This window comes from Aegilops tauschii, chromosome 4, assembly GCF_002575655.3.
Source record: "Aegilops tauschii subsp. strangulata cultivar AL8/78 chromosome 4, Aet v6.0, whole genome shotgun sequence".
Taxonomy (NCBI): domain Eukaryota; kingdom Viridiplantae; phylum Streptophyta; class Magnoliopsida; order Poales; family Poaceae; genus Aegilops; species Aegilops tauschii.
In genome coordinates this window covers 368,364-430,892 of record NC_053038.3, presented here as the reverse complement: position 1 = coordinate 430,892, position 62,529 = coordinate 368,364, and the positions used below count along the sequence as shown (strand labels likewise).

Here is a 62,529-nt window from a genome sequence, read left to right as displayed (position 1 = left end):
TATTTCAGTATTCCAATCAGTAGGGAAATGTTAACATGTATAATCATAATACTCAGTTTCAATACCAAAATTAGTGATATAGAACTGAGTCATGTGTTATTCGTGCTATTTTTGAGTACTCAAATCAATACTGAAATATTAACAAAGATAATCACAATACTGAATTTTAGTACCAAAATGAGCGATATAGAACATTGCCGGGTCATCTTGGTGCTGTATTTCAGTACTGAAATCAATATTGAAATATTAAGGTGGATAATCACAATATTGAGTTTTAGTATCGAAATTAGTAATATACAACTCAGTCGGGTCATCGTGGTGCTGTTTTTCAGTATTGAAATATAAACGTGGTTAATCTCAATGCTATATTTCAGTACCGAAATTAGTGATATAGAATAGAGTCATGCGTTCATCCCGCTGTTTTTCACTACTGAAATAGATAGTGCAATATTCAAATGGATAATCGCAGTACCGAATATTAGTAACAAATTTGTGATATATAGCTAAGTCTCGTGATCATCGTTTTGTTTTTAAGTCTTGAAATTCATATTGAAATATTAAGTGGATAATCGCAATACTTAATTTTAATATCAAACTTAGTGATATACAACTGAGTGTCATGATCGTCATTTTGTATTTCAGTACTGAAATCAATATTGATATATTAAGGTGGATAATCACAATACTGAATTTTAGTACTGAAATTAGTGATACACGACCGAGTCGGGTCACCGTGGTGTTGTATTTCAGTATTGAAATCGGTACGGAAATGTTAACAAGTATAATCATAATACTGAGTTTTGATTCCAAATTTAGTGATATAGAACTGAGTGAGGTATTAGTCGTGCTATTTTTTAGTACTCAAATCAATACTGAAATATTAAGATAGATAATCGCAATACTGACTTTTATACCGAAATTAGTGATATAAAATTGAGTCAGGCCATCCTAGTGTTGTTTTCAGTATTGAAATTAGTATTGAAAAATTAACGTGAAGAATCACAATACTGAATTTTAGTACCAAAATTAATGATATACAAGTGAGTCGGGTGATCTCGTTTTGTATTTCAGTACTGAAATCAGTATTGAAATATTAAGGTGGATAATCGCAATGCTGAATTTCAGTACCGAAATGAGTGATATAGAACATAGTTGGGTCATCTTGGTGCTCTTCAGTATTGAAATCAATACTGAAATTAACATTGATAATTAAAACACTGAATTTTAGTACGAAATTAGTGATATACAACCGAGTCGGGTCATTGTGGCGCGATTTTTCAATATTAAATATTAACGTGGATAATCACAATACTATGTTTTAGTAGTGAAATTAGTGATATAAAACCGAGTCAGGTGTTAGTCATGCTATTTTTGAGTACTCAAATTAATACTGTAATAGTAACATGGATAATCGCCATAGTAAAATTTCTACCGATATTGGTGATATAGAAGTGAGTCGGGTGATCGTCGTTTTGTTTTTCAGTACTGCAATCAGTATTGAAGTATTAAAGTGGATAATCGCAATACTGAATTTTAGTACTGAAATGAGTGATATAGAATAGAGTCGGGTCATCTTGGTGCTGTATTTCAGTACTGAAATCAATATTGACATATTAAGGTGGATAATCACAATACTGAATTTTAGTACCGAAATTAGTAATATACAACTCAGTCGGGTCATCGTGTTGCTGTTTTTCAGTATTGAAATATTAACGTGGTTAATCTAAGGTGTTAGTCATGCTATTTTTGAGTACTCAAATTATACTGAAATACTAACATGGATAATCGCAATAGTAAAATTTATACCAAAATTAGTGATATAGAAGTGAGTCGGGTGATCGTCGTTTTGTTTTTCAGTACTGAAATCAGTATTGAACTATTAAAGTGGATTATCGCAATACTAAATTTTAGTACCGAAATGAGTGATATAGAATTGAGTCATGCGTTCATCCAGCTGTTTTTCACTACTGAAATAAATACTATCATATTTTCATGGATAATCGCAGTACCGAATATTAGTAACAAATTTGTGATATAAAGCTAAGTCTCATGATCATCGTTTTGTTTTGAAGTCTTGAAATCAGTATTGAAATATTAAGTGGATAATCGCAATACTGAATTTTAATATATAAATTAGTGATATACAACTGAGTGTGATGATCGTCATTTTGTATTACAGTACTGAAATCAATATTGATATATTAATATGGATAATCACAATACTGAATTTTAGTACTGAAATTAGTGATACATGAGCGAGTCGGGTCATCGTGGTGCTGTATTTCAGTATTGCAATCAATTGGGAAATGTTAACATGTATAATCATAATACTCAGTTTTAATACCAAAATTAGTGATATAGAACTGAGTCAGGTGTTAGTCGTGCTATTTTTCAGTACTCAAATCAATACTGAAATATTAACATAAATAATCGCAATACTGAATTTTAGTACCAAAATGAGCGATATAGAACATAGCCGGGTCATCTTGGTGCTGTATTTCAGTACTGAAATTAATATTGAAATATAAAGGTCGATAATCACAATATTGAATTTTAGTATCGAAATTAGTAATATACAACTCAGTCGGGTCATCGTGGTGCTTTTTTCAGTATTGAAATATAAACGTGGTTAATCTCAATGCTATATTTCAGTATCGAAATTAGTGATATAGAATAGAGTCATGCGTTCATGCAGCTGTTTTTCACTACTAAAATAGATACTCAAATATTTACATGGATAATCGCGAGTACCGAATATTAGTAACAAATTTGTGATATATAGCTAAGTCTCGTGATCATCGTTTTGTTTTTAAGTCTTGAAATCCATATTGAAATATTAAGTGGATAATCGCAATACTAAATTTTAATACCAAACTTAGTGATATACAACTGAGTGTGATGATCGCAATTTTGTATTTCAGTACGGAAATCAATATTGATATATTAAGGTGGATAATCACAATACTGAATTTTAGTACTGAAATTAGTGACACACGACCGAGTCAGGTCATCGTGGTGTTGTATTTCAGTATTGAAATCGGTACGGAAATGTTAACAAGTATAATTATAATATCGAGTTTTGATTCCAAAATTAGTGATATAGAACTGAGTGAGGTGTTAGTCGTGCTATTTTTGAGTACTCAAATCAATAAAGAAATATTAAGATAGATAATCGAAATACAGACTTTTATACCGAAATTAGTGATATAAAACTGAGTCAGGTCATCCTAGTGTTGTTTTCAAAATTGAAATTAGTATTGAAAAATTAACGTGAAGAATTACAATACTGAATTTTAGTACCAAAATTAGTGATATACAAGTGAGTCGGGTGATCTCGTTTTGTATTTCAGTACTAAAATCGGTATTGAAATATTAAGGTGGATAATCGCAATACTGAATTTCAGTACCGAAATGAGTGATATAGAACATAGTCGGGTCATCTCGGTGCTCTTCAGTATTGAAATCAATACTGAAATTAACATTGATAATGAAAATATTGAATTTTAGTACCGAAATTAGTGATATACAACCTAGTCGGGTCATTGTGGTGCGATTTTTCAATGTTAAATATTAACGTGGATAATCACAATACTAAGTTTTAGTACTGAAATTAGTGATATGGAACCGAGTCAGGTGTTAGTCATGCTATTTTTGAGTACTCAAATTAATACTGAAATAGTAACATGGATAATCGCAATAGTAAAATTTATACCGAAATTAGTGATATAGAAGTGAGTCGGGTGATCGTCGTTTTGTTTTTCAGTACTGCAATCAGTATTGAAGTATTAAAGTGGATAATAGCAATACTGAATTTTAGTACCGAAATGAGTGATATAGAACAGAGTCGGGTCATCTTCGTGCTGTATTTCAGTACTGAAATCAATATTGACATATTAAGGTGGATAATCACAATACTGAATTTTAGTACCGAAATTAGTAATATACAACTCAGTCAGGTCATCGTGGTGCTGTTTTTCAGTATTGAAATATTAACGTGGTTAATCTCAGGTGTTAGTCATGCTATTTTTGAGTACTCAAATTATACTGAAATATTAACATGGATAATCGCAGTAATAAAATTTATACCAAAATTAGTGATATAGAAGTGAGTCGGGTGATCGTTGTTTTGTTTTTCAGTACTGAAATCAGTATTGAACTATTAAAGTGGATTATCGCAATACTAAATTTTAGTACCAAAATGAGTGATACAGAACATATTCGGGTCATCTTGGTGCTGTATTTCAGTACTGAAATCAAAATTGAAATATTAAGGTGGATAATCACAATACTGAATTTTAGTACCGATATTAGTAATATACAACTCAGTCGGGAAATCATGGTGCTGTTTTTTCAGTATTGAAATATTAACGTCGTTAATCTCAATGCTATATTTTAGTACCGAAATTAGTGATATAGAATTGAGTCATGCATTCATCCAGCTGTTTTTCAGTACTGAAATCAATACTGTAATATTTTCATGGATAATCACAGTACCGAATATTAGTAACAAATTTGTGATATAAAGCTAAGTCTCGTGATCATCATTTTGTTTTTAAGTCTTGAAATCAGTATTGAAATATTAAGTGGATAATCGCAATACTGAATTTTAATATCAAATTAGTGATATACAACTGAGTGTGATGATCGTCATTTTGTATTACAGTACTGAAATCAATATTGATATATTAATGTGGATCATCACAAATACTGAATTTTAGTACAGAAATTAGTGATACACGACCGAGTCGGGTCATCAAGGTGTTGTATTTCAGTATTCCAATCAGTAGGGAAATGTTAACATGTATAACCATAATAGTCAGTTTTAATACCAAAATTAGTGATATAGAACTGAGTAATGTGTTAGTCGTGTTATTTTTGAGTACTCAAATCAATACTGAAATATTAACATAGATAATCACAATACTGAATTTTAATACCAAAATGAGCGATATAGAACATAGCCGGGTCATCTTGTTGCTATATTTCAGTACTGAAATCAATATTGAAATATTAAGGTGGATAATCACAATATTGAGTTTTAGTATCGAAATTAGTAATATACAACTCAGTCGGGTCATCGTGGTGCTGTTTTTCAGTATATTAGTGATATAGAACTGAGTGAGGTGTTTTTCAGTATATCATGCGTTCATCCAGCTATTTTTCACTACTGAAATCTATACTGCAATATTTACATGGATAATCTCAGTACCGAATATTAGTAACAAATTTGTGATATAGAGCTAAGTCTCATGATTATCGTTTTGTTTTTAAGTCTTGAAATCGGTATTAAAATATTAAGTGGATAATCGTAATACTGAATTTTAATACCAAAATTAGTGATATACAACCGAGTGTGATGATCGTCATTTTGTATTTCAGTACTCAAATCAATATCTATATATTAATCTGGATAATCACAATACTGAATTTTAGTACTTAAATTAGTGATACACGACCGAGTCCGGTCATCGTGTTGAGTATTTCAGTATTGAAATCAGTACGGAAATGTTAACATGTATAATCATAATACTCAGTTTTAATAACAAAATTAGTGATATAGAACTAAGTCGTGTGTTAGTCGTGCTATTTTTTAGCACTCAAATCAATACTGAAATATTAACATTGATAATCGCAATACTGAATTTTATACCGAAATTAGTGATATAAAACTGAGTTAGGTCATCGTAGTGTTGTTTTTAGTATTGAAATCAGTATTGAAAAATTAACGTGGAGAATCAAAATACTAAATTTTACTACCAAAATTAGTGATATACAAGTGCGTCGGGTGGTCTCGTTTTGTATTTCAGTAGTGAAATCAGTATTGAAATATTAAGGTGGATAATCGCAATACTGAATTTCAGTACCGAAATGAGTGATATGGAACATAGTTAGGCCATCTTGGTGCTCTAGTTCAGTATTGAAATCAGTACTAAAATATTAGCGTGGATAATCACAACACTGAATTTTAGTACCGAAATTAGTGATATACAACCGAGTCGGGTCATCGTGGTGCGGTTTTTCAATATTAAATATTAACTTGGATAATCACAATACTAATTTTAGTACTGAAATTAGTGATATAGAACCGAGTCAGGTGTTAGTCATGCTACTTTTGAGTACTCAAATTCATACAAAAATACTAACATGGATAATCGCAATAGTAAAATTTATACCGGAATTAGTGATATAGAAGTGAGTCGGGTGATCGTCGTTTTGTTTTTCAGTACTGAAATCAGTATTGAAGTATTAAAGTGGATAATCGCAATACTGAATTTTAGTACCGAAATGAGTGATATAGAACAGAGTCGGGTCATCTTGGTGCTGTATTTCAGTACTAAAATCAATATTGAAATATTAAGGTGGATAATCACAATACTGAATTTTAGTACCGAAATTAGTAATATACAACTCAGTCGGGTCATCGTGGTGCTGTTTTTTAGTATTGAAATTAGTATTGAAAAATTAACGTGAAGAATCACAATACTGAATTTTAGTACCAAAATTAGTGATATACAAGTGAGTCGGGTGATCTCGTTTTGTATTTCAATACTGAAATCGGTATTGAAATATTAACGTGGATAATCGCAATACTGAATTTCAGTACCGAAATGAGTGATATAGAACATAGTCGGGTCATCTCGGTGCTCTTCAGTATTGAAATCAATACTGAAATTAACATTGATAATGAAAATACTGAATGTTAGTACCGAAATTAGTGATATACAACCTAGTCGGGTCATTGTGGTGCGATGTTTCAATGTTAAATATTAACGTGGATAATCACAATACTAAGTTTTAGTACTGAAATTAGTGATATGGAACCGAGTCAGGTGTTAGTCATGCTATTTTTGAGTACTCAAATTAATACTGAAATAGTAACATGGATAATCGCAATAGTAAAATTTATACCGAAATTAGGGATATAGAAGTGAGTCGGGTGATCGTCATTTTGTTTTTCAGTACTGCAATCAGTATTGAAGTATTAAAGTGGATAATAGCAATACTGAATTTTAGTACCGAAATGAGTGATATAGAACAGAGTCGGGTCATCTTGGTGCTGTATTTCAGTACTGAAATCAATATTGACATATTAAGGTGGATAATCACAATACTGAATTTTAGTACCGAAATTAGTAATATAAAACTCAGTCGGGTCATCGTGGTGCTGTTTTTCAGTATTGAAATATTAACGTGGTTAATCTCAGGTGTTAGTCATGCTATTTTTGAGTACTCAAATTATACTGAAATATTAACATGGATAATCGCAATAATAAAATTTATACCAAAATTAGTGATATAGAAGTGAGTCGGGTGATCGTCGTTTTGTTTTTCAGTACTGAAATCAGTATTGAACTATTAAAGTGGATTATCGCAATACTAAATTTTAGTACCAAAATGATTGATACAGAACATATTCGGGTCATCTTGGTGCTGTATTTCAGTACTGAAATCAATATTGAAATATTAAGGTGGATAATCACAATACTAAATTTTAGTACCGATATTAGTAATATACAACTCAGTCAGGAAATCATGGTGCTGTTTTTTCAGTATTGAAATATTAACGTCGTTAATCTCAATGCTATATTTTAGTACCGAAATTAGTGATATAGAGTTGAGTCATGCATTCATCCAGCTGTTTTTCAGTACTGAAATCAATACTGTAATATTTTCATGGATAATCACAGTACCGAATATTAGTAAAAAATTTGTGATATAAAGCTAAGTCTCGTGATCATCATTTTGTTTTTAAGTCTTGAAATCAGTATTGAAATATTAAGTGGATAATCGCAATACTGAATTTTAATATCAAATTAGTGATATACAACTGAGCGTGATGATCGTCATTTTGTATTACAGTACTGAAATCAATATTGATATATTAATGTGGATCATCACAAATACTGAATTTTAGTACTGAAATTAGTGATACACGACCGAGTCGGGTCATCAAGGTGTTGTATTTCAGTATTCCAATCAGTAGGGAAATGTTAACATGTATAATCGTAATAGTCAGTTTTAATACCAAAATTAGTGATATAGAACTGAGTAATGTGTTAGTCGTGTTATTTTTGAGTACTCAAATCAATACTGAAATATTAACATAGATAATCACAATACTGAATTTTAATACCAAAATGAGCGATATAGAACATAGCCGGGTCATCTTGTTGCTATATTTCAGTACTGAAATCATTATTGAAATATTAAGGTGGATAATCACAATATTGAATTTTAGTATCGAAATTAGTAATATACAACTCAGTCGGGTCATCGTGGTGCTGTTTTTCAGTATATTAGTGATATAGAACTGAGTGAGGTGTTTTTCAGTATATCATGCGTTCATCCAGCTGTTTTTCACTACTGAAATCTATACTGCAATATTTACATGGATAATCGCAGTACCGAATATTAGTAACAAATTTGTGATATAGAGCTAAGTCTCATGATTATCGTTTTGTTTTTAAGTCTTGAAATCGGTATTAAAATATTAAGTGGATAATCGTAATACTGAATTTTAATACCAAATTAGTGATATACAACCGAGTGTGATGATCGTCATTTTGTATTTCAGTACTCAAATCAATATCTATATATTAATCTGGATAATCACAATACTGAATTTTAGTACTTAAATTAGTGATACACGACCGAGTCCGGTCATCGTGTTGAGTATTTCAGTATTGAAATCAGTACGGAAATTTTAACATGTATAATCATAATACTCAGTTTTAATAACAAAATTAGTGATATAGAACTAAGTCGTGTGTTAGTCGTGCTATTTTTTAGCACTCAAATCAATACTAAAATATTAACATAGATAATCGCAATACTGAATTTTATACCGAAATTAGTGATATAAAACTGAGTTAGGTCATCGTAGTGTTGTTTTTAGTATTGAAATCAGTATTGAAAAATTAACGTGGAGAATCAAAATACTGAATTTTACTACCAAAATTAGTGATATACAAGTGAGTCGGGTGATCTCGTTTTGTATTTCAGTAGTGAAATCAGTATTGAAATATTAAGGTGGATAATCGCAATACTGAATTTCAGTACCAAAATGAGTGATATGGAACATAGTTAGGTCATCTTGGTGCTCTAGTTCAATATTGAAATCAGTACTAAAATATTAGCGTGGATAATCACAACACTGAATTTTAGTACCGAAATTAGTGATATACAACCGAGTCGGGTCATCGTGGTGCGGTTTTTCAATATTAAATATTAACTTGGATAATCACAATACTAATTTTAGTACTGAAATTAGTGATATAGAACCGAGTCAGGTGTTAGTCATGCTACTTTTGAGTACTCAAATTAATACAAAAATACTAACATGGATAATCGCAATAGTAAAATTTATACCGGAATTAGTGATATAGAAGTGAGTCGGGTGATCGTCGTTTTGTTTTTCAGTACTGAAATCAGTATTGAAGTATTAAAGTGGATAATCGCAATACTGAATTTTAGTACTGAAATGAGTGATATAGAACAGAGTCGGGTCATCTTGGTGCTGTATTTCAGTACTAAAATCAATATTGAAATATTAAGGTGGATAATCACAATACTGAATTTTAGTACCGAAATTAGTAATATACAACTCAGTCGGGTCATCGTGGTGCTGTTTTTTAGTATTGAAATATCAACGTGGTTAATCTCAATGCTATATTTCAGAGTCAGGTCATCCTAGTGCTGTTTTTAGTATTGAAAAAATAACGTGAAGAATCACAATACTTAATTTTAGTACCAAAATTAGTGATATACCAGTGAGTCGAGTGATCTCGTTTTGGATTTCTGTACAGAAATCAGTATTGAAATATTAAGGTGGATAATCGCAATACTGAATTTCAGTACCGAAATGAGTGATATAGAACATAGTCGGGTCATCTTGGTCCTCTAGTTCAGTATTGAAATCAGTACTCTAATATTAACGTGGATAATCAAAACCGAAATTAGTCATATAGAATTGAGTCATGCGTTCATCCTGCTGTTTTTCACTACAGAAATAAATACTGCAATATTTACATGGATAATCGCAGTACCGAATATTAGTAACAAATTTGTGATATAGAGCTTAGTCTCGTGATTATCATTTTGTTTTTTAAGTCTTGAAATCGATATTGAAATATTAAGTGGATAATCGCAATACTGAATTTTAATACCAAAATTAGTGATATACAACCGAGTGTGATGATCGTCATTTTGTATTTCAGTACTGAAATCAATATTGATATATTAATCTGGATAATCACAATACTGAATTTTAGTGCTGAAATTATTGATACACGACCGAGTCGGGTCATCGCGTTGTTGTATTTCAGTATTGAAATCAGTACGGAAATGTTAACATGTATAATCATAATACGCAGTTTTAATACCAAAATTAATTATATAGAACTGAGTCACGTGTTAGTCGTGCTATTTTTGAGTACTCAAATCAATACTGAAATATTAACATAGATAATCACAATACTGAATTTTATACTGAAATTAGTGATATAAAACTGAGTCAGGTAATCCTAGTGTTGTTTTTCGTATTGAAATCAGTATTGAAAAATTAACATGGAGAATCAAAATACTGAATTTTACTATCAAAATTAGTGATATACAAGTGAGTCGGGTGATCTCGTTTTGTATTTCAGTAGTGAAATCAGTATTGAAATATTAAGGTGGATAATCGCAATACTGAATTTCAATACCGAAATGAGTGATATAGAACATAGTCGGGTCATCTTGGTGCTCTAGTTCAGTATTGAAATCAGTACTGTAATATTAACGTGGATAATCAAAACCGAAGTTAGTGATATAGGATTGAGTCATGGGTTCATCCAGCTAATTTTCACTACTGAAAACAATACTGCAATATTTACATGTATAATCGCAATACCAAATATTAGTAACAAATTTGTGATATAGAGCTAAGTCTCTTTATCATCGTTTTGTTGTTAAGTCTCGAAATCGGTATTGAAATATTAAGTGGATAATCGCAATACTGAATTTTAATACCAAAATTAGTGATATACAACCGAGTGTGATGATCGTCATTTTGTATTTCAGTACTGAAATCAATATTGATATACTAAGTTTTTATACTGAAATTAGTGATACAGAACCGAGTCAGGTGTTAGTCATCCTACTTTTGAGTACTCAAATTAATACTGAAATACTAAGATGGATAATCACAATAGTAAAATTTATACCAAAATTAGTGATATAGAAGTGAGTCGGGTGATCATCGTTTGTTTTTCAGTACTGAAATCAGTATTGAAGTATTAAAGTGGATAATCGCAATACTGAATTTTAGTATCGAAATGAGTGATATAGAACAGAGTCGGGTCATCTTCGTGCTGTATTTCAGTACTGAAATCAATATTGAAATATTAAGGTGGATAATCATAATACTGAATTTTAGTACCAAAATTAGTAATATACAACTCAGTCGGGTCATCGTGGTGTTGTTTTTCAGTATTGAAATATTAACGTGGTTAATCTCAGCTGTTAGTCATGCTATTTTTGAGTACTCAAATTATACTGAAATACTAACATGGATAATCGCAATAGTAAAATTTATACCAAAATTAGTGATATAGAAGTGAGTCGGGTGATCGTCGTTTTGTTTTTCAGTACTGAAATCAGTATTGAACTATTAAAGTGGATTATCGCAATACTAAATGTTAGTACCAAAATGAGTGATATAGAACATATTCGGGTCATCTTGGTGCTGTATTTCAGTACTGAAATCAATATTGAAATATTAAGCAGGATAATCACAATACTTAATTTTAGTACCAATCTTAGTAATATACAACTCAGTCGGGTCATCGTGGTGCTGTTTTTCAGTATTGAAATATTAACGTGGTTAATCTCAATGCTATATTTTAGTACCGAAATTAGTGATATAGAATTGAGTCATGCGTTCATCCAGCTGTTTTTCACTACTGAAATCAATACTGTAATATTTTCATGGATAATCACAGTACCGAATATTAGTAACAAATTTGTGACATAAAGCTAAGTCTCGTGATCATCGTTTTGTTTTTAAGTCTTGAAATCAGTATTGAAATATTAAGTGGATAATCGCAATACTGAATTTTAATATATAAATTAGTGATATACAACTGAGTGTGATGATCGTCATTTTGTATTACAGTACTGAAATCAATATTGCTATATTAATGTGGATAATCACAATACTGAATTTTAGTACTGAAATTAGTGATACACGACCAAGTCGGGTCATCGTGGTGCTGTATTTCAGTATTGCAATCAGTAGGGAAATGTTAACATGTATAATCATAATACTCAGTTTTAATACCAAAATTAGTGATATAGAACTGAGTCAGGTGTTAGTCGTGCTATTTTTGAATACTCAAATCAATACTGAAATATTAAGATAGATAATCATAATACTGAATTTTATACCGAAATTAGTGATATAAAACTTAGTCAAGTCATCCTAGTGCTGTTTTTAGTATTGAAATCAGAATTGAAAAATTAACGTGAAGAATCACAATACTGAATTTTAGTACCGAAATTAGCGATATACGAGTGAGTTGGGTGTTCTCGTTTTGTATTTCAGTACTGAAATCAGTATTGAAATATTAAGGTGGATAATCGCAATACTGAATTTTCAGTACCAAAATGAGTGATATAGAACATAGTCGGGTCATCTCGGTGCTCGAGTTCAGTATTGAAATCAGTACTAAAATATTACCGTGGATAATAAAAACACTGAATTTTAGTACCGAAATTAGTAATATACAACCGGGTCGGGTCATCATGGTGCGGTTTTTCAATATTAAATATTAACGTGGATAATCACAATACTAAGTTTTAGTACTGAAATTAGTGATATAGAACCGAGTCAGGTGTTAGTCATGCTATTTTTGAGTACTCAAATTAATACTTAAATACTAACATGGATAATTGCAATAGTAAAATTAATACTGAAATTAGTGATAGAAGTGAGTCGGGTGATCGTCGTTTTGTTTTTCAATACTGAAATCAGTATTGAAGTATTAAAGTGGATAATCACAATACTGAATTTTAGTACGACCGAAATGAGTGATATAGAACAAAGTCGGGTCATCTTGGTGTTGTATTTCAGTACTAAAATCAATATTGAAATATTAAGGTGTATAATCACAATACTGAATTTTAGTACCGAAATTAGTAATATACAACTCAGTCGGGTCATCGTGGTGTTGTTTTTCAGTATTGAAATAGCACAAGATCGTGTAGTTCGTTTGCTAGAGCTTTTCTAATGTCAAGTATCATTTCCGTAGACCATGAGATTGTGCAACTCCCGGATACCATAGGAATGCTTTGGGTGTATCAAACATTACAACGTAACTGGGTGGCTATAAAGGTGCACTACAGGTATCTCCGACAGTGTCTGTTGGGTTGGCTCGAATCGAGACTGGGATTTGTCACTTCGTATGATGGAGAGGTATCTCTGGGCCCACTTGGTAATGCATCATCATAATGAGCTCAATGTGACTAAGGAGTTAGCCATGGGATCATGCGTTACGGAACGAGTAGAGAGACTTGCCGGTAATGAGATTGAACGAGGTATGGGATACCGACGATCGAATCTCGGGCAACTAACATACTGATGGACAAAGGGAATTGTATACGTGATTGATTGAATCCCCGACATCGTGGTTCATCCGATGAGATCATCGTGGACCATGTGGGAGGCAACATGGATATCCAGATCCTGCCGTTGGTTATTGGCCGGAGAGATGTCTCGGTCATATCTGCATGGTTCCCGAACCCGTAGGGTCTACACACTTAAGGTTCGGTGACGCTAGAGTTGTTATGGGAAATTGTATGTGGTTACCGAAGGTTGTTTGGAGTCCCGGATGAGATCCCAGACGTCATGAGGAGTTTCGGAATGGTCCGAAGGTGAAGATTTATATATGGGAAGTCCAGTTTCAGTCGTCGGAATGGTTTCAGGGGTTATCAGTATTGTACCGGGACCACCGAAAGGTGTCCAAGAGTCCACCGGGGTAGGGCCACCTACCCTGGAGGACTTAGTGGGCTGAATATGGATGGGAACTAGCCCCCTAGTGGGCTGGCGCCCCGCCCCCCCCCCCCCCCAAGGGCCCAAGGCGCCTAAGGTTGGAAACCCTAGGGGAAGGGGGCGCCTCCCACCTGCTTGGGGGGCAAGTCTCTCCTCGTGGCCGCCGTCCCCCCCCCTATAGATGCATCTAGGGGGGATGCCCCCCTCTCCACTTCACCCTACAAATAGGTGGGGGTGGGAGGGCAGCCGCACCCCTTCCCCCGGCACAACCCTCCACCCTCCAACACCTCCTCCTCCTCCGTAGTGCTTGGCGAAGCCCTGCCGGATAACTGCAAGCTCCACCACCACGCCGTCGTGCTGCCGGAGCTCTCCCTCAACTTCTCCTCTCCCCTTGCTGGATCAAGAAGGAGTAGACGTCCCCGGGATGTACGTGTGTTGAACGCGGAGGCGCTGTCCGTTCGGCACTTGGATCGGATCTTCCGCGATTTGAATCGCCGAGAGTACGACTCCATCGACCGCGTTCTTATAACGCTTCCGCTTAGCGATCTTCAAGGGTACGAAGATGCACTCCCTCTCTCTCGTTGCTAGTATCTCCTAGATTGATCTTGGTGACACGTAGGAAAATTTTGAATTATTACTACATTCCCCTACAGGTATTGATTTCCTGCGATGTAAAAAACATGCAGAAAACAGCAACTGACACTTGGCACTATGTCAATAGGTTAGTACCAAAAAATGATATAAAATGATTATAAAACATCCAAGATTGATAATATAACAACATGGAACAATCAAAAATTATAGATACGTTGGAGACGTATCAATTTCCTTGGAGGTATTCTTGTCATGAGGTTTTGTAAAGACAACATAAAACATATTATCCATAGAAACTTTAGCATTATTAAGTTGCCCATCATCATAACCCCTTTGATTTCCGGCAACAATCCAAGAATAATGTTGATTAACATTATTGAAAACTTGTTGGATTACATCTAGAATGGGGACTTCCTTCCTAAGATTTTCATCAAAGATTTTATTATCCCCAAGCAAATGTCTTAACGCATAATCACTGTTGTAAAGAATTTCATCAGCGCTAGTGTTGGTACTCTTCGGTGGTAGGTGGGCAGAGAGAGAGAGAGAGAGAGCGCTAGATCAGATCCAACGTCCACCCAACCATGGCGGAAGCGGGAGTGCGAATTGGAAGCTAATTATTTCTTATTCGGGAAGTGTACGAATTGGAAGCCAAATCGGTTTGAGATCGTCACCGCGACATGACATCGCCTCTGATCCTCCTATATATACCGCTTACCTGCCGTAGCCAAAAGACACACGGAAAATCAAACTAGAGTTTTGGATTATTTCTCTATTTGCGTTGCCGCTGTAGTCTACTCCATTTCCACGTGTGAGCTTGCATCGGCGAGCGGGAGAGCAGGTCTCCGAAATCTCTCGCTCTTGTGATCCCTGCACTGGAAGAGGGTGATAAGTTTTTTGCGCGACTGCTCATCGTTTGTCACCACGTGTCTTCTTCCTCCCAAGTCAGGCGGTGGTACTCATCATCATCTCAAATGCTGTTTGCATCAAGTCGTTATCAACACCGTCATCAACAACATCGTAACGGCAGCAACGGAGGCACCTACAAATGATTAGTACGTGCGACGTAATCTGATCCAATTTTTTTACTATGGTTTTCTATTGTACAGGAATTACTCATTAACTTGCCTAATTTTTCAACACTTGAATTTTGGCATCACCTCTGCTGCGAAGATGAAGTGCAGGACGCCATGGATATCATTAGTTTTTTAAGCAGCTGCTTCAAAAGCAGAGCGGGCCAGCATAGCCATGGACTCATATGAAGCTTTCCATTCATCATTAGTGCCTAATTAACAACAAGAAAAAGCTCAATCCCTCGAGCAGATCAGTGCCAAACCTACCCCACCCGTCAGTCACAGTCACAGCCCAGCAAGCAGCTGGAACAGAGCAAAGCAGAGCATTTTTCTTTTTCTTTTTTTAGGGAAGAGAGCAAAGCAGAGCATAGTGTAGTGGTAGGTGGGCAGTGAGAGAGAAGAGCGGAATACTACGAGGAGATCAGATCGAGCATCCACCCAACCCAACCCAACCCAACCGAGAGCCAGCGAATCCATGGCGGAAGCGGCGGGAGTGCGCGTGCTGGAGCGGCTCCGCGTGGCGCCGGCGCCGCCGTGCCCGTCCGCGGAGCTCCCCATCACCTTCTTCGACGCCGCCTGGCTCTTCACCGGCCCCGTCCAGCGCCTCTTCTTCTACCGCCACGCCCACCCGGCCGCCGCGCTCCCGCTGCTCGCCGCCTCCCTGCCGCACGCGCTCGCCCGCTTCTTCCCGCTCGCAGGCACCATCAGCCCCGCCGCCCGCTGCCTCTCCTACTCCAGCGGCCACCACGCGCTCCACCTCGTCCTCGCTGAGTCCCACGAGGACAACTTCGACCGCCTCGTCGCCGCCGGGCCACGGGACCTGAGCCTGATGCGCACGCTCGTGCCCGCGCTGCCCCCGCCCGGAAAGGACGGGGCTTTCGCGCTCGCCGCCGTGCAGGCCACCGTGTTCCCCGGCCGCGGTGTCTGCGTCGGCGTCTCCGTCCACCACGCCGCCTGCGACGACGCCTCCGCCACGCTCTTCGTCCGGACCTGGGCCGCCGCGTGCCGCCTCGGGGGGCCCCTCGACGGTGCCGATCACTCCCAGGCCGTGCCGCCACCGCCCGTGCTCGACCGCTCCCTCGTGGCCGACCCCGACGACCTGCTCGGCAAGACGCTCGCCGGGATGAGCCGCCTCGCGTCCGGCCCTCCGCCTCCGCCTCCGCCCCCGCAAGCGCAGGGGCCTCCGCCTCCGTCTCCAGTGATCGCGTCCTTCCCGCTGACGCGCGACCAGATCGACGGGATCAAGGACGCGGCCGCGCCGCACGCGTCGTCGTTCGTGGCGGCGTCGGCGCTGGCGTGGGTGTGCCTGCTGCGGTGCCGGTCCGCGGGCGTGGAAGGCGCGGCGCGCAGCCACATGCTGTTCTCGGCGGAGTGCCGGTCGAGGCTGGCGCCGCCGCTCCCGGCCGAGTACTTCGGCAACTGCCTGCGCCCGTGCTTCGTGGAGGCCGCGACGGATGAGCTCAAGGGCGACACGGGCGGGAGCGTGGCGGCGGCTGCGGCGGCCATCGGGGCGGCGATAAGGGAGATGGAGCGGGGCGTGCTGGAGGGCGCGGAGGAGTGGCTGGGGCAGGTGATGTCGGTGCTGCCGCAGCGGCCCATGTCCGTGGGCGGGTCGCCGCGGCACGGCGTGTACGCGGGCGCGGACTTCGGGTGGGGCACGCCGTGCAGGGTGGACATGGTGTCCATCGAGATGACCCCCGGCACGGTGTCGCTGGCCGAGAGCCCCGACGGGTGCGGCGGCGTCGAGGTCGGCGTCGTGCTGCCGCCCGACGCCATGGAAGCTTTCGCCTCTTGCTTCGCCGAGCTCCTCGACAAGAAGAGCGTGTGACTGACATCGCCCGTGTGTCCGTGTGTGTGTCCGTGTGTGTGTGTGTGGTGACCACGAGTTGGCTTCCTCTTGTGAAGTTGTGTCAAATTTGAAATTGGATTATATGTGTGTATGTTAGTTACAAATTCACAATTTTTCATCGAATTGCGACTAAGTAGGTTGGTATGTGATGTGTGCAAACGTAAGGCAGAGGTGTTACCATTCATACCTACAGTACATCCTGGAGCATCACCAGTGAAGTCAGCAAGCAAATTCTCAAGATTATCTGGGTCCGGAAAGTGACACATACCTACAGTACAAGTCTTTTAACACACAATTGCTCTACCCACCTTTTGTTTATGTGACACAAAAGTGATGTCACTGCATTCATAATCAATAAGTAGTATTCACCTATGAACTATGGTTGTAATTTCATATTACCACATAAACTACATTTATTTTCCAAAAAAGGACATTAAACCCCCGGCCTCTGCGTTATTGTGATGCACACATCATTTCTTATTAATTACTCCCTCTGTAAACAAATATAAAACATATTAAAAGAGTATCAAGCAGAGTACATAACAAATACAACCACGACTAAGCTATTACAAGATATGATTAACACATATGACTAAGTTGACTAAATCCGCAACCACGCCTTCAAGAAGGGATGCACGTCTTTACGCCACCGACGTCAAAATAAGTAGACAATGTCTTCAACAAGGTAATGATAAAATTCCATCAATGCTGAGCCCGGCCAACAAAGGTCAAGACAAGAGTTTACCAAGATGTTGACTAGAACATAACCATATAAAGTGCATATTAGTCTCAAGTTATTTACTGAACTATTGTCTTTGACAGATCGAAACAAGGCATATATATCTACATTGTCTAGATCAATACACATTGCGATCAGGGAGATGGAGTGGGGCGTGCTGGCGGGCGCGGAGGGGTGGCTGGGGCAGGTGATGTCGGTGCTGCCGCAGCGGCCCATGTCGGTGGGCGGGTCGCCGCGGCACGGCGTGTACGCGGGCGCGGACTTCGGGTGGGGGAAGCCGTGCAGGGTGGACATGGTGTCCATCGAGAAGACCCCCGGCACGGTGTCTCTGGCCGAGGGCCCCGACGGGTTGGGCGGCGTCGAGGTCGGCGTCGTGCTGCCGCCCGACGCCATGGAAGCTTTCGCCTCTTGCTTCGTCGAGCTCCTGAACAACAAGAAGAGCATCTGACGCCATGGTGTCCATCGAGTTGACTTGCTCATGTAACACTAGTGGACTGTCGCTGTGTCAAATTTAAAACGGGATTATATGGAGTATGTTGTTTTCAAATTCAAATTCACTGGGTTTTCATCCAAACTGCAACTAAACTTGTATGTCATGTGTGCAAACGTAAGGCAGAGGTGTAGTACCACTTCATTTCATTCATCACCGATTACCAACAGTGGCTTCTGATCAAGTTGCCATTGGTTTGCGTATTTTGGCTAGGAAAAAAATGCAACGGAGCGAAGAAACCCTAAAGCAGCGAGCCAGCGACTCTACTTCTCCCTTCACCCTCCATCGCCACGTCTCCCAGCCAGCGGCGCTGTCACTCGAGGAAAGGAACAGGGGAATGTGTAGCCGTCGACCCCATGCACCGTTTCGCCCTCTCCATGAGAACTCGCGGCGAAGAAGCCGCCGCTCGTGGAGCTTGACTCGGAGGACATCACCGCAAGGACTCGCCGTAAAGGGTTCGTCAGAGGAGGAGAGTGCAGTGCAGGGTGCCTCGCCACCATTGTTGGTTTAGACACACTCCTCCTAAAGCTCATCCTCTCCAGCTCCCATTCATACCTTCTCTCTCTTTTCAGGCCCGCATCGAGGTGCCGATGGTGGCCCGGGTTCAAGGCGGCGAGTTGCAGATTCTTGATCATTTTATGTTAAGATCTTGCCCCCGTTCCTAAACCTGTTGATTTTGTAGAGTTCTTGCGGATCGTGTTGGTCATTCAACGCTTCCGGGGTGTTTGAGGGGGCCAACTACCTACCGACGAACAATATGGAGGTGTGCTCCGAGCAGCAGTTGGTCAGCTGCGACCATGAACCGAAGCCCCTTTTTTGTGATTGGTTGATTGTTCGTGAGATAGGTTGGGATTTTGTGGCATATCACTATGTTTTGTCTATTAGTGTAGAACTTTTCCCACCAAATAAGGGGTAATTTGATTGGTTAATTCGAGGGGAACTAGGATCAGTATTTCATTGCAAACTTTACAAGGGAAATTTGAATGACACACGCAGCAGTAAGGTTATGTTAAGAAAAACCTTTCTATGTGAAGACACTCCTTGCAGCAAAGAAGAACAGGAAGCATGCTTCCTATTTTCAATAGTATCGCCGTTCCCAAATATTGGCTCTTTACTGTGGATGTTCTGAAAGAAAATGAGTTGGCCTAAAATAAAGGATCAATATTCATGCTTGCTTTTGATTTCTCATCTAACAAAATACATTTCCTAGAAGATATATTTATTTTTTTCAGAAAAAGGATCAGATCTATTATAAAGATTCCTCAGAAGTACAAAACACCTCAAACATAATAAAAATTACATCAAGGTCCATGGACCACCGAATGACCACGGCCGCCGCCAGAAGAAGCCATCGACGCGCTACTATCGCCAGTCCTATACCAGAGCCGGCCAGACCTTGTCTATGAAAACCAGGAAGTCTTCGTGCACGTGCCCCTAAGGACCAGCGCCCCTGAGCCACAGTCGTCGCCGTTGAATCCTTGAACCGATCTGAATAACCTGACACCAAATATCGCCGTTGCATATGCACGACAAGAAACCCTAACCTCGCTGCCCTAAGGAGCTGGCAGGAATCTACGCCGGAGCTCCGTCTAATCTGTCCCAACGGACGAATTTGAGGAGGATCGGAGCCCGGAAGATTGATTCAAAGAAGAAGCGCCGCCATCCGTCCAAACGCTGCCCCTACAAGGACTAAAACCCTACCTATCTACTAGCCGGATCCGATGCACCAGAAATCCCCTCCCCACCATAGGCCGCCGGAGCGGCGGGCGGAAGTGAGGCGTATCCATGGGCTCACCGGTGAAGATCGAGGGGAGGAAGGCTTTCCCTAGTGACCACTGAAGATGTATTTAATTAATCTAAAGAAGAGTCACAAAACTAGCATGTAGAGTTAATATGAACAATTCCGTTTCATGCTACTTATGTGATCCTGATTGCAACATAAGTGATAATGATTTTCTCTTACTATCCTGCCAAGGTTTCCCATCTATTTAGTGACGACCCAATGACTTTAGCATCTCAGAAAAAAAAACACGGCAATATTACAAAGCTTTGGAATAAATCGTCTTTTTTTCCTGGCATATTTGTGGCGTTGATGAACAACACCCCAACAAGCAATGACCGTCTGACCACGGGGAGGATATCAAGAGCATCAGCCACAACCAGTAACAATGATGACCAGCTCATGAGGCAACTACCGAAGCGTTTGAGTCTTCTTGAGAAGACAAGATGCTAGAGATCAAGAATGGTCTAGAGAGAGGGGGGAGATTAGGAGAGGGAGGAAGAGAGATCAAGGGGGGGAAGAGGAAGGATAGGGAGGGGAGCGCGTGCTGGCAAATAGACATTGGTAGGACCACCACATTCCGAAATAAATAAAAATGGGATTTGTTGGTGAGTCATCATTGCCTTTGTTCCCAGTGTTTGTCAAACACGATAACTTTAATGTCTACGCATCATGGATACATTCTTAAATTATTTGATTAAAGAGTTTTTAGCTCTTGATATTTTATTATGGTGTTGTAGATATATCCATTCACATATCACCATGAGAAATATTTTTGGTAATGAGAAAAATAAAACAATTAAAGGAGAGTGATTTGCCGGTAAAATATTCATGAATACATTCTTAAATTATTTAGATTTTGAATATGTATGCAAGCTGCAACTAATGTGAGGAAGAAATGGGCTTCGCCTTGAGATGATCGTAGTCATTTGTTTGACCTATTTACATGCATTGTAGCCCGCCATATTATTATAGGCCAGAGCGGTGAATCCCTAGAACCACGTGACTTTCTTGTCAATATAATTATGCATTTTTACTAACAGAAAAAAGGGTAAGGTATAACCTGCTGTGAAGGCTAAAAATGATAATATTAACTGCTGAATGTTGGTCGGGAAGGACCCAACGAACACCCTCATCATAGACAAGTTTTCAGAAAGACAAAATTACCACTAAAATTGTTCGCATTTGCCACTGGAACGCACTTGGAGCCACCGCACGAGCTAGGGTACGGCGCCGCCCCTCCGGCATGCGCCGCCTCGCCATCACTCCCTCCGTCCTACGCCGCCTCGCCGTCGCCGTCGCCCTAGGTAATAGGTAATGTCGCTGCACTTTCCTCCCTCCCTCACTCTTCCAAATGCCCGCCGCCGATCGGATCTGAGCCTTCCTCTTATTAATTGCAGATGTGTTCCATGTTTTGTAATGCATCCTCTTTGTAATTGCAGATTGTGTATCTTAAGTCGAGCAGGAGGCAAGCAGATCAAATAAGATGTGAGTTGTTTTATTGCCAAACGAAGAAAATGAAGGTCTTTTTCAAGTATAGTTTCTTATTACACTTAACATAGTTCAATATCACTAAAATATTAAGATACAATTATAAATCAATCGTTGCAACACTTCCACTTTTTCCAGAAAATTTATGTAAATTGTTTCTCTTTTGAAACATCATCTTTAAAACTATTTGACTAACTCTAATGTATGTAAGAAAAATAATATAGGGTAAATTTGTATGCATCATTATATTAATTTTGTTTCAAAGATGAGTAATAGTGTATATAGGTATCTTATTGTCTATTTGCATATCGTTAAATATATTCACAAGGAGCTCTAAATCATATCATCTAATAAATATGTTGATGAGTGTTTCTAGTGTATGATTGTCTATGTTAGGTGCAGGTTTAAAGAAATAGGGTACTTTTGAGTGTATATTTCCTATCTTATATTTAACTAAATAGAATGGCCTGGAGTCTAGGAGGTACGTATAAGGATTTTTCTCGAATCTTTTGTGGTACTCATATATCAGGGTTTTCATGGTCAAATATGCATTTCATTTCATGCGGGTTAAAACAATCAACAAACAATGAATGCGTACTTTGTAATATCAAAACTGAATCATATATTCTTTGTATTTAGCACTGCTTGTAACAAATATGCATGAAAAGTTAAAAACATGATGTAGTATATCATTGAACATTGTGCATTGAGTTTTTCATTAATTGTTTCATATGTTGCCTGCAAACTGTGCAACCGAACCTGGAAAATGACGATGACTCGCACAACTCCTGGCTGGGCTCAACACAAACACATGGCTTCACATGATCACTATCAAGCATGGTTGGGAAAAGCTATATTGGCAACAAAAGGTTTCCAAAGATAAGAAGCTTCCAATAGTTCCTTAATGTCCGAACTCTACTCTAGGAAAGTGAGGTACACTTTATGGGTAGAGGGAGCCCGAGTTGATATCCCTCACTACTGCCAAACAATTTGACGTTACATACACATGATTTAAGTGAAAATCAAACGCTAAGTATGGCACTTCACTGCAGACCATAGCTAAATCACATGCTGATACCGACAAATTGTTGTCGCGGCTGCCTTTGAGGCCGAGAGTGAAATAGCTGCGTCCATGTTGATTTTCTTTCCTTCAACTTCACCAAGGAGCACCTTCGAGCTTCACCTCGCATGTAGCTTCGTCTTCTTTGGCATTGTAGTCTCCCAAATCATGGTGTGGTTTATGAGGAATTTTGGCATGAAGACTATTGTAGAGACTAGAGAGTGGGTTCTTGCTGGTACACATGCTCACGGGTCATTTTTCTGTAGACACTCCCCAAAATGTCACCAAGACTTTGACAAAGCTAATAGTTTCTTTCGGAAAGGAGATTGAGCCCCGGCCTCTGCATCATTGTGATACGAAGTAAACATGCAATAGTGTTTCCTTTAGCAGAGAACGCCACTACTTAGCACCCGACAAGTTATTGGCGATGAGATGCTCTGTTGAATCCTCGTCAATCAAGGCCCATGCGCATTTTGTCATCTCCAGTGCAAAAGGAGCGTCCCCGTTAAAGTATTAGGCCCCCGACACCGATATTTAATTATGAGCCCGCCATTGCGGATATTGTTGTTATATTTGAAAGAAGAAATTTGAACACCGAAGTTTGAAAATGGAGGTTAAATAAAACAATCCATATATTTGCCGAAAAAGGGTTCCCCCGCTTTGTATACAAAGCAACCAACCGAACCATACAGAGATAGGTGCTGGGGCGGAAGCAGCACAGTCACGCCCAAAAGAAACGACAAAGAAAGAGCAAAAGAAATAAATGCCGACAACGGCGGATCAATAAAAACTAAGAAGCCTCGCGATCGCTGCGCCCACCGGGATCTTCCACTAGGCTCCAAGACTCCGAAGCACCGGCACCTATCAACACCTCCAAGAAGGATCGCGACGATGACGACACTGCTGCCAAGGGTTTCCCCCGGTACACGACGAGGCGAGAGGAAGGGTAGCCCCCGACGCCCTCCCGGAAGGTCAGGTGGCACCCACAGGCGCCACCGCGCCGGTGTCGGCCACGCCGACAGGGGTTTCCCTTGATCCCAACCCGCACCTCGGGCGCTCCGGATCCAGCCACCAAACCAACCACCACCATGCGCCAACGTGGTCATGAGGCCCCCACGCCGTGTTACCACGGCACCGCGGCGAAGAATCAGAGCCGGGATTAGGGCATCAGCACCGTCGGCACGCGGGAGGGCCCCACCTCCACCGTCAGCGACGGTAGCCGTCCGGACGCAATAGCAGGAGCACACCAGGCCCACAGGCCTGGCCGAGCCCTCGTGGGCCCGTAAAGCTCCCGCCTTCGCGCTGCTGCCGGCACGCCATCGGCGCCGATGCCCCATATCCGAGCTGCTCCTCCTCCTCACCGCGTCGCAGACAACGAGGCCACGCCAGGGGCCGGCCCGCTAGGACCCAGATGGGGCCCGCCAGACCCATATCTGGGCCGGGGGCACGGCGTCGGCCACCCCGCACCACCACGCCGCCCTGCCGCCAAGGAGCAGCGCCGCCACCACGTCCGCTGCCGGCCACCCCGCCGGGTCACCTGATCGCCGCCCAGCCGAGCGACACCGCCGCCGCCGCCCTGCCCCGGGCCAGGAGGACGCGCGCGCGGGGAGAGGAGATCCTGCCGCCGCCGGCACCCCCCGGGCCGGAGCCGGGGGGCGCCCGCCGGCGACGGCAGGGGAGAGGAAGAGGAGGCGAAGCCGAGAGGAGAGGCGCGGGGGCCGCCCCGGCCGCCTCCCGGGGAGGCGACGCGAGGGCGGAAGGAGGGGCGGGGAAGGGGGGGGCGGATCCGGGCCGCGCGCCGGCGAGGGCGGCCGGATCCCGCCGGAGACGGGTAGGGGAGGTGGCGGCGGCGAGGGTTTCGGGGGTGGGAGCGGGTCGCGGGAGCGGGAGAGAGGCCGCTGTCTGGATGATGTTTGGGACCAGATTCGATGACCTATTACAATCCATATATTTATGTGATGGTTTTCTCAAAATTTCCTGGCCGGGGTCTATACTTGCCACATATAAACAACAAGTGCATACATGTTGGCACAATGGCACATATATAGTAGAATAAACTATCACCTTAAATTTTGACAATCACCGGGCTCATGCATGACACACTTAAGTAGGAGTAGGAGTAGGAGATTGAGTTAGTGCAGTTACACATGACATGTTTCTCCATGTTGGTTTCAGCGCGCAGGTAATTGATGATCTACCAGCAGAGCAGAGGTGTGCTGTGTACATATGTGTTGGTGAACGTACTGGTGGTGACGGCCGGAATGAAGGCAGGCAGGTTCCGACTTCCGAGAAGCTTCATGCACGTACGGTTGCTCCGATCCATCCATCCATCGCAGCCCCTGAATGAATTCTCATGGACGGAGTGCATTCTGGGTGGTCGACTGTTGAAGCTAGATTAGACTGTGGCTCCAGCCAGCCGTACGTCCGTCCTACTTTCTCTCGGCCGGGACCGGCGGCGATCGATGACATGCATATTTGATTCCTTTCATCGATCGAACTTTCAGCTGTTAGCAGCCAGCCCTACTTATGCAATGCACAAGAAAGAAGCTTCCAGGTAGGTTCCATACATACCGGCCTCACCATCCGACCGGGCCGGTGATCGAGTACCTACGTGTGCATGTGTGACTAACAAGCTAGCGGGCGATTTGATTTAATTCCCCAAACATTGAATAAATCTCGCCAGGAAGTACGAGGATCATTCACAGTATATGTGTTGATGTTGAGATATATGATGCATATGTATGTTGATGATACAAGTCGATTAATTAATTAAGCATACTGTAATAACTGAAAATGCAGGCATTGCGATTGTGTCATGCATTTGAGACTGAAAACCCATCACCCATTGGATTATTGGTTGCAAATTACTCGATCGACCCATCAAATATATGGTAGAGGGTCGAGTCGATGGAATCCTCATGCATCAGAATGCACCACACGCACGATCTTCATCGATCGTCGATGAGCTCGCAGGCTCTCTCTCGTACACATATACTATAATCTACGTACATACGTACGTACCTAGTAAGCATATGGCCGGCCGCCCGCGCATGCATGCAGGTTGATGTTGCCGGCCGGGATGATACAGTAGGTATTATCATCCATCGGTGGGTCGATCTACTTGTTGGATTTGTCGTGGTCGTGGAGCATAGACTGCAGCACGTCGTCGTCCAGGTACTCGAACTCGATCACCCCGCTCTGCCCCTGCTGCTGATTCTGCTGCCTCGCCGACGATGAAGAACCCTGGCCCTGGCGCCTGGCCTCTGCCTCGTAGACGTGCGCCCGGTCGGGGAAGTTGAGCACGGCGTTGCGGCCGCGCATGGAGTAGGCGGAGCGGTCGTAGGCGGCCGCGGCCTCCTCGGCGGTGTCGAAGGTGCCCAGCCACATGCGCACGCCGTGACGGCTCGAGTCCCGGATCTCCGCCGCGAACTTGCCCCACGGCCGGCGCCGCACCCCGCGGTACTTGGTCGGCTCGCCGCCACCAGAACCTTCTCCGCCCTCCATGATCTCAACTGCTAGTAGTGAGAAATGAAGAAGCCGGAAGTGGGGGTTGGGGAGTAGGTAAGTAACCCTAGCTAGCTAGCAAATCAGTGGTCGATGGTGGAGCTTGGAGGGAACGAAGGGAGAGAATGAAGTGGTGGTGATGCTGATCGATGTTGGTGATGAAGGGTTGAAGGAGAAGGCGGGGGGAGGGGAAGGGTTTAAAAAGGGTGGGAAAGGGATATGTCAATATTTGGGAGTGGGTCCGGCACGTGCGGATCCAAACCATTCCAAACGAATCCGACCGGGTAGCGTAAAGGCATACGTCCTCTCTCTCTCTCTACGTCCTCTCCTCCTGACCAGGCAGGCAGGTTCACCTCGTCGATTAGTCCTACTAGTATGCATTTCAAATCTATATATGCTTACATGCATGCATACACACCAAAGTTTCTTTTCTTTTTATAATTTTATAATTGTAATACTTCAGTAGTATTAGGCAAATACTAGGAAGACACAACCCTTATTCAATTACATGCATGCATGCACCTCAAAGGACACATACGTACGTCCTAGTACATGAATAATGTAAAATTGTGTATAACCCTCTCTAGTTTTCTGGAAAACGTGGTGGATTTTAAATTGATGTGGGTTGCCGTAAATGTGGGATTCTCGGTACTTTGTTGGTTTTTTCTTTTCATGCTTTGATATGTTGTGTTGTTTTTACATAATCAATCAATAAAGCCATATCGCTGGTTAACAAATTATTCCGCACATATGATCAATAGAATAACATATGCTCTCGGCTCTTTAATTAAAAACTTCCATGCTAGATAAGCACATTCTCGGCGTACGTATCGGTAGGAGGACACACCTCTTCTGGTTGGCGACGTTCGCGGCGATGGCTTGGATCCTATTTTTTTTCGAAAAGGGGGACTCCCCGGCCTCTGCATCAGAACGATGCATACGGCCACATTTATAGATAAAAGAGGATGGCTTGGATCCTATGGACTAGATGTAATAAGATGATTATTATTGAGCGGGTATTCTTACGGCGTGCTTCTGACTTTGTGTCTATATAATTCCTTGACATTTTTGCTATAGTGGAAGTGGCATGCTGGTAGGTCTTCAGTTGGTCGGCCGGAAGATGGACGCGTCTCCCAGCAGTTAACTCCTCTGCTCTGAGGTGCCTTGTATTGATTTGTTTTCCGCTTTTTGGCATATATTGTGTTGTTGCCCCAGCAGACCTCTTATTTCTTTTGCTTGTATTTTTGGTTGTATGAAAGGCCAGGTCAAAGTTGTGGAGTTTGCATTGGTTTTTAGATATTAGTATTACTACTACTTACTTAAATGTCAGTCTTTTTTTTCTCCTTGTATACATGAGGTGGCTCGATCATATACACCAAGTATATATGTGGGCGGGGAAGGAAGGGGACAAATGAGTTAAGTGATGGATGGTAATGCAGAGGCGAGGAGAGAAAGGAGACATGCAATGGAGGTTGGTACTAGTAGTAGAACGTAGACAGTGAGGTGGAAGGTGATGACATGAACGCATGCACCTTCATTTCACCTGCAGATGCAGGTGATGTGGTGATCGTGAGTGAGGTTGCATCCATGCATGCATGCGCTGACTAGTAGAGTAGGACGGACAATTATGGTTTGACTTTGACGACTGACGACTAGCTTGAATGAATCGGTCGGTTAGCTCGATCCAACTGACAACTCCACCTCTCCAAGGCAGGCAGGCAGGCATGCAATTAGTGCGTGCTGCCGGCGACCCCGTCAACGCCAACCGATGACATACATGCATGCATATGCATCCTGCATGCATGTGGTGTTTTTTGCTGCTGGTACTACTAAATTTTGTTGGCCCCATGCAAGCAAGCAGCTTTCTACTAATCGCAGTTGGTCAATTTCTTAATCAATCCATCACTACCTAGATGGTTGGCCTTTGTTTACTAAGCAACTAAAACAGCATCTCATCTAGCTAGCTAGCTAGCTTGGCATGCAACCTACACTTTTGATATATGCTCGGCTCCATACATAAAAGCAGCTCGCAAGCAGTTTATATATGCATGAATCAATGAACAACTATCAATAATCAAATTAATCCTGGGTGTGAATTAGCTTGGCCCTCAACCGACCATTGTGTCGTCTGCGCCGCACATTCGCCAAATTCAACAGCAGATTATATTCCGTCCGGGCCACTTTAACCGATATTTTTGGTTTTCTTTCCCATCGACGGATAGAGAGTGGCCGGCCCGGCTGCCTCTAGTTGAAAGTCAGTAGAGACGACCATACCACCCTTTTCCATCCTTGTGCAAGTGCAAGGCTCATTCCCAGGATCACCGGGGATGCATGCATGGGGGATTACTAGTACTCACTTCGGCCATCTTGCACCTCCATAGATGCATGGTCTTTGCATGCATGTTGACCGTCCAAAAGCTCAAGGATACCCATGCATATGCAATGATGCCACCTTGCCTCCCTCCCTCCCTTACATAGATATAGAGACGCCCAAGTATTCTTAGTATGAAGCATTGCATTAACTATAATAGATTGTATCCCATCCGTTGCTGCAGAAATTACTTGTAATGAGAGTTAGTTACATATAATAAGTATCCGAATTAAGCGAACTGAGCATAGCTCAGATGTTTATGTTTCTTGTGGTGGAACCAACCCACCAGGGTTAAAGTCCTAGATACTGCTCGCTTTTTTTGGATTTATTTCAGACTTTTCGGCGATGTTCGTTTAATGCGAGGAGACGTTCCCATCGACTACGAGATGTATGGCGTGACTTTGTCAATCTCAAGGTGTGATGCCGGCTCACTATCTCAGTGCTGCTCATAGAGGTGGGGTGTGTTGTGAGTATTCATAGGGTGAGTGTATGTGCATGTATGTGGGCATCTGCGATTGTAGTGTGTTAAAAAAGATAAACATTTGAATTACCATATAAGATCTAAAACTAGAATGATATATGATTGTATATATTTATTAAATATAAGTAGCATATTAGATTTTTTTTAAATGAAAGTTTTTCATGCATGATTGCATGATGAGGCCGGTCTTTTCCATGCATGGTTGCATGATAGGTGACATAGTTGCATGTTGAGATAAATATGTTAATGTGGATCACCTATTTAGTCATAGATGGGTGATTGAAGAATTGCACTAAATATTTTGGTATGTACCTATGCTAATATAGAACTCACGAATTTATAATGTTGGTCATTAATTGTTGCTCGTATTTTCTCACATATTTTTGGTTATTGTCGCATAATTAATTAATTAATTACTCTCAAACTAAGTTTTTTCTTGAGAAATGGTTTATTTTGTTCTTCCAGGATTTTCTGATGTTTTTTTGAACACATCATGCATTTGTACTCAAGATGCTCATGTGAAGCGAATGTTTTAAAACAAATTACTTTATTCATCTTGATTGCAATTACTCTGCTATCTTTCCTACTTACAAAGGTTGAAGTTGCTGATGAGTTCACGTATGTGCCCAACAACCTTCATCAATAAATAAATACACTCCTCCACACATGCGAACTAGCAACCATCCAAGAGACATAAACAAATATACTTTACTCACATGTGGGACCTAACACAAATAAACTAATGCATTTAATATGAGAACAACACTCTTGTATAAGACACAAATAACAAAATGAAAAATTGTGACCCCGACTCAAAATCGTGATGTATGTTTTAGTTTCTCTTCCCTACCAATTCTCCATGTTTTATATTGTAGCATAAGGGAGTGAACAAATTGCAGTTCCAATGCAGAGACATATCTACCCGGTCCACGACCTTATACAATCCACTTACCAATGCCCATTCTCCTGTGTTTCAAAATTCAAAATATTGTATCACTTTAAATCTTAAGAACCAGTTAAGGACACTTAAAAAAAATCTCCAACACCTACCGCACCCCTCTTAACCTATTAATTAGGATCTCTTTGTAATCATGAATCACGCAACAGCCGCCTGACAATAATGTCATTTAGCCATCTCCTAAGACGGTGGCCTAACCCCTTCTCTTTCTTATTTGAATTATTCATGGCTACTTATGTTTGTCGACCTAATAAGTACAGAAGTTGATTTTCCATCAAGCCAACCTAATCGATATTTGAAGAACGAACTAATACTCTCCATGGTACTATCACAATGGCAGTGAAGATCTAAAGTAACTCAATCGATCTTACGTACCCCTAGCTAGCTTAATTAAGATCTGTAAAATGGTGCATTTAGCTAGTGCATCTGAGAAGAAGTCAAGCTGCTGCCAAGTGATAGCCGTTACGAATACGTACTACATGCACAACCCCTAGCTTTTTGTTGTTATTTTTTTGAAGCTATGCACAACCCCTAGCTAGCTAGCTACTCCTAGAAGATGCAGAAAAATATTCGCACGTGAGAGCAGACATGCATGCATGCGTGCATACGGAGTACAGGGCAGTTCTACCTTCTATGTACTCAGTTAGCTTGTTCCAGAATGGCCAAGTATTTTTGGAGGGTAAAAACTATTAGTATTATTATCATTATTAAGAGCATCTATAGCCGGCGCCCCAAACCCGCCCAAACGCCTAGACGAGCGGACCGGTAAAGAAAACAAAACCACCCGGACGCCTCAAACTGGTCTTAAACGCACGGGCTGACCGGCACCCCTCATATCCAGCGTCAGACAGACGTTAGGGTCCCACACAGAATTACTCAAAAACCCAACGGTCCGATGGGCTTCTCATGGTACTGCTCTGGCTCACCGCTCGAGGGCCAAACGACCGCCAACCCTAGCCACATCCACTTCCCTCCCTCTCCGTGTCGCTAGCTCGAGCTGGATCTACTTTTCTCCCTCTCCACTTGGCGTCTGTGACAGCGATCGATGTCCTGGCAGAGGGTGACCACATACGCTATGCTGACGCCAGAACGGCGCCTCCAGCTGGCTGAGGACTTCCAGGCTAGGCGCAAAGCCTGGATTGCAGCTGACTTTCCTTCGGACTCGCTGGAGCCAGAGGAAGAGGAGGAGACGGAGCAACAACCAGATGCAGAGTAGGGCCCCCAGCCAATTGAGGGTACGAATCCGGAGGAGGAGGCGCAGCCGACTGCAGGCTTCACCATAGAAGACGTCATGGCGGAGTTTGAGGTCGCCCAAGCAGAGGATGCGGCGGAGCAGAGCGCCAACCTGGAGTCCATCAAGTCAGAGGCCACGATGGAGGCCAACCGACACTTCCTCCGCCAACAGAGGGCAGAGATCGAGAAATCTTCACATGTAGTGTATCCGACGACGAGCCGGAGTTGCCTCAGACAGCCATCTACCCGAGGCCTGGCACGGAAATCGTGGACATCTCTGACGATGAGTAGTGTAGGGTAGATAGGATATCTACTTAGTACGTAGGTTTTTATTTTGCATGGTTTGTATGGATTTGAGGTACTTGAATGCAGCGGAAAAATTTTGAGGTATGACTGGTCGCTGCCCGTGGACAAACTTGGGCGTGTCCGTGGGCATTTGAGTGCCCGGATTTGGTGTCTGTGGCTTTAGATGCTCTAAGCAGTACTGCTCTCTTTGTTTCTAAATATAGTCTTTTTAGGGATTTTAAATAGACTACAACATACGGATGTTATAGACATATTTTAAAGTATATATTTACTCTTTTTGCTTCGTATATAGTCCACATTTGAATATCTAAAAGGACATATATATTTAGGAACGTAGGGAGTATTACGTGGGAGCATTTGATTAGTACAGTACAGTATGTAATAATGAATTATCGATGGTAATCCGTAAGTAGGTACATTTACCAAAGTGGCGGCCACAGTTGGGTGCATGTATGTCTGTCTGGGCAAAGTGCACGTACCTGCGCGTGCCTGTGTGTAAGCGTCATGCGTGCACACCCCCTGGCTCTCTATAGAGTAGAGGCAGAGCTACGGGATCGATGGAATACATACATAAAAATAAATATTCGCACGTGAGAGCAGACCGGCCTGCGTGGTGCGTGCAAGCATATGTCCTACTCTAGCTATCTTCCTCAGCTAGTTATTGTTAAGTACTGCTTGTATGGTATATTTTTTGGACGGTAAAAACTTGTAAAGTTGTATTATTAGGAGCAAAGCATATTTGGTTAGGAGATGCCACGAAGTAGTACGTGCGTTTACCAAGCTGCTGGTGCTGGCGTCCACAGCTAGCTGGGTGGGGTGGGTGGGTACGGTGCATGCCGTCTTGATCCATCCGTCGGTAAAAAAACGTAAAACACGTGTTTGGGGACGTACGTATTGTTTCTTTTTACTCCGCATATAAGATTTGATCAAAAACAAACTACACAAAGTTTAATCAAATTTATATAAAAAAGTATGAACATCTACAATATTAAAACTATATAGTATGAAAATAAATTTCATGATGTATCTGATAATGTTGATTTCATATTGCTAATGTTTATATTTTTTAGTATAAAGTTAGTCAAATTTTACAAAGCTTGACTTTGACCAAATCTTATATGCAGACTAAAGAAACTACTTCTACGTCGTACGTGTAGATTAAAATACTACCAACGGGGTAATAAAATACTCTATACCGATAGGCTAGCTAGCCAGGCCAGGTGGTTTGCGGTTTGCTTTGGTTTTGTTTGTCCTACTGCTACTGCTAGCTCATCATGTACGTCAGCCAGTGGGAGTGTTGTGTTGACTCTTCTCTCATCCGGATCAGACCAGACCAGAGCAGACCAGACCAAGTAGTGACTCACGCCTACGTATAGATGCACAAATTTCTCGATCGATTGACACGTTTGACATTGCCAGTTCCTTCTCCGGCCGGCCCGGCCCCACATAAAAGAGATGAAAATGATCCATCTATACATGCCATGTGCACATGCGTATATGCCCTCCCGAGAGACACGTTGGACGGACAAACTCACGCTCAAGGTGGTGGTGATGTTCGTGTGGCGTTGCTGGCACGTCAGCATGCATGCATGCAGCCACCAGGCCGGATGACAAGGACTATGACTATGTGCCACGTATGTACCTATGTACTTGCTCTGTAAAAAAATATAAGAGCGTTTAGACCACTACTTTAGTGATCTAAACATTCCTATATTTCGGGAGTAGCAGCTATTCTTCGATTGCATTCAAGAAATCCAAGTAAAGACAACCGAATTTCATGTATACACTCGAGGATATCGATCGATAGGGAAGCTCTCAAAACAGGGTTTCACCCCACTTTATAGCTTTACATATAAAGCACAAACAGCTAAACCGATGTGGAGTGGTGAGAAAATCTCAATACAAGCAGATAGAAAAGAAAATAAAATGAAACTACATCCTGGCGAGCGGCATAAGTGCACACTCAACAACCGAACACGAGAAAATAGCTATTGACATGCAGGCCCGGGTCCACCCCAACCGCGCCCATGTGGCTCGATTGGAACCCCCACAGTGCACACGCCTCATCCCTCACCGCCCAGGCTTGTGGGCCCTTAGCCTCACCGTCAGCCCCATTGGCTAGCATCGCCCACGGTGAAAAACGCCTCTGCAGAGAGGCGACTAGGGTTCCTCCCCCCCCTCCCCCCGCTCCTCCCCACCGCCGCCGGCCCCCCTCCCCTCCCGCCACCTCCGGCCACCGGCCGCGCGTGTCGCGCCCACCCTCCCCTCCCCCCTCCCCCGCCTTGTCCGCTCGCCCCCCCCCCCCCCCCCCCCCCCCCCGCGGGCGTCGGGCGGACCCCCGCCGCCTCCTCGCCCCAGCCCCACCTCCCCGTCCTTCTCCTCCCGCCACCGCCGGCGAGGTCCGCCGGGCCCTGCCCACGCGGTGCCGGCGGCGGCGGGCCGTTCTTTCCCCGCGCCACTTGGGGAGGCGCGGGGGCCTCCCTCTGGCGGCGGTGCAGCTCGGCCTGCAGCGGTGCGGCTCGGTGGCGAGCCTCAGGATCCTCGATGCGGCGGCGCGGCCGTTGGTCGCGGGGCGGCGTGGCGGTGCTGCTGGCCGGCGGCGCCCGGGCGGCCCAAATTTGGGCCCTTTCGGGCTCTATCTGGGCTAGGGCGGGCCGGCGGCTTGGTGTGCGGCGACGTTGCTCCCTGGTTGGTGGCGAGGAGGCAGTGGTCGGCGGGCGGTGGCGGCTTCGTCGGCCGGCGAGCTGCAGTGTGACGGCAGGGGCTGTCCGGACCCCTTTTCGGGTTCGGCCGGGCCTTGGCGCCCGGCAGGCCCCTTGTCCGTGAGTCCGGTCGGCTCTGCGGCGGCGGCGGTGGATGTCCCCTCACGTCGGCGATGTTGCGGATGCCCCCGAGGCCATTCTCTCCTCTCCCGTCCTCCAGGGCGAAGTTGTTTCGGTGACCATGGTGGCACATGTTGGTGGGCTGCGTGATGGGCGGTGCACTATGATTCGTCTGGGGTGGTGGTGGGGGTTTGGGTTGGGAGAAATCTCTGGCGACTCGTTCGGCCCCGACGCGGCGACGCTTGTGGGTGCCGCCGGACCTTCCTGAAGGGCGTCGGGTACACCCTTCCCTCACTGCCCCCCCCCCCCCCCCCCCCCCCCCCCCGCGTACCGGGGGAAACCCTAGGACTAGTCCGGGCAACAGCGGCGTTGTCGTCGCCTCCTTCTTGAAGGTGTTGCTTGGTACACGGCGCTTCGGAGTGCTGGGAGAGTGGTGGTACTTCTCCAGAGGGTGCAGCGGTCGCCGGTCGTCTTCGTTCCGTTGATCTGCCGTTGTTGGCATTTGTTTCTCTTTCTTTTTTCTCTGTTTTTCTTTGGGCTTATCTGTGCTGCGGCCCCAGCACCTATCGTTGGATGTATCGGTGTTTGCTTTGTAATACAAAGCGGGGGGAAACCCTATTTCTCAAAAACGCCTCTGCACCAGAGTTGTTGTATTAGCACCTCTTCAACCCCTTTAGACACACCTATTGAAAGGATCGATATAGTTGACTAGAGGGGGGTGAATAGGCAACTAACAATTTTTAGCTTTTCTTTACCAATTTAAACTTTGCATCAAAGTAGGTTGTCTAGATATGCAACTAGGTGAGCAACCTATATGATGCAACAATAATAAGCATACACGCAAGCAAGAGATAAAGCACAAATAAGCTTGCACAAGTAAAGGCACGAGATAACCAAGAGTGGAGCCGGTGCAGACGAGGATGTGTTACCGAAGTTCCTTCCCTTTGAGAGGAAGTACGTCTCCGTTGGAGCGGTGTGGAGGCACAATGCTCCCCAAGAAGCCACTAGGGCCACCGTATTCTCCTCACGCCCTCACACAATGCGAGATGTCGTGAATCCACTATTGGTGCCCTTGGAGGTGGCGACCGAACCTTTACAAACAAGGTTGGGGCAATCTCCACAACTTAATTGGAGGCTCCCAACGATACCACGAAGCTTCACCACAATGGACTATGGCTCCGCGGTGACCTCAACCGTCTAGGGTGCTCAAACACCCAAGAGTAACAAGATCCACAAGGGATTAGTGAGGGGATTCAAATTTCTCTTGGTGGAAGTGTAGATCGGGGCCTTCTCAACCAATCCCTAGAGAATCAACAAGTTTGGTTGGCTAGGGAAGGAGATCGGGCGAAAATGGAGCTTGAAGCAACAATGGAGCTTAGAGGTGAAAGAGGTAGTCAACTAGAGGAGTAAGACACCCCTTATATAGTGGAAGAACAAATCCAACCATTATCCACCAACTCAGCCTGCGCAGCGCGGTACTACCGCACCTGAGGCGCGGTACTACCGCGGGGGCACGCGGTACTACCGCACCTGAGGCGCGGTACTACCGCAGGGGCACGCGGTACTACCGCAGAGCGCCGCGGTACTACCGCCCACGCAGCAGAGACCAGAACAGCCACACATGCACTAAGGCAGAGGGCGGTAGTACTGCTGGCGCGGTACTACCGCTCCCCCTTGCGGTACTACCACAAGGCAGGGGCTGTCCAGGGATGGGAAGGCACGGATATAAAAAATTACATCCGTGGCTACTTCCGCAGAGTTTGAGTCGATGCAAAAACCCGATGCGGTAGTACCGTAAGCCAGCCGCGGTACTACCGCGCGAGGCACGGATGTAAAAAATTACATCCGCCCCTTACTGTCGCGTACCTGCGGAACTAAGCAGGGACCACGGTACTACCGCTTACTAGAAGCGCTACTACCGTGGGTCCTTGCGGTACTACCGCACCAGCGCTGCGGTACTACCGCTCTAACGAGCAGTACTACCGCACCCCCTAGTTCGGCAAACAAGAGCAATATTTGCATAGACAAGGAAAACATAGGATGCTCCAAAGGCTAGAGGAATGGAGGTGCAAAGGAAGATGTGTACGTGATGAATCCACCCAACCTTTCCAACGCGGACCCCCTCTTAATAGTACGGCTTCCCTATGACTCAATACCACCGAAAAGAACCGAAGAGAAACGACGTCTTCTATAGCCTTCGAGGGGAACCCAATTATCTTGTGCCTAGTCAATATATCTGAAATATTCGATGCACATGATTAGTCCGCAAAAGCATTGTCATCAATCACCAAAACCAACTAAGGGATAAAAATGCCCTTACAATCTCCCCCTTTTTGGTGGATTGATGACAACACGGGATTTGCACGAGGGTATAACGCAAAGAGCAAGGGCAAACCCCAAGTCTCTAAAATATAGACGGGCTCCCCCTAGATGTGTGCTATCTTGATGAGTGCTTTGGACTGTACGGCACACATACTAGGATCAACACTCCCCCTATATTTTATAGACATGGAAAATCTTGCAATAAGGCTAAAGCTAAGCAAGATAGACAGGAGCATAATGTAATAAGCACAAGATAGAATAAGCTCACTACGGTACGATAGAGTGCATATGTCTTACACCATATGATAGAAGGTCTCACGAGCACAAACCAAAGCAAACCAAAGCAAACGAAATAAACGAAGTTCAACTGACCCAAACACGACACAACTCGCAAATTCTACACTCTCTCCCCTTTGGCATCGAGACGCCAAAAAGGCAGAGAGGACACCTACAACAATAGTGGTGGCTCAAGCGGAGTAGTCACTTGCACGCTCCTCGTCAGACTCTGCAGCTGGGACGGACTCCTCCTCAGACTCGGTCCACCGATAACCCTGCTTGTGCAACCATTCGGCCTCTGGGGTGATGTTCACCTCTGACCCGCTAGAAATGTTCTCGCCAAAGGTCCTGAAAATCCGCTTGTCGCGGCGGCGAGTCTCCTTGGAAGCCACATGGGTCTGGTACTGCCCCTTTGCTTGCATACAGAACAACATCTTCATCTTGTTCTTCAGTCGCTTAGCCCAAGAAGGCTCAGAGGTGGGAGGGATGTAACCCTCAGAGCTGTCCTCGTCTGCTGCCTCCTCCTCATCCTCATCTGCATCCACGTCCATGGCAACCGCAGTATCAGCACGAGAGGTAGTGTTGGCCCACTGAGGCTTGATACGGAGGTTGATGGGCTCATGACGGATCCAACCAGGGGCCTCAAACTCATCCTGAGGGTAGACCCGCTCCCAGGTAGCCGAGATCAACTGAAACAGATAACGTCCTTAGATGGGGACCTTGCGGTTGTAGACCGCAAAGCGAAGCTCATGCCACATGATATGAGAGACATCAAGTGGTGGTGTCTGAGAGTTGCGAGCATCTTCACACAGGAGCATCATATCCACAAGATAGGCATGCACCTTGTCCTTGTCCCCAATGCGTGGGAAGAGAGTGTTGCAGAAGATCCGGTGCATGATGTCAAGAAAGGAGTTGAGTACCCAAGATGACTTGCCATTGGAGAGCCTCTTCTCCACATAGTAGGGCATAAGCTTGTTCTTGTTGGCAGACTCGGGATTGGCATGAGGGCGAACACCTTGGGGTGTGGTGAGCCCCACATCCGGAACCCCAAGCAAGGTCATGAATTCCTTCCAAGTAGCAGTCAGCTGTCGACCATTGGTCATCCAAGTCATGGTCCTTTCCTCATTGGGATGAAAATGCACTGAGGCAAAGAACTGAGCAAGGATCTCAGGATCATAGTCTTTGTGGAATGAGATGATATGCTCAATGCCAAATTGCTCCACTAGGTCCAAAGCCTCACCAAAGTATTCCCGGTGCGCCTCTTTGCGCATGTGATGCATGTTGATCCACTTCACCTCCACATGGATATTTTGCTTGGCCTTGATGACATCCAAATAAATGAGATTCTGCTGCTTGGTCCAGAATAGATCATTCCCTCGAAAGTTAGCACGAGGGTTTCCATACGGATTGATCTTCCTCCGAGAGATGAACTCAGCAAGCGGTATCTCATCCATACCCTTGGCGGGTTCCTTCTCTTTGCTGGCAGTGGTCTTGGTTCTGCGTTGGGGGGCATTGGAGCCCTCTGCTTCCTCTGTGTTGCGCATACGCTTGGACCCCGTGTCACGGCTTGGATTGGAGCGGCGAGCTGGAGCACCTGAGCCACCACCTAAAACACACACCACAAAACAAACACGCACGAAACACGAGAAGGATCAATGCAAAGACCACAGCAAAGCAGGTGAAACAAGTAGACATGGCACGTAAGAAGTGCCACAAGAGGGATTTGAGACAATGGTAATATCGTGTGTTGCGCCACGTGCGGTGGTACAGCTCCAAGGAGCGGTAGTACCGCACCAGCAGAGCGGTAGTACCGCACCAGCAGGGCGGTAGTACCGGACGTGCGGTAGTACCGCACCTGGAGAGCGGTAGTACCGCACGGTGCAGATCTGAAACAGCCATGGAGATCTGAGCACAACCGTGTCAACACGCGGTACTACGGTCGATCAAATCCATCACGGGAAAACTATAGCAAGTACCATCACTACACAAAACTGCTCTCCTACATCCTACTCTTGCATAGATTTGGCCTAAAATCTCAAGAACAACTTGCATCTCCCCAAAACCTAAAAACAACAAGACGAAGAAGAAAAAGGGAGGGATTGGGGAGAAACCTTGTTCCATGGCAAGAGGGAGTGGTGGGGAACGATCCCACCGGTCAGAATCCGAGGAGAGCGGCCGGAGACGGAGATCCGGCGAGGACCTTCGGCGCCGTTCTTGAGAGAGAGAGAGCGAGAGAGAGAGAGAGACGGAGTGGGGAGAGAGACGAATGGGTATGGGGGAGTTAGAACTCCCCCTGCCCGTGTTTAACCCCCACACGCCCTCGACCGCACGGTAGTACCGCACGTCATCGCGGTACTACCGCCTCGGGCGGAAGTACCGCACCGTGACTATAGTACCGCTCCCCCAGGCGGCAGTAAAAAATTACTGCCGCGCTGGGTGCGGTAGTACCGTGCGCTCCTCATGCGGTAGTACCGCACGTCATTGCGGTAGTTGTGACGCCCCCGATTTGACCGTACACTAATCATGCACGCAATGTGTACGACCAAGATCAGGGACTCACGGGAAGATATCACAACACAACTCTAAAACATAAATAAGTCATACAAGCATCATATTACAAGCCAGGGGCCTCGAGGGCTCGAATACAAGTGCTCGATCATAGACGAGTCAGCGGAAGCAACAATATCTGAGTACAGACATAAGTTAAACAAGTTTGCCTTAAGAAGGCTAGCACAAAGGTAGCAACGATCGAAAAGGCAAGGCCTCCTGCCTGGGACCTCCTAACTACTCCTGGTCGTCGTCCGCGGCCTGCACGTAGTAGTAGGCACCTCCAGTGTCGTAGGTGTCGTCGTCGACGGTGGCGTCAGGCTCCTGAACTCCAACATCTGATTGCGACAATCCGGTATAGAAAGGGGAAAAGAGGGAGAAAAGCAACCGTGAGTACTCATCCAAAGTACTCGCAAGCAAGGAGCTACACTACATATGCATGGGTATATGTGTACAGGGGCATATCAGTGGACTGAACTGCAGAATGCCAGAATAAAAGGGGGATAGCTAGTCCTGTCGAAGACTATGCTTCTGGTCATCTCCATCTTGCAGCAGGTAGAAGAGAGTAGATTGAAGTCCTCCAAGTAGCATCGCATAGCATAATCCTACCCGGCGATCCCCTCCTCGTCGCCCTGTTAGAGAGCGATCACCGGGTTGTAACTGGCACTTGGAAGGGTGTATTTTATTCAGTATCCGGTTCTAGTTGTCATAAGGGCAAGGTACAACTCCGGGTCGTCCTTTTACCGAGGGACACGGCTATTCGAATAGATAAACTTCCCTGCAGGGGTGCACCACATAACCCAACACGCTCGATCCCATCTGGCCGGACACACTTTTCTGGGTCATGCCCGGCCTCGTAAGATCAACACGTCGCATCCCCACCTAGGCTCAACAGAGAGGTCAGCACGCCGGTCTAACCCTATGCGCGCAGGGGTCTGGGCCCATCGCCCTATGCACACCTGCACGTTGCGTACGCGGCCGGAAGCAGACCTAGCCTAGTGGCGTTCCAGTCCAATCCGGCGCGCGCCACTCAGTCGCTGACGTCAAGAAGGCTTCGGCTGATACCACGACGCCGGGATACCCATAACTACTCCCGCGTAGATGGCTAGTGCGTATAGACCAAATGGCCAGACTCAGATCAAATACCAAGATCTCGTTAAGCGTGTTAAGTATCCGCGAACGCCGACCAGGGCCAGGCCCACCTCTCACCTAGGCGGTCTCAACCTGCCCTGTCGCTCCGCCACAAAGATCCACTTGCGGGTACTCCTACGAGCCGACCCGACTTTAGTCATCACATGTGTCATGTATATAGTATATAAGTATATACCCGTGATCACCGCCCAGGTGATCACGGCCCGATAGTATAGCACAGCAGACGGACAAGAATGTAGGGCCACTGATGGAAAACTAGCATCCTATACTAAGCATGTAGGATTGCAGGTAAAGGTAACAACAGTAGTAGCAAGGATAGGCTATGCATCAGGATAGGATATCGAAAAGCAGTAACATGCTACACTACTCTAATGCAAGCAGTATAGAGAAGAATAGGCGATATCTGGTGATCAAGGGGGGGGCTTGCCTGGTTGCTCTAGCAAGTAGGAGGGGTCGTCGATTCCGTAGTCGGACTGGGCAGCAGCAGTGTCGGTCTCGTAGTCTACCGGAGAGAAGAGGGGGGAAGAAACAGTAAATACAATGCAAACATAAGCATGACGATGCGTGACATGTCAATGAGCGATGCTAGGGGTGTCCTAACGCGACAGTAGGTGGTACCGGTGAAGGGGGGGAACATCCGGGAGGTATGCCCGATGTTTCGCGTTTTCGGACAGACGGACCGGAGGGGGAAAGTTGCTAGTTCGATAGGTTAGGGAGGTGTGGTGGACGAACGGACTGCGTATTCGGATTCGTCTCGTTGTTCTGAGCAACTTTCATATAGAAAACATTTTCATCCGAGTTACGGTTTAAAAGATATGAATTTTCAAAGTTTATTTGAATTTCTGGAATTATTTAATTAACAGAAAAAGGGATATGACGTCAGCATGACGTAGGAGTGACGTCAGCGGTCAACAGTCCGGGTTGACTGGTCAAACTGACACGGGGGACCCACCTGTCATAGACTGTGGGTTAACAGAGGATTAAAATAATTAGTTTTTAGCTAATTAACTACTGGGCCCACCTGTCAGTGAGAGATTAATTAAACTAATTATTTTTATTTATAAAACATTTTCTTTTTCTTTTCTTTTTTTAATTTTTGCGGCGGGGCCCGCATGTCAGTGACTGGGCCTGCCCAGTCAGCACGTTGACTGGGTGGACCCAGTCAACGGGGCCCGTGGGGGCCACTGGCAGTGACCCAGGGGGTGGCCCCAGGTGTGCCACGTCGGTGGCCGGCGCCGGAGTAACGCCGGCGACCGAACGCACGGCGGCGCGGCTCGGGAGGAGTACGGGTTCCGCGTACAGGGGGTCTCCGGGGGCGTGGCTGGGCGCGTTCGACGCGGCTCGACGTCGCGCGTCCAACAGCGGTGGTCGGAGGGGCTGGAACGGCCGGAGACGAACGCTACGAACTCGCCGGCGGCGAGGAGCTACGGGTGCCCGACGGAAACATATCTACGGCGAGCTAACGAGAAAGCGGAGGGGCTGGGGGGCATCTACAAACGGCGAGGAGTGCAATGGGCTTGACCCCGTGACCATTTGGTCACCGGAGACCCGTCGGCGGCGAGCTCCGCGGCGCGGCGTTCGGGCGCGCGTGGGGAAGAAGCTAGGGAGCACGGGCGAGCTAGCGGAGAGGGGGAGGAGGTAGAGGAGCTCACCGCGTGGCGCAAGAAAGGCCCGTGGGTGGCTTAGTAGCAGCAGGTCGTCGCCGGGGAAGAAGGGGGTCGCCGGCGTCCGAAGATGAAGGCGAGCTCGGAGAGGTCGTTGTAGTGGCTCCGAGCTCCGACGGAGAGGCGGAGGGGGTGTAGTCGAGGGCGGCGACGTCGTACGACACGGCGAGGTGGCGAGTGGGGCACGGTGGCCGCGTGAACGACGGAAACGGCGGCGAGCGCGTCGGGCGTGGGGCAGAGGAGAGCGGCGCGGATCCGGGGGAGGGAAGAGAGAGGCGCGGGGGCCGAGAGGGAGAGCGGGGTGAGTGGGAGAGAGGCCCGAGGAGGCGCGGGGCTGGCGACCTTATCCCCTCCGGCGTCGGTGCCGGCGAGGGGGTCGGGCGGCAGCGCGACACTGTTCCGACCCGGTCGGGGGAACAGGAAGGGGACGCGGGGGGGAGGTGGGCTGGGCCGGGGTCGCGGCTGCGGGTGGCGGCCCAGCCTGGGCCGGGGTTCGGTGCAGATGGGCCACGGGTCCAGTGGGGGGGAGGCCTGCTCCTTCTTTTCTTTTTCTCTGACTGTTTCTGTTTTCTGTTTTCTTTTTATTTGTTTATCTCCTTTTCTGTTTTATTTTATTTATAAGTATTTAGACATTTTATAAAAATGTGTTTTCTCCACCATAATTACCAGTGTATTATTTAGCACCCACTGAACATTTTTGTTTGAATTTTTGAAAACTTTTATTTTCCACTTTAATTATATTTGAAGTTTGAACTAGGAGTTTGACAAGGGTGTGGTTCAATTGTGATCAAGCCCTGTTTAGCAACATGATTAGCTTAATCACAGGGGGTTACTGTAGCATGATTCTCAGGGTGTTACAAATCTCCTCCACTACAAGAAATCTCGTCCCGAGATTTAGGAGGTAGAAGGAAACAGTGCGGGGTATTCTTCGCGCAGACGATCCTCTCGTTCCCAAGTGGCCTCATCTTCAGAATGGTGCGACCACTGGACTTTGAGAAACTTGATCGCCTTCTGACGTGTGCGGCGTTCAGCTTGGTCGAGAATGCGGACCAGATGCTCCTTATAGGAGAGGTCTTGCTGCAATTCGAGCACTTCATGATCCACAGCTCGGATTGGATCCTTGAAGCAACGGCGGAGCTGTGACACATGGAACACATCGTGAACCTGTGAAAGGTTCGGCGGTAGCTCCAGTTGGTATGCCACTTTTCCACGCCTTTCGAGAATAGTGAATGGGCCAATATAGCGAGGAGCTAGTTTGCCCTTGATCCCGAAGCGGTGAGCACCCTTCATAGGTGTGACTCGAAGACAAGCCTTTTCGCCAGGTTGATAGACCATGTCTTTATGATGACGGTCATACTGACTCTTCTGACGTGACTGAGCAGTCTTGAGATTCTCGCGAATAATGCGGACTTGTTCTTCGGCCTCCTGGATAATATCCGGACCGAAGAGTGGACGTTCCCCAGTTTCTGACCAGTTCAGAGGGGTTCGGCACTTTCGTCCATATAACACTTCGAAGGGGGCCATCTTCAGACTAGCTTGATAGCTATTATTATAAGAGAACTCAGCATACGGGAGAGATTCCTCCCATTTCTTGCCGAAGGAAATAACACAAGCTCGAAGCATGTCTTCGAGAACTTGATTGACGCGTTCAACTTGTCCTTGCGATTGAGGATGAAACGCAGTACTGAATGACAGATGAGTTCCCATTGCTTCTTGGAAACTTGCCCAGAATCTTGAAGTGAATAAGCTGCCACGGTCTGAGCTGATAACCAATGGAATACCGTGGAGTGAAACAATCCTGGACATATAGAGTGTTGCCAACTGGCTAGCAGTGATCGTTTCTTTGACTGCCAGGAAATGTGCAACTTTGGAAAGCCGGTCAATGACGACAAGAATAGCATCATTACCTTTCTGCGATTTGGGAAACCCAGTGACGAAGTCCATCTCAACATGGTCCCATTTCCATTCAGGAATAGAGATAGGTTGCAGAGTTCCAGCAGGCCTTTGATGTTCTGCTTTGATACGACGGCAAACGTCACACTCAGCAACATAACGAGCAATGTCTTGCTTCATATTAGTCCACCAGAATCTCTGACGGATATCTTGGTACATCTTTGTACTACCAGGATGGATGCAAAGAGGCGTATCATGAGCTTCTTTCATAACTTCCTGTGTCATATCCAGGTTTTCCTCTGCACATGGCACCACTAGGCGGCCCTTGAAGTATAGGGTGCCATCTTCAGAAATGGTGAAGAACGAGGGCTTCCCTTCTGCGAGGTAGCGCTTAATCTTGTGGGCTTCAGAGTCATACCTCTGTAGCCTTTTGATGCTGTCCTCGAGATCTGGTTTAGCAACTAGGGTATTGAGAGAACCCTGGGTAACAACATGGAGGTTCACCTTGCCAAACTTCTTAGGAGGGGGAGCGAGTGCACCCGGAGGAACAATATGGAGGTTCAGCTTCCTGAATTCTTCAACAAGCAAGGGCTGAACTTTATGAACCTGGAGGTGGTTGCAGTAAGACTTGCGGCTCAAGGCATCAGCCATTACATTAGCCTTGCCTGGAGTATAGGAAATACCCAAGTCAAAGTCTGCAACAAGCTCCATCCATCTCTGCTGACGGAGGTTCAGATCTGGTTGAGTAAACAGATACTTCAGACTTTGGTGGTCAGTGAAGATCTCGCAACGATTACCGAGAAGGTAATGTCGCCACTGCTTCAGCGCATGAATGACAGCAGCAAGTTCGAGGTCGTGAACTGGGTAGTTCTCTTCGTGAGGGCGCAATTGTCGAGAGGCATAAGCAATCACTTTGCGGTCTTGCATTAGGACACAGCCTAATCCTTGACGGGAAGCGTCGCAGTAAATGACAAAGTCCTTCTTAGTATCAGGTGGAGCTAGAACTGGAGCAGAAGTCAACTTGTCTTTGAGTGCTTGGAAACTTTCCTGACATTTGTCTGTCCATTGGAACTTGACACCCTTATGCAACAGGTTAGTCAGAGGCCTGGTGATCTTGGAGAAGTTCTCGACAAATCGACGGCAATAGCTGGCGAGACCGACAAAACTTCTGACTTGCTTAACGTTCTTGGGAGGAGTCCAATCAAGAATAGCCTGAACTCGCTCGGGGTTGACGGCAATACCATCCTTAGAGATGACATGCCCCAGATAGGTTACTTCGGGTAGCCAGAATTCACATTTAGAGAACTTGGCATATAGTTGATGTTCTCGTAGCTTTTCCAGCACAAGTCGAAGATGCTCAGCATGTTCTTCTTCGTTCTTGGAAAATATCAGGATATCATCCAGATAAACCACGACGAACTTGTCGAGGTAATCCATGAATATGTAGTTCATCAGACGAGAGAATGTGGCTGGAGCATTGGTTAAACCGAAAGACATGACGGTGTACTCGTATGAACCATAGCGAGTCACGAAGGCGGTCTTTGGGATATCCTCTTCGCGAACACGGATCTGGTGGTAGCCCAACCTCAAGTCGAGCTTAGAGAACACTGACGAACCCGCCAGTTGATCATACAGATCATTGATCCGAGGAAGAGGGTATTTATTCTGAATGGTAGCTTGGTTTATAGGACGGTAGTCTTGAACTAACCGGTTTGTCCCATCCTTCTTCTTGACAAAGAGAGAAGGTGCTCCCCAAGGAGAGCAACTTGGGCGAATGAATCCTTTGCGAAGAGATTTGTCGATTTCCTCCTTAAGCTCAAGGAGTTCATGCGGCGGCATTTTGTAGGGTCGCTTGGCTATAGGAGTGGTGTCTGGTTTCAAGTCGATGATGAATTCGACAGCTCTAGCAGGGGGAATCCCTGGAAGTTCCTCAGGGAAGACGTCGAGGAATTCACGCACGACGGGAATGTTTTCAATGCCCTCGAGTGGTGCAGCGTTCAATGCATTCAATGCATAGAGCCTTGCCTCGGCATTTTGCACCAGATGAGCTTGGTAAGCAACTATTTCATCTGAAGGGTGTAGCAGATGGACGGTCTTAGTGGCGCAAACTATAGAAGCAGTATGCGCTTTCAACCAATCCATACCCAAAATGAGGTCGATGTTAGACGTCTTCAGGATAATGGGAGAGGCATAGAATTCCAGCCCTTCGATTTCCACGGGGACATCGATGCCAACCAAGGAGGTTTGACACTGTCCCACGGGGGTTTTGACCAATACAGAGGTGTTCATCTCCTCACATTTAACGTCGTGCTTGTATGCAAAATCTTCTGACATGAATGAATGCGATGCACCTGTATCAAATAAAACGGATGCTGGTACTGAATTTACGAGGAGTGTACCCATCACAGTAGCAGGCTGGTCTTGAGCTTCGTTGAGATCAACGTGGTTGGCATGAGCACAACCATAAGACTTAGCATTGTTGTTGCGGGGCTGATTGTTACCACGGCCAGTTGCTGGAAGGGCCAGTTGATTCTGGTTCTGGTTGCATTCTTTAGCACGGTGTCCTGGTTGTCCACACCTGAAGCACAAGCCATTATTCGGAGTGGGAACAGGAGCTTGGGATGGTGGAGCTGGAAGTCTTGACTGCCTAGATGGTGGTGTAGGCAGGCGAGGTGCAGCATAGGTCTGCTTTGGGGCAGATGCATTTGGACGGTACATGCTGTTCGGGATCCATATCTTACGCTTCTGTGAGGGCGAGCCCGAAGATGAGCCCGTGTCACGGTTGCGCCTGTGAGAGCTCTGGTATTCCTGCAGACCAGTTTCGACATTGATGGCCTTGTCCACCAAGGTGGCGAAATCAGCAAAGTCATGCACTAGAAGTGCGAGCTTGATGTCAGCTTGAAGGCCATCACGGAACTTCTCCTGTCTGCGTGCATCAGTTGCAATGTCTTCTTCAGCATAGCGGGACAAGTCCAGAAACTCCCGCTGATAAGCTTCGACAGATTTGTTGCCTTGGGTGAGGTTGCGGAACTCACGCTTCTTTCGGTCCATGACTCCTTGAGGAATGAAGCGGGCACGGAAAGCTGCTTGGAAGTCTGGCCAGGTGATGATTGTTCCAGCTGGCAGAGTACGCCGGTGGCTGTCCCACCATTGAGCTGCGGGTCCCTTCAGAAAAAAGGAAGCAAAGTTGACATAGCTGGCAGGGGCTACATCAGCAGACTCCAACTCATAGGTGATGTCACGAAGCCAGTCATCAGCATCCAGAGGCTGAGTTGAGCTGCGGTAGATGGTTGGGTTGAGGCGTATGAAATCTTGAAGAGTCACTTGGGCTGGCTGCTGGTTCATATTGGGGCGAGGAAACTGAGCCATCATATTTTCCATGAATTGGCGGTTCAGTTCAAACTGTTGGATCATACCAGCCATGTACTCAGGTGGTGGTGGGGCATCGCCACCACGACCACGACCACCTGGTCTAACCATCCTGCTAATATATAACAGGGGTAGTTCAGCATTGAGAAAATTTGCAATGACAAGAATCATTCATGATGAAACATGCATAATGAAAGGGGCACGATAGCTATTACATAGTAGTCGGCATAACTTACAAAAGCAGTCATGCATAGAGTTCAGTACATAGACTAAAACATCATAGGCGGCACACAGGCTCGCGGCGACTGCAACTAACACTACTAAGTAATACTACATCAGTCCCAAGAGGTACTGTGGAGGTAATCGTAGCCCGACAGCTGGTAGTGAGGCAACGGATAGCCCTCCACGTCAGCAGACTGGGGGCCGCGGATACTCAGGTGTAGAGCCCGACGCTCAGGTGGCAGAAGAGGACCAAGTGCGGGAGAGTAGCCTCCCACCTCTGGCCATCCAACACCGTGGGGCATCACGGTCCTGGCTGGGTAGATCGCAGCACGCGGTACCTGTCCAGACCGGACAAAGGGGTGCAGCAGCGTCAGAGCACGGTAAAGGTGCTGACGGGTGGTGTACATCTCGTGGCGAAGAGCTCGGTTAGCTCGATCCAGCCCATCAGCATGCAGAACCAAGTGCTGATGGTAGAAGGCTCTCGGGTGACAGTGGAGTAGGCAGCAGTATAGTATCCCTCCGCACCAACATCAGAGGCGATAGCAATGTGCCTGAAAGGGGAGGTGTCCAACTCCCGATACTCTCGACGAAGACGTGTCAGAGCAGCATAGGCAGCATCGTGGATAGCCATATCGATGGTCACACCAACACCATGTGCGGTGTGCAGCACAGTAGTGGAGTCGTACTCCCGAGAGTAGAGGTGGACGATGGCACGGTACTGCTCCTGGTTAAAGCCCTGGTACTCCTCGTAGACGGTGTACTCAGGGTGCCAGCGATAACCCAGATAGGTCATCATCTCAGCTAGCACCGCAGGTGATCCCGAGGCACCAATGGCCATCGTGTGGCAAACAACCTGCCTCGTGGGTTCCATCTGAAAGCAAAGACGTTTCAAAGGAGTCAAATGACAGTGTGTGAATTGTTCAAAATACTATTTTGAGAAACATCTATGGTTTATCCATCTTTGTGGTGAACGCGGTCACGGGATCCTAGTGTTAGAGTTAGTAAATTCGTTTAACCCGAGGAGAAGAGAGTTCAGAGTCCCAGAGTAAAGGTCGAGGAGTAAAAGATCCTAGTACCACCCAATGGCGACGTGGGCCCGTAAGCCGCACAGCCATGTTAGTAAAAGTTTGCAATGTCTAGACTCGACTTCGGCCAAGGAGTGTGGAAGGGGGGTTCCTACAGGCAGTCGGCTCTGATACCAACTTGTGACGCCCCCCATTTGACCGTACACTAATCATGCACGCAATGTGTACGACCAAGATCAGGGACTCACGGGAAGATATCACAACACAACTCTAAAACATAAATAAGTCATACAAGCATCATATTACAAGCCAGGGGCCTCGAGGGCTCGAATACAAGTGCTCGATCATAGACGAGTCAGCGGAAGCAACAATATCTGAGTACAGACATAAGTTAAACAAGTTTGCCTTAAGAAGGCTAGCACAAAGGTAGCAACGATCGAAAAGGCAAGGCCTCCTGCCTGGGACCTCCTAACTACTCCTGGTCGTCGTCCGCGGCCTGCACGTAGTAGTAGGCACCTCCAGTGTCGTAGGTGTCGTCGTCGACGGTGGCGTCAGGCTCCTGAACTCCAACATCTGATTGCGACAATCCGGTATAGAAAGGGGAAAAGAGGGAGAAAAGCAACCGTGAGTACTCATCCAAAGTACTCGCAAGCAAGGAGCTACACTACATATGCATGGGTATATGTGTACAGGGGCATATTAGTGGACTGAACTGCAGAATGCCAGAATAAAAGGGGGATAGCTAGTCCTGTCGAAGACTACGCTTCTGGTCATCTCCATCTTGCAGCAGGTAGAAGAGAGTAGATTGAAGTCCTCCAAGTAGCATCGCATAGCATAATCCTACCCGGCGATCCCCTCCTCGTCGCCCTGTTAGAGAGCGATCACCGGGTTGTAACTGGCACTTGGAAGGGTGTATTTTATTCAGTATCCGGTTCTAGTTGTCATAAGGGCAAGGTACAACTCCGGGTCGTCCTTTTACCGAGGGACACGGCTATTCGAATAGATAAACTTCCCTGCAGGGGTGCACCACATAACCCAACACGCTCGATCCCATCTGGCCGGACACACTTTTCTGGGTCATGCCCGGCCTCGTAAGATCAACACGTCGCATCCCCACCTAGGCTCAACAGAGAGGTCAGCACGCCGGTCTAACCCTATGCGCGCAGGGGTCTGGGCCCATCGCCCTATGCACACCTGCACGTTGCGTACGCGGCCGGAAGCAGACCTAGCCTAGTGGCGTTCCAGTCCAATCCGGTGCGCGCCACTCAGTCGCTGACGTCAAGAAGGCTTCGGCTGATACCACGACGCCGGGATACCCATAACTACTCCCGCGTAGATGGCTAGTGCGTATAGACCAAATGGCCAGACTCAGATCAAATACCAAGATCTCGTTAAGCGTGTTAAGTATCCGCGAACGCCGACCAGGGCCAGGCCCACCTCTCACCTAGGCGGTCTCAACCTGCCCTGTCGCTCCGCCACAAAGATCCACTTGCGGGTACTCCTACGAGCCGACCCGACTTTAGTCATCACATGTGTCATGTATATAGTATATAAGTATATACCCGTGATCACCGCCCAGGTGATCACGGCCCGATAGTATAGCACAGCAGACGGACAAGAATGTAGGGCCACTAATGGAAAACTAGCATCCTATACTAAGCATGTAGGATTGCAGGTAAAGGTAACAACAGTAGTAGCAAGGATAGGCTATGCATCAGGATAGGATATCGAAAAGCAGTAACATGCTACACTACTCTAATGCAAGCAGTATAGAGAAGAATAGGCGATATCTGGTGATCAAGGGGGGGGGGCTTGCCTGGTTGCTCTGGCAAGTAGGAGGGGTCGTCGACTCCGTAGTCGGACTGGGCAGCAGCAGTGTCGGTCTCGTAGTCTACCGGAGAGAAGAGGGGGGAAGAAACAGTAAATACAATGCAAACATAAGCATGACGATGCGTGACATGTCAATGAGCGGTGCTAGGGGTGTCCTAACGCGACAGTAGGTGGTACCGGTGAAGGGGGGGAACATCCGGGAGGTATGCCCGATGTTTCGCGTTTTCGGACAGACGGACCGGAGGGGGAAAGTTGCTAGTTCGATAGGTTAGGGAGGTGTGGTGGACTAACGGACTGCGTATTCGGATTCATCTTGTCGTTCTGAGCAACTTTCATATAGAAAACATTTTCATCCGAGTTACGGTTTAAAAGATATGAATTTTCAAAGTTTATTTGAATTTCTGGAATTATTTAATTAACAGAAAAAGGGATATGACGTCAGCATGACGTAGGAGTGACGTCAGCGGTCAACAGTCCGGGTTGACTGGTCAAACTGACACGGGGGACCCACCTGTCATAGACAGTGGGTTAACAGAGGATTAAAATAATTAGTTTTTAGCTAATTAACTACTGGGCCCACCTGTCAGTGAGAGATTAATTAAACTAATTATTTTTATTTATAAAACATTTTCTTTTTCTTTTCTTTTTTTAATTTTTGCGGCGGGGCCCGCATGTCAGTGACTGGGCCTGCCCAGTCAGCACGTTGACTGGGTGGACCCAGTCAACGGGGCCCGTGGGGGCCACTGGCAGTGACCCAGGGGGTGGCCCCAGGTGAGCCACGTCGGCGGCCGGCGCCGGAGTAACGCCGGCGACCGAACGCACGGCGGCGCGGCTCGGGAGGAGTACGGGTTCCGCGTACAGGGGGTCTCCGGGGGCGTGGCTGGGCGCGTTCGACGCGGCTCGACGTCGCGCGTCCAACGGCGGTGGTCGGAGGGGCTGGAACGGCCGGAGACGAATGCTACGAACTCGCCGGCGGCGAGGAGCTACGGGTGCCCGACGGAAACATATCTACGGCGAGCTAACGAGAAAGCGGAGGGGCTGGGGGGGCATCTACAAACGGCGAGGAGTGCAATGGGCTTGACCCCGTGACCATTTGGTCACCGGAGACCCGCCGGCGGCGAGCTCCACGGCGCGGCGTTCGGGCGCGCGTGGGGAAGAAGCTAGGGAGCACGGGCGAGCTAGCGGAGAGGGGGAGGAGGTAGAGGAGCTCACCGCGTGGCGCAAGAAAGGCCCGTGGGTGGCTTAGTAGCAGTAGGTCGTCGCCGGGGAAGAAGGGGGTCGCCGGCGTCCGAAGATGAAGGCGAGCTCGGAGAGGTCGTTGTAGTGGCTCCGAGCTCCGACGGAGAGGCGGAGGGGGTGTAGTCGAGGGCGGCGACGTCGTACGACACGGCGAGGTGGCGAGTGGGGCACGGTGGCCGCGTGAACGACGGGAACGGCGGCGAGCGCGTCGGGCGTGGGGCAGAGGAGAGCGGCGCGGATCCGGGGGAGGGAAGAGAGAGGCGCGGGGGCCGAGAGGGAGAGCGGGGTGAGTGGGAGAGAGGCCCGAGGAGGCGCGGGGCTGGCGACCTTATCCCCTCCGGCGTCGGTGCCGGCGAGGGGGTCGGGCGGCAGCGCGACACTGTTCCGACCCGGTCGGGGGAACAGGAAGGGGACGCGGGGGGGGAGGTGGGCTGGGCCGGGGTCGCGGCTGCGGGTGGCGGCCCAGCTTGGGCCGGGGTTCGGTGCAGATGGGCCACGGGTCCAGTGGGGGGGGGAGGCCTGCTCCTTCTTTTCTTTTTCTCTGACTGTTTCTGTTTTCTGTTTTCTTTTTATTTGTTTATCTCCTTTTCTGTTTTATTTTATTTAAAAGTATTTAGACATTTTATAAAAATGTGTTTTCTCCACCATAATTACCAGTGTATTATTTAGCACCCACTGAACATTTTTGTTTGAATTTTTGAAAACTTTTATTTTCTACCTTAATTATATTTGAAGTTTGAACTAGGAGTTTGACAAGGGTGTGGTTCAATTGTGATCAAGCCCTGTTTAGCAACATGATTAGCTTAATCACAGGGGGTTACTGTAGCATGATTCTAAGGGTGTTACAGTAGTACCGCCCCGGGCGGAAGTACCGCACCGAGGCCGTAGTACCGCTCTTCCAGGCGGCAGTAAAAAATTACTGCCGCGCTGGGTGCGGAAGTACCCCCCTTGCGGTAGTACCGTGGCAGGCCGCAGTAGTACCGTGAGCTCAAGAAAAGATAGTTTCAACCAAAAGAGAGGACACCGACGCACGGAACCTTCAAGCGAGAGACCACACCAAAGAGCTAACACACTGGACACCACAAGCACAAGCTCGGCACGAAGGAAGAGAGGCAAGAGACAACACAAACCAAAAACGGGACACAAACTCTCCAAGGAGAGGGCGGTGGCCGGAGCCACCTATGTTTGAGTCAATTGGTATGGCACCGCGAAGAATTATCCTTGGGCCCATGACCAAAACTCGTCTTTGAAGCACAAGTACCATCAAAAATGGCTAATGTGAAAGAGTTGATCACTTTATGCATAATGGGGGAGGGAGAGTTCATTGAGAGAACAACACTCCCCCTATGTCCATGCCTACACCTAGATTAGACAACAAGTTGAGTGTGGTGGGGTGTGCAAGGGTTCAAGCAACATTGCTCGAATCAATGATATTTAGCTCATGCCTTAACTCGCGAAATCTTGCTTCATCCAAAGGCTTCGTGAAAATATCTGCAAGGTTATCAAGGGTGGTGACGTAGTTGAGCTCGATCTCCCCTCGCCTAATGTGATCTCGGATGAAGTGATACCGAATCTCAATATGCTTCGTTTTGAAGTGTTGCACGGGGTTGAGAGAAATCTTGATGGCATTTTCATTATCGCACCAAATTGGCACTTTATCACAAATGACACCGTAATCCTTTAAAGTTTGACTCATCCATAAGAGTTGTGCACAACAACTCCCAGCCGCCACATACTCCGCTTCGGTGGACGAGAGAGACACACAACTTTGCTTTTTCGAAGACCAACTTACCAAAGAGCAACCAAGGATTTGGCACCCTCCAGAAGTGGACTTCCTATCCACTTTGTCTCCCGCCCAATCGGAGTCCGAATATCCTACAAGCTTGAAGTTTGCTCCTCTTGGGTACCATAAGCCAAAGTTTGGGGTATGAGCCAAATATCTAAAGATTCGCTTGAATGCCACAAAGTGGCTTTCCTTCGGTGCGGCTTGAAACCGTGCACAAATTCCCACACTCAACATGATATCCGGTCTAGATGCACAAAGGTAAAGCAAGGAACCAATCATGGAGCGATATACCTTTTGATCCACCGCTTTACCATTGGGATCGATGTAAAGTTGGCACTTGGTGGGCATTGGAGTGGACGCCGGCTTGACATCACTTAGCTTGAATCTCTTGAGCATGTCGTGAGTGTATTTGGCTTGGTTGATGAAGGTTCCTTCTCTTCTTTGCTTTACTTCGAAACCGAGAAAGAACTTCAACTCTCCCATGGAAGACATCTTGAACTTTGAGGTCATGAGTGCGGCAAATTCCTCATTGAAACCTTTGTTAGGAGAACCAAAGATAATGTCATCAACATATAGTTGGCATACAAACAACTCCCCTTTGACCTTCTTAGTAAAAAGAGTGGGGTCGATTAGCCCAACTTCAAACCCACGATCTTGTAACAACTCGGTAAGGTGGTCATACCACGCACGTGGGGCTTGTTTAAGGCCATAGAGTGCCTTATCGAGTTGATACACATGATCGGGAAAGTAGGGATCCTCGAACCCGGGGGGTTGCTTGACATAAACCAACTCATTAATAGGACCATTAAGAAAAGCACTCTTCACATCCATTTGTTGCAACTTAAAGTTGTGATGAGAAGCATAAGCAATCAACAAACGAATAGATTCAAGGCAAGCAATGGGAGCAAAGGTTTCACCTCGTCGATACCCTCGACTTGGGAGTAGCCTTGTGCCACCAATCGTGCCTTGTTGCGGATGATGGTCCCATGAGCATCTTGCTTGTTCTTGAATATCCACTTGGTTCCAATGACATTGTGGTTCCCCGTTGGCCTTGGCACTAATCTCCACACCTTGTTGTACTCGAAGTTGTTGAGTTCTTCATGCATGGCATTAAGCCAATCCGGATCTTCGAGTGCTTCATATACCTTTTGGGGTTCAACACAAGAGACAAACGCGTGATGTTCACAATAGTTTGCCAATTGTCTACGAGTGCTTACCCCCTTTTGAATGCTTCCAAGCACATTCTTCATGAGATGACCCTTGGTGGAGAGCTTGGATGCAATCTTGGCGGCACGACGCTCCAATTCCTCCTCGGTGGTGAGTTGAGGAGCGGTCACTTGATCATCTTGAGCGCCGTCTTGAGCTTGTTCTTGATCTTGAACTTGCTCGGGGGAGAGAACTTGACCTTGGGCATCACTTGGTGTGTCAACACCGTCTTGAGCATGATCTTGCCCTTGATCTTGTTCATGAGGTTGAGGGCCTTCACTTTGTTCTTCGGAAGCGTGTGGGCCTTGGGTTGGTGATGGCTCCACTTGAGTGGAGCATTGTCCTTCTCCTTCGGCCACAAGGGGTTCCTCAATGGGTAGGATAAAACCAACACCCATTCTTCTTATGGCTTGAGGAGGAATTTCATCACCTACATCACAAGTGCCACTTTGCTCCACTTGGGAGCCGTTATTCTCATCAAACTCCACGTTACACGTCTCCTCAATAAGTCCCGTGGATTTATTGAGGACACGGTAAGCATGAGAGTTTGTAGCATAACCAACAAATATGCCCTCATAAGCTCTAGCCTCAAATTTAGACAACCGAACACCTTTCTTGAGAATGAGGCACTTACACCCGAACACCCGAAAATACTTGAGGTTGGGCTTGTTACCGGTGAGAAACTCATATGGAGTCTTGTTCAAGCCCTTGCGGAGGTAGAGCCGATTGGATGCATGACACGCGGTGTTGATGGCTTCGGCCCAAAAGTTGTATGGAGACTTGAACTCCGCCATCATGGTCCTTGCCGCATCCATCAACGTCCGGTTCTTCCTCTCCGCAACACCATTTTGTTGAGGGGTGTAAGGTGCGGAATATTGATGCTTGATCCCCTCATCACTAAGAAACTCATCCAAGGTGTAGTTCCTGAACTCAGTGCCGTTGTCACTTCTTATTGTCAAGATCTTTGCATTGTGTTGACGTTGGGATTCATTTGCAAAGTCAATGACGGTTTGTTGGGTCTCGTTCTTCCTCTTGAAGAAATACACCCAAGTGTATCTTGAATAGTCATCCACAATCACCAAGCAATACTTCCTACCCCCAAGACTATCAAAAGATGGAGGCCCAAAGAGATCCAAATGAAGGAGCTCCAAAGGCCTCTTCGAGTAAATGATAGTCGTGGGAGGGTGAGCCTTCTCATGTAGCTTTCCTTCGATACAAGCACTGCAAGCACGATCTTTAGCAAAACTAACATTCGTTAGTCCACGGACATGGTCCCCCTTGAGAAGATTTTGCAAAGATCTCATATTGACATGGGCTAAACGGCGATGCCAAAGCCATCCCACGTCAACTTTAGCCATTAGGCATGTCACGGTCTTAGTGGGTCGCTCCGAAAAGTTAATCACATAGAGACCGTTCTCGACATGCCCAACAAAGGCTACTTTAAGAGTCTTGCTCCACAAGAGGGCCATGGTATCAATATCAAAGAAAGTGGCAAAGCCCACGATTGCAAGTTGACGAACAGAAAGTAAATTGTATGCAAGGGACTCAACAAGCATGACCTTCTCGATCGTGAGATCATGATAAATGACAACTTTGCCGAGTCCCAATACCTTAGAAGACGAGGCATCACCCCACTCGACATTGGTGGGCATAGATGGAATCTTGTGCACGTCCACCACCAAGTCCTTGCTTCCGGTCATATGATTTGTAGCTCCACTATCGAGCAACCATGATCCCCCACCGGAAGCAAACACCTACAAGAGATCAATGCTTGGTTTTAGGTACCCATTTTGTAATGGGTCCTTTGATGTTAGTAACAAGGGTCTTAGGAACCCAAATAGACCATTCAATATACTCATGAGGAGAACCAACAAATTTGTCATAAACATGCCCATCACTAGCACGGCATAACACATAAGAAGGATTAAAGTCGTCGGCTTTGTTGGAAGGGGTGGCATTGCCCTTCTTGACACCGCCACCCTTCGCATTGTTCTTCTTCTCCTTGGAAGCACCCTCTCCCCCCTTCACAAAAGTTTGCTTGAGAGGAGGAGGTCGTTTGGTCTTGTCATTCTTCTTCTTGTTCTTGGGATTGGGTGCGAACCCAATCCCCTCCTTGGCCACAACTTCCTTTTGATTGCTCAAAAGGTCGTTGAGGTTCTTCTCACCTTGTATGCATGACACAAGGCCTTTCTCAAGTTGCTCCTTCAACTTAGCATTCTCCTCAACAAGATGCACATGCTCACAACAAGGGTTAGTAGCATTTGCATTATCAATTAACACCATATGAGGGAAGGTGGCTTTCTCCTTAGTTAGCTTCACTTGGAGTTGATCATGAGACTCCTTGAGGCTAGCATGAACACCCTTCAAGACTTTGTGAGCCTTGTAGAGAATGTCAAACTCCTCTTTGAGTCTAGCAAGATCAACCCCAAGCTTTGCCTTCTTGGAGTTTAGCACATGAGACACAACAAGAGCATGATCAAGATCTTTCTTTAACTTAGCATGATCATCGTTGTGTGACTCCTCAAGAGCCAAACGAAGACCACGCTCTTCGTCAAGAGCATTGGAAAGATCCGAAATCTCATCGGCATAGTCACGACTATGCCCCTCCATCTTAGAGATGGTATCTTCGTGAGCCTCGATCATGTCATTGGCTTCACCAAGTTGTTCCAAGAGAGCAACGAAGTGCTTCTTGGATTTACCCTTGAGTTTACCCATAAAGGTCTCAAACTCATTCTCCTCCACATTTGTCCCCTCATATTCATCAATGCTATCCATCGAAGAAGGATGATTAATGATGGTAGTTTTGATGTTGGGGGTTACCTTGTTGGTGGCTTTAGCCATGAGGCACTTGGCGGTGATGTTCTCATTGGGTGAGTCGAAGAGATACATCCGTGGAGTCATCGCAATGGCAACGGAGGCCATGGCAACCGACTCACCATCTTCATCATCGTCATCATCCTCATTGTACTCTTCTTGTACCACCAATGCCATGGGAGGAGTCTTCTTGGTGAAGTTGCTCTTGTTGGGGAACGACTTGGCCTTGTCCTTTCGGATGAGCTTGCCACCATTGTCTTCCCTCTTCTCGTAAGGGCACTCCGCAACAAAGTGGCTCACATTGCCACAATTGAAGCAAGTCCTCACTCGTTGCTTGCCCTTTGCACCACTTGAATTGTTCTTGTTGAAGTTTGGCCTTGAGTTCTTCTTGCTCCAAAATTGCCTTGAAGCAAGAGCCATGTGTTCATGATAGGCATACTTCGTATCTTCGAGGTTGCTCTCCTCTTCTTCCTCTTCATCCTCTTCCTCCATACTCACCTTTGCCTTTAGCGCAAGGTTGGGCTTCTTTACTCTTTGAGAGCGAAGAACCGCGTTGTTGGTGGTCTTCTCCAAGATGCTCATAGCAACGAACTCATCCAACACTTCACTTGAGGACAAGGTGTGGAAGTCTGGCCTTTGATGAATGACGGAGGACATGGATTTGTGGTAGGGCATCATTGCCTTGAGGAATTTGTGCTTGATCCAATTGTCATCTGTGTCCTTACTTCCATGATCTCGAAGAGAGACTGCAAGTTTGGATACTCTCCGATAAAGCTCACGAGGTTCTTCATCTTCTTTCATTGCAAACTCATCGGCTTCATCTTGCACCACTTCATAGTTGGAGCGTTGAATGCTTGCGCTTCCCCTATAGAGGGAAATCACTTGTTGCCAAGCATCTTTGGCAATGGTGTAGGGCCGGAGATGAGGAAGATCTTCGGGTGGGATTGCTTCTTGGATGATGAAGAGAGCATTCTCATTGAATTGATGGTCCACGACTTCTCTAGGAGTGAAGTTGCTTTGGTCATGCGGATAGAAACCTTCTTCAATGATTCTCCAAAGGTTAGTGTTCACATGATTTAAATGACGCTTAAAACGATAGACCCAAGAATCAAATTCTACATTCTTCTCAATCTTAGGGGCCGGGCCGGCATGATTCAAATGAGTGGAAGGAAGCGGTCCACCATAGACAAGTGGAGGTTCCACATGGGAAAAGATGCCGGTGCCATTTTTACCACTAGAAGAAGGAGCTTTCTTGCTAGTAGCTTCCCCCTTGTCGGAGGTAGCATCCGTCACCTTGTTAGCGGGATCACCCACTTTCAACAGTGCGGTGGAAAGTTTAAGCCCTTCTAAGAATTTATTAAACATGCTTTCGACCTCGGTCGTCATGGAGGTTTTCAATGTGTCCAACGCCACACTGAATTCCTCACGAGAGACCGCGGTTCCCCCATCTCCCGTAGACGAGACCGGATTCACACCGGAGTGCTCCTCCACACCGTCTACGATGTCAACCATACTCTTCGGACGGTGAAGTCCTTAATAAAGAGACGAGGCTCTGATACGAATTGAAAGTATCGATATAGTTGACTAGAGGGGGGTGAATAGGCAACTAACAATTTTTAGCTTTTCTTTACCAATTTAAACATTGCATCAAAGTAGGTTGTCTAGATATGCAACTAGGTGAGCAACCTATATGATTCAACAACAATAAGCATACACGCAAGCAAGAGATAAAGCACAAATAAGCTTGCACAAGTAAAGGCACGAGATAACCAAGAGTGGAGCCGGTGCAGACGAGGATGTGTTACCGAAGTTCCTTCCCTTTGAGAGGAAGTACGTCTCCGTTGGAGCGGTGTGGAGGCACAATGCTCCCCAAGAAGCCACTAGGGCCACTGTATTCTCCTCACGCCCTCACACAATGCGAGATGCCGTGAATCCACTATTGGTGCCCTTGGAGGCGGCGACCGAACCTTTACAAACAAGGTTGGGGCAATCTCCACAACTTAATTGGACGCTCCCAACGATACCACGAAGCTTCACCACAATGGACTATGGCTCCGCAGTGACCTCAACCGTCTAGGGTGCTCAAACACCCAAGAGTAACAAGATCCACAAGGGATTAGTGGGGGGATTCAAATTTCTCTTGGTGGAAGTGTAGATCAGGGCCTTCTCAACCAACCCCTAGAGAATCAACAAGTTTGGTTGGCTAGGGAAGGAGATCGGGCGAAAATGGAGCTTGGAGCAACAATGGAGCTTAGAGGTGAACGAGGTAGTCAACTAGAGGAGGAAGACACCCCTTATATAGTGGAAGAACAAATCCAACCGTTATCCACCAACTCAGCCTACACAGCGCGGTACTACCGCACCTGAGGTGCGGTACTACCGCAGGGGCACGCGGTACTACTGTACTTGAGGCGCGGTACTACCGCAGGGGCACGCGGTACTACCGCAGAGCCCCGCGGTACTACCGCCCACGCAGCAGAGACCAGAACAGCCACACATGCACTAAGGCAGAGGGCGGTAGTACTGCTGACGCGGTACTACCGCTCCCCCTTGCGGTACTACCGCAAGGCAGGGGCTGTCCAAGGATGGGAAGGCACGGATATAAAAAATTACATCCGTGGCTACTTCCGCAGAGTTGGAGTCGATGCAAAAACCCGACGCGGTAGTACCGTAAGCCAGCCACGGTACTACCGCGCGAGGCGCGGATGTAAAAAATTACATCCACCCCTTACTGCCGCGTACCTGCGGAACTAAGCAGGGACCACGGTACTACCGCTTACTAGAAGCGGTACTACCGTGGGTCCTTGCGGTACTACCGCACCAGCGGGCGGTACTACCACAAGGTCCTGCTGTACTACCGCTCTAACGAGCAGTACTACCGCACCCTCTAGTTCGGCAAACAAGAGCAATATTTGCATAGACAAGGAAAACATAGGATGCTCCAAAGGCTAGAGGAAAGGAGGTGCAAAGGAAGATGTGTACGTGATGAATCCACCCAACCTTTCTAACGCGGACCCCTTCTTAATAGTACGTCTTCCCTACGACTCAATACCACCGAAAAGAACCGAAGAGAAACGCCGTCTTCTATAGCCTTCGAGGGGAACCCAATCATCTTGTGCCTAGTCAATATATCTGAAATATTCGATGCACATGTTTAGTCTGCAAAAGCATTGTCATCAATCACCAAAACTAACTAAGGGATAAAAATGCCCTTACACCTATCAATCACAATGGTTAGTCAGCCCTTGTGCAATTCGTTCTGGGATTTATGTTCAAATATAGTCCAAAAATACCCATATTCTTTTATAATTCGTATCTTTAATTGTAACTCCAAATTAAACGTATTGCATATGAATCGTGCTCGGAATAATGTGTAGATCGCAATTATGACATTTGCATCCATGTTTGGGCACTTGAAATTATGCATTTTTTAATATTACATTAATCAAATGCCTAATTACTAATTAATCAATTCTAGTTTATAATGACATGTTTATTATACATTTCTGATACGAATCCTGCCTGGAATCCACACATGTGACTTGCAAGCACGTTTGCATCAATTAAATTTGAATTTAGGATTAAACGATCAGTTAACCCTTTCTTTAATATGGGTTAATTGGAAATACCTATATGGGGTTTCCTATTCCATTTAAATTGTGTAGTTAGCATTAAACCCACCATATCCATCTTATGCCATGTCATTCATGTTAACTACATTAAATGTGATGCTCATATTAATCTACTTTAACCAATTATCTTAAATGGTTGCATTAATGACCATACCTTAACCATTACTTGTTAATTCCACTTAATTGATACCTAGTCATGCTTCTAAGACTAGGTCATTTATTGTTGATGATCTTGTTTCCTGATCATGAGCATTGTTGTAGTAACAAGGATGCTATCAATAATGGGAACACATTGTTATGAGAACAATGGTGTTGGATAGACTCACCCTATGAACTACTGAGAGATATTATTGTTATTATGTTGTCGGTATTTTCATATAAAGTGTTAGCATTTACTTAATTCCTTTGACCATGAGAATATCCTATGCCAACATACGAGATGGTTTACAAACGTCTCTGGTTACTTTGGAGAACCCCCCCCCCCCCCCCCCCTCTAGAGGCACACCAATCCTAAGGGGATCTCTCCCATATAGCTCCAGACTCTCATGGTCTCATTTGCCAAAAGGTATAGGCTTCAAATTAGTTGTCCTCTAATCTTGATCGAATTGGTCTAATAGAATTAGAATCCTAATTAGATGAGGAGCACCGCTAGGCTTTCTCTCTCTAGTTTTCTCGGAACTCTTCTTCCTTAACATTGGAGCAATTCTGGATTATTACTTAGGAACAGGGGCGGAGCTACAGGGTCGACAGGGTGGGTCGTAGCCCACCCTGAGAT

The 62,529-nt window shown here is 45.9% G+C and overlaps 3 protein-coding genes across 3 annotated transcripts; 2 read left to right on the top strand and 1 right to left on the bottom strand.

Moving 5' to 3' along the window:
• Positions 1–15,872: 15,872 nt before the first annotated feature.
• LOC109773811 (malonyl-coenzyme:anthocyanin 5-O-glucoside-6'''-O-malonyltransferase) lies at positions 15,873–17,665 on the top strand. The gene has a single exon (XM_073496044.1). It carries the CDS (start codon positions 16,169–16,171, stop codon positions 17,519–17,521), a length of 1,353 nt encoding a protein of 450 aa, XP_073352145.1. The 5' UTR covers positions 15,873–16,168; the 3' UTR covers positions 17,522–17,665.
• A 752-nt stretch (positions 17,666–18,417) lies between these two features.
• LOC109773812 (malonyl-CoA:anthocyanidin 5-O-glucoside-6''-O-malonyltransferase-like) lies at positions 18,418–18,729 on the top strand. The gene has a single exon (XM_020332528.2). It carries the CDS (start codon positions 18,424–18,426, stop codon positions 18,727–18,729), a length of 306 nt encoding a protein of 101 aa, XP_020188117.1. The 5' UTR covers positions 18,418–18,423.
• Positions 18,730–26,219: 7,490 nt separating this feature from the next.
• On the bottom strand, positions 26,220–26,606 carry LOC109784900 (ethylene-responsive transcription factor ERF096-like). Its single transcript, XM_020343515.3, has one exon. It carries the CDS (start codon positions 26,604–26,606, stop codon positions 26,220–26,222), a length of 387 nt encoding a protein of 128 aa, XP_020199104.1.
• Between the last annotated feature and the right edge of the window lie 35,923 nt (positions 26,607–62,529).

What these genes read in the sequence shown, in the direction of transcription:
- LOC109773812 (XM_020332528.2), top strand. Translation starts at nt 18,424, where the DNA reads ATGGAGTGGGGCGTGCTGGCGGGCGCGGAGGGGTGGCTGGGGCAGGTG.
- LOC109784900 (XM_020343515.3), bottom strand. Translation starts at nt 26,606, where the DNA reads ATGGAGGGCGGAGAAGGTTCTGGTGGCGGCGAGCCGACCAAGTACCGC.
- LOC109773811 (XM_073496044.1), top strand. Translation starts at nt 16,169, where the DNA reads ATGGCGGAAGCGGCGGGAGTGCGCGTGCTGGAGCGGCTCCGCGTGGCG.